A 72,089-nucleotide genomic window follows, 5' to 3' on the forward strand; every position below is an offset into this window, starting at 1 on the left:
TGAAAATCCTGAAGGGTGTGAGTTGTGCCAAAGTATAATTGTGATGCTGCTGGCACACAACTCGACAGGAAACTGTGGGTCAAATTGAACAGCGCTACAGAGTCTCCGTTTTGTGCCTGTGGAGCTCCGAAACAGACAATCAAGGACATTAGAGATGAATTCCCCTTGCGTTCCCACCAGGGGAATTGGAGCGACCTAATGAAAGCTGATGATACGGCTCTTATATGGATTAGGAACCAAGATATTGACATTCAGTTAGTTTTATAAGCAGTTTTTTACCTTCATATTTCTGTTATATATATAGTATTACTTGCGTTATACACATGTAATTTTAAACTCCACGAATAAATAAATAAAAAAAATTCTGTGTCAACTCTATAATTAGTTGTATTACAAAGTACAATGATCAACATTTACAGTACATTTCCTTTCGAGACTCGAGTAAGTGTCTCTAGTCGTATTCGATGAAGTCGACTGAGGTCACGAACTGGGCAATGCTTCCATGCGTGGCTCAACATACGAGGGTAATCCCAAAAGTAAGGGCTCCAATTTTTTTATAAGTATATAGATCTGTTTATTTTTACAATGGTTTACATCAGTTTACAGCTTGAACATTTCTTTCACCTCGTCGTCGGAGCTGAATCGCTGGGACTACAATAAACGCTTACAGGCACTGTGAGACTCTGAAAAAACTCAAACGGGCAATTCAGAACCGGAGAAGATGAATGTTGAGCAAGGGCGTACACGTTCTCCATGACAACGCTCGCCCACACATCGCTCGGCAAACCGTTGCTTTGCTGCAGCAGTTTCAGTGGAACATAACCACCCACCCACCCTACAGTCCTGACTTGGCGCCCAGTGACTATCACCTGTTCCCTAGGTTAAAAGACCGTTTGGCCGGAAAGCGATTCAGCTCCGACGACGAGGTGAAAGAAGAGGTTCATAACTTTCTGAACAGCATGGCGGCGAGCTGGTATGACATGGGCATGCAAAAACTGCCACAGTGTCTAGAAAAATGCATTGACAGAAATGGTGACTATTTCGAAAAATAGCTAAATGTTCAAGCTGTAAACCATTGTAGAAATAAACAGGACTACGTACTTGTAAAAATTAGGAGACCTTACTTTTGAGATTAACCTCGTACATTGACCTACTGATCTCTGTGTGGCGGCGCTGCTGTGTTGGGAGAGAGGGTATGTCTTCTTCTGTCTTCCCCATCCGTCGTTGCGGATTGCGGCGAAACATCGATAATGACAGTGGTATCAGTGTGCGTTGCTGACTACGGTATGGCACAGCGATTTATGGACTACACCATAGATGCCACACAGTACTATGACGATACTGGCCTAGGAGCCGACCATGACTAGTAAACAGTGGGTGATGCAAAACCAGCAGCTGTTGTCTGCTATTTGGAACCCGAGGTAGCTGGCCGAAACATGTAGGCACCTCGAATCGAACTGTGTCAATTGTTCTGAATTATATCAAGCGATGATCCCTATTGAATGGCAACTCCCCGGCAGTTCCTATTCCAAGCCTGGAACCGCCAGGGCAACCTGGCGTTTTGAGGAGCAAGTGCTTCGTATGTTTGGTGACCCTGCTGGATTGGTACCTTAGCCATATTATAATCGACTGATGACTGCCATGGAGCATGTTGCAGTCGAAAAGGCGACGCGGAGGAAAGCTGATAGCGGGTTATCTCGTTCCATTTGAAAGGTCTTTGCATGAGCCTCTTCATGATTTTGCCATGTCAACAACTTCATTTGTTTGCCTCAGGCACCTCAATTGTTGGTGCAAACAATCTATCACCATAGATGTGAAGAAGGAAAGGGAAAATACTGAGCAGTTGGAGTGTGTTTGTGGTGGCCACAGTATACTATCCATACTTCGTGCTAACATTTCATTAGGTTACCGGTACTCGTCGGAGCCCCACGCGCATGTTTGATACATTTAAGTACCATATCTCAATGTATCTGTTCTTTCCTCTTCTTATCGGCTCAGTTGAATGTATGAATGAGAATTTGCAAGGATTTCAGTGTGTATATCCGTGGGAGTGTAGTAGTCTGCCACTGTGTCAGAACAGCCAACAGTAGGAAACACGTGCTAGGTAGCAAAGAGGTTTCTAGAATGAGATTTTCACTCTGCAGCAGAGTGTGCTCTGATATGAAACTTCCTGGGGGACTAAAACTGTGTGCCGGACCGAGACTCGCTCTCGGGACCTTTACCTTTAGCGGGCAAGTGCTCTACCATACGAGCTACCCAAGCACGACTCACGCCCCGTCCTCACAGCTTTACTTCCGCCAGTACCTCGTCTCCTACTTTCCAAACTTCACAGGAGCTCTCCTGTGAACCTCGCCGAACTAGCACTCATGGAAGAAAGGATATTGCGGAGACATGGCTTAGCCACAGCCTGGGGGATGTTTCCAGAATTAGATTTTCACTCTGCAGCGGAGTGTGCGCTGATATGAAACGTCCTGGGAGATTAAAACTGTGTGCCGGACCGAGACTCGAACTCGGGACCTTTGCCTTTCGCGGGCAACTGCTGTAATATCTCAGCAGTAAGGAGGGGGCGTGAGTCGTGCTTGGACAGCTCAGATAGTAGAGCACTTGCCCGCGAAAGGCAAAAGGTTCCGAGTTCGAGTCTCGGTCCGGCACACAGTTTTAATCTCCCAGGAAGTTTCAAAGAGGTTTCTGTTTGCTTTGGACGAACCTTTTGTATAGGTTGGCACCACAGTAGGGGTTCCTGTGGCTACTTTTGCAGGTACGGCGCGAGGTTTTGATTGGAGTGCGAATGCTCGTGAAGTGTTCCGTGGAACGCGAGACGAGTGAGTCGTACTGGCGGTAAGTGTGCCTTTTCGATGGGAAGTTAATGTTGTGTTTAATGTAACTTTTTCAAAGCTAGTCAAAATAAATGATTCCTTTCATCGTTCATAGTTTATTATCGTGTGTGACAAATTTTACTTGCTAATTCGAAAATGTTAAATGCGTTAAAATCCAGGGACGGTGGTAGGCTATTATTCACTTGAATCGTTAATCAGACACATGGAACAGTGTTGAGTTTGTTGTGATTCAGTTCACTTTGTTTAGTATCCCTTTCGTGATAGCTTGTATAGTGCGTATGATTTCCGCGATTTTATGACTGAATTTAGTGCAATTCATCTTATTTGGTAACTTTCTTTGTGCACGCTTTTGTTTGTGAGGACCACGTGATCGTGATGTTATGAGAAAGTCTACAGTGCCAAGGCCACAGTGATGTTCCGCTGTAGTATGTTTGAATTGTGATACTTATTTATGCGTCATTTTATAGCAGTGGACATTAATATAAATGTTATTCTTTTATCCCGCATGTGAATATCAAGGGAATAGACCCTCTTGCTACCCACGTGTTCTGTGGTGAAGCTTTTTAGTTCTTTTCATTCCTGTTACTCTCTCAAGTGCGTGTGAGTTGAGTGTTAGTGACTAAATTATCTTTTGATAATTCCTCTTCCATAAATCATAGTCAATGAAGGGGACTCCGAAGTAAAGTTCTAGGTTTAATTAATATGCGTCGTAATAGATTGCAGGCAACAGGAACCACCATATTACTCACTATACGTATTCATGTGTGCAGTTAAATCTACCGATCTAGTAGATGTTCTTTTCAATAATTTTTGTTTACGCTCTCACTGCTAAAATTCCACTCCATGCTTCATCCAGCTCTGATGTACGGCACGTACTACTGCATTCCGTTTGCACGACAATTGTATTGAGGCCATACTTTACCCCCATATTCAGATTAATTGTAAAGGTAACCCTTAATTGTGAAGGTGCCTTTCATATTTATACCCGTTATGGCTTGATATGCTGTGACAGGTAGGCCCCATCACGTATCCTGCTGTGTTATGCCACACCATGCAGCATGCCACTGACGACAAAGCGATGTTCTGGAGGGCGCTGCACCGGTACCCAGGTGGCCTTTTATGCTTTGGCTGATTCCGAATGGCCACCTGACGGTCTGACCGCAACACAATATTACTCGAAAAACTAAAACTATCTGTAATGGTTGAATCTTTTGAAGTTCTTCCATTTAGCACACGAAAAACACTGTTTTCAAATTACGTATCTCTCTAGAATAATACTTACATGCAATTACTGGGTGACAAGCAACTTAGGCCATTTATATGCAGAACCTAACCAAATGACAAGGATGCTCTTTCTTATGCTTCTTTCCAAAATGGTTCAAATGGCTCTGAGGCCATCAGTCTCCTAGAACTTAGAACTACTTAAACCTAACTAACCTAAGGACATCTCACCCATCCATGCCCGAGGCGGGATTCGAACCTGCGACCAGAGCAGTCGCTCGGTTCCGGACTGAAGCGCCTAGAACAGCTCGGCCACGATGGCCGGCTGCTTGTTTCCACAAAGTGGAACGAGTAAGTGTGGCTCAGTGGTCGAGAAACAGTCCCTCAATTGCACACCACCTCCTTAGGTTGACTGTACTTAATCTACTCCAGCCATCCAACTGGTAAAAGAACAGCAATTTAAGAAGGAACCCAATCCACACCGTAGGCTAGGTTAATTGTTTCGCGGGCCGTGGGGGATATGCTTCCCACTAAATATATTTCTGTAAAGCGTTTAAGGGAGTAGGTGTTACCACTCCTGGCATCTAGTGGCAGCCTGCTGCACCAGCTGTAGTTGCTGCTTGTTGTGAAATGTAGCCTTCAGGACTGTTGGAAGTATGTATCTCACCAAAAAGCGGTGTTTTAATGTTTATTGGTTAAGAGTAAAGGGATTTGTTCAAAATAGTGAGAGGATAATTTATGTCAGATTGGAAACTAAACCAAGAGACACAATCATAATCCAAGTATACATTCCAACTACGAGGCACGAGGATGATGATATCGACATGATGTATGACCACCTTGAAGAAGTAATTTGCAGAATTAAAGGAGCTGAGAACCTTGTCACATGGGAGATATGACTGCCGTTGTTGGGGAAGGTAAAGAAGAGGATGTGGCAGGGAATTTTGGATTAGGATTAAGAAATGATAGAGAGGATAACCTTCTAGAATTCTGCCAAAGAAATAAACTTTGCATTACAAATATTTTCTTTAATCATCGTCCAAGAAGAAGATATACTTGGAAAATGCCTGGTGACATTAGCAGATATCAAATTGTCTTCTATTAGTGAAGCAAAGATTTATAAACCAAGTTAAGGACAGCAGATCATATCCACGCTGTGATGTGGAAAGTGACCACATACTCGTTATGATGACGACTGAACTAAAATTCAAGAACATTACAAAAAGAAGTACATGTAAATGGGATTTGACAAACCTGAAAAATGAAAATACACTGAAGCACTATCAACTAGAAACAGCGAAGAAAACAAATACAGAGGGCTGCAATGACATCCAAAGCAGCTGAGAAAAATTAAAAACTGGTATTTTAGAAGCAGCAGAAGAAGTAATAGGAAAAGAAATGACAGAGGAAAGGAAGGAATGGATCACTAATGACCTACTAAATATGATGGAAGAGAGAAGCAAATTAAAAAATTCTGTGAAGAAGGGAAACCAAGAGAAATACAAGAGTCTCAAAAACAGAATCAACAGAGAGGCAAAACAAGCAAGAGAAAAATACCTTGATGATCTCTGTATTTCAGTTGAGGACAACATGAGAAAGGGAAATATTGACAAGGCCTATAAATGTGTGAGACATTGCCTTGGAGACAGAAGAAACAAGTGTAGGGCTGTCATGGATGAAATTGGCTATATGTTGGATGACGATGATGAAGTTGGAAGAAGATGGAAACAATATATAGGAAAACTGTACAGCGGACCAGAAGTGTCTGAAAACATCATGGAAGAAGAAACAGAAGTAGATGCACACAACATAGTTGAACCTATATTAAAGGAAGAGTTTGAACTAGCTCTGAAAAAAATTGAAAAACAACTAATCGCCAGGTCTAGACAATATCCCAGCCGAACCTCTGAAATCTGGAGGAGCAAAACTGAATCAGGAGTTGTATAATCTTGTTTTCAACATGTACGAGCAGGGTAAAATTCCTACAGATTTTGAGAAAAACATTATGATCCCTATTCCAAAGAAGGCAAATGTTACAAGATGTGAAAATTATAGGACGCTCAGCCTAGTTACTCACGCCTGTAAAATAGTAACCTCAATTATCCTAAAACGCATAGAACAAAAAGTCAAAGCTACACTCTCCGAAGACCAGTTTGGATTCCGGAAAGATAGAGGAACCACAGAAGCAATATTTGCTCTAAAACTAATAATAGAGAAACGACTAGATAAGAACCTGACAACATACATAGCTTTCGTAGACGTAGAGAAAGGCTTTGATAATGTTAAATGGGATAAGATGTTTGAGGAACTCAAAAAAGTAGGAATAGACTATAAAGATAGAAAAATGATATAGGACCTGTACAAAAATGAGATAGCAGTTATCCGTGGATGGAAAAAACAAGAAGAGGTGCAGATACGGAAAGGTGTCCGACAAGGTTGCGCACTATCCCCTGTTGTCTTTAACCTATACATTGAAGAGGCGCTGAAAAAAGTAAGGGAAAATTCACAGACAGGTGTAGTAATTCATGGCCAGCGAATAGACATGATAAGATACGCCGATGATATAGCTGTCCTCGCTGAAAGTGAAGAAGATCTTGTAGTCCTACTGAATAGAATGGATAAAGTTATGGGGGAAGAATATAATAAGAGAATTAATAAAGCAAAAACAAAAGTAATGGCATGCGACAAAAGAGATCAAGTGAAAGTCCAAGCTCATGTAGGCAATAAACTGCTTGAACAAGTTGATAAATTTACTTATCTGGGCAGTAATATTACCAGGGATGGAAGGAACAAGACAGAAGTGAGAAGTAGAATTGCTCAAGCAAAGGCTGCTTTTAACAAGAAGAAAAACATATTAACGTCTAAGAGCATCAGCCTTGAAACCAGGAAAAGATTTTTGAAATCATATGTGTGGAGTGTGGCATGCTATGGGTGTGAAACATGGACTCTCGGGACAGAGGAAGACCAGGAGCTAAATTCTTTTGAAATGTGTAGCTATAGACGCATGCTAAAAATAAAATGTATCGATAATGTCACAAACGAGGTGGTTCTGGAAAGAGCAGGTGAGAAGAGAAGCGTCTGGAGTTTCATTGTTAAACGAAGAGTGCAATTTACAGGCCATCTATTAAGACATAAAGGATCCGGAATACAATCATAGATGGATATGTCGAGGGAAAAAGACCAAGAGGAACACCGCGACTGAGGTACATGTATCAAATCGTGAAAGATGTGGGATGTAACACCTATAAGGAAATGAAGAGAAAAGCTGAAAAACGCACAGAATGGCGACAAGCTGCCATTGTAGCTGTTGCAAACCAATCCTAGAATTGACCACTACAGAAGAAGGGAAGTATGGTGATAGTGTGTTGATCACAATTCTAAAAGGATAGGAAAAAATTATCTTCGCTGAGTTGCCTCAAAAAATGCACCCGCGAACGAGTCAAAATGTAGTTTTAAAAGTTAACTGATCTGACTAGAATTCGAAACCACTCAGTTTTGAGACACGCATTTTACCGCCCTCCCTTTATTTTTTTACTTTTTTTTTGTGATTGCCGTAAGCTTAGTAACAACAGTGCATCCCAATTTGTTATACAATATAGCACTGAAGATGGTCACTCAGTGACAGAAAATCGATTTTGCAATAGAAAAATATACGACCAAGTAATAGTAAATCAGTTGCTTTTCTATCCTTTGCTGGAAGTATTTCTTCTAAAATTTCTAGAATTCTCAGGAAATATGATATTAAAAGTGTTCGTTTGCCGTTGGACGACACTAGAGCCCTTTTTGGATCTGGGATGATTTGGGATTAAAAAGGCCTGGAGTTTATACAATACCCGGTCATTGTGGAAAGGCCAGTATTGGACAGACTATTCGCACTGTTCATAACCCACGTGTGGAACATAAGCGTCACATACGCTTGCTCCACCCTGAAAAATCTGCTGTCGCCGAACATTGTCCCAATGAAGGGCATAGCATACTGTTTAAAGAGACTCAAATTATTCCTCCGGATTGTCGTTACTGGGATTGCGTGCGCAAGGAATCCATCGAAATATAAGTATCTGAAGACATTGTTAATAGAGATAAAGGTTTTCCATTAAGCAAGATATGGAATCCTATTTTATCTGATATAAAACAACAACGGTCTGGTTATCGTCCCGCTACATCTTAATTTGCTATTTATCACTTTTGTCAGCTTCTACCGCCGGCGGTGCTGCAGTTCTTCACATCGAATCGGGCTGCTCTTCCGCTTCTCGCGCAGGCGCAATGTTGTGTACCCAGGGTATAAAGGGAGCTCCCATAGATCCATGCGGATTATGTCACCAACAAGGGGCAAAAGCTAACCAGGGCCCTGTACCCGCTCTTTCGCAGTAGGGAACTTAACCTGCATACCAAGCTCCGCATTCACCGAACAGTCACCAACAAGGGGCAAAAGTTAACCAGGGCTTTGTACCCGCTCTTTCGCAGTAGGGAACTTATTGCAGCGCCTACAAAACAAGGTGCTCAGGTGGAGTCTGCACGCCCCGCCACTCACGAGAATTGTCACTCTCCACGAGGAAGCTGATATCGTCCCCCTAAAGCCGACCATACGCAACAACGCGCGGCGGCTCTATGAGAAAGTGGATGCCTTGCGGGACACTGTCCATGGGTTACGCCACGTTGGGACCACACTTCCACGCATTCCGACCATGGCTAACGATAGGCCTGGCACGCCCACCACGGACGCATCATTTGGCGGGACTAGCCCCCATTCTACGTCCCACGTTAGGCTAAATTTTTCTGCCTGACTCATGTAGTACTGTCACCGTCAGAGGGTGGTACGGGACTACAAGTCCCACCGCCACACCTCCAAAGTGAATTGCAGTGACGCAGTCACTGCCCTGTGGATAATTTTACTGCCTCACCAACACAGTTAGACCGCAATAGACCGGTGATGCTGTATTGTAAAAGAAAGAAAAAAAAAGATCATAAACAGTTAATTTACTTACGTATATCCTATGTGTGGGCTGTATAGTTTTCGGTATTGTCGAATCCGAAGAAATTAAACGGTTGTAAGAGCTTACTACGTGTGGCTTACATATTAATCGGTGTTGTCGAATCTGTCTGGTAAAGCACTTATAATGTTCCTCGTCACTTATCAAACCAGATCCAAATGAAATGTTAAGATTAAATTGGAAAGAGAAACATAAAAATTATTAGAGCAATGTTTAAAAAGCATAATGTAAGGAAACCCGACAGACCTCAGTGAGCACATTTTTAAGCAGCCTTATATTCAGTAAGATTTAACACTTGTAGCTGTTTTACCCGTTCCGAAAACAATAGCAAGAAGTTTCCTTTCAGACGTCAACTCTAACACGACGTCGAGAGGCTTAAATATTGAAGACATACCACAGTTACACATGGGCGAGGTTTGATAAGTGACGAAGAACATTATAAGTGCTTTAACAAACAGCCGACAGATTCGACAACACCGATTAATATGTAAGCCACACGTAGTAAGCATCTAACAACCGTTAAATTTCTTCGGATTCGACAATCCCTATAACTATACAGCCCACACATAGGATATATGTAAGTAAATTAACTGTTTATGATCTATGGGAGCTCCCTTTATACCCTGGGTACACAACATTGCGCCTGCGCGAGAAGCGGAAGAGCACCCCGATTCGATGTTAAGAACTGCAGCACCGCCGGCGGTAGAAGCTGACAAAAGTGATAAATAGCAAATTAAGATGTAGTGGGACGATAACCAGACCGTTGTTGTTTTATATCAGATAAAATAGGATTCCATATCTTGCTTAATGGAAAACCTTTATCTCTATTAACAATGTCTTCAGATACTTATATTTCGATGGATTCCTTGCGCACGCAATCCCAGTAACGACAAACCGGAGAAATAATTTGAGTCTCTTTAAACAGTATGACATTATGTTTTTTAAACATTGCTCTAATAATTTTTATGTTTCTCTTTCCAATTTAATCTTAACATTTCATTTGGATCTGGTGCAATGATCATCCCTAGCAATCTCATTTTATTGTTTTGCGAACCACGCCATTCACAGATTTTATCGACTTATGATGTATCTAGCTTAATGCTGTTTTCAGTAGTTTTCACCATAAGGCACATATCCGCACATGCTTAACAAACACTTTTGGTGTTGAAAATTTGTAGTCCGTCTACCGAAGTGTGCGTTTTCAACAGGAGGGTTTCGACCGCAGTAGCAAACAAAGTGATCAAAAGGTACACCCTCGCCGAACGGACTGTCACATAGACGCAGGTGAAGGTAAGCTGTCCGTTAACTCTGATACGGGTGCAGGCTCCGAATGTGCAATCTGTACTATATTCGTGAACTGGTACTAAATCTCATCTTCTTCGTGGTATTAAGAACTGGTGATTCACCATATAAAGGCTTTGTCGAAATGTAAGGCCTTGCACTTGCAGACTCAGGTGAGGAATGCGATGTACTGATAATCACACGCCACGTCCATGGGAGACTGTCCCGGTACTGATACGACCCTACTGTCTCGTTCATCTTTCATCCTGTAGCTGATAATCCATCTTGGAACTTTAAAATCAGAATTCAGAAGAGTAATGGTCCTGAAATCTTTAACTACTCCATCCTAAATGTTTTATGGATCACACAATCAATCTCTTCGTGACTTGTGTAGGATATGAATTGGATGACAGCAGTTCATTATACATTTTGGTCAGTTCATTACCGGATATATCTAAAAGCCCGATAGAACTCTACGGGCAACCTGACGAGACCTGCGGATTTCTTGCACGGAGTACTGTCCTCGCGTGCTGGTGAGTAGTCTTGTATAACACTCCATGATATTTTTCTTGATGTCTCTCCGTTCACCAAAATATTCCTTCCTTCCAGTGTTGCAAATACTGATCAGGATTTTATGCCTATCTGATGTTCAGCTGACGATAATTAGACGTCTTGCTGGATAATCTCGTTATCATTCTCCGCCCTCACTCTTTTACTATTGATTGAACGACGTACGATCTATGTTATCTTCGCTTTAATGCGATGTATTCAGATACTGTTATTCCTGAGTTCTTTTAGTATTTTGCGGGGTTCACGTGGGCAGTAGAAGTAATATTTAATCATTTGCTTCTCCAATAGGATTTTTTTCTAGCACATTGCGTTACATATTTCTGTACATTGGATTTTGCTGTAGTCGTCCATCAAACCACTTATTCTTGATATGTGATTGTGAGTTATTATACGCACTTATTCCACGTACTGCCCATATTTATTTTTAAATCCTCATTTCTTATGTCATGTACGTTTAACTGTCAAACAAAATTTCAAAAAGGTATTTTAACTGCATTGGTCACTAAAATTGATAGTACATATTTCACTGTTTTTAACAGTATTCAGAAACGGTTTGCTCGTACAGTTCCTGTCTATGTGGCTTGAAAACCAGCTGTTGTTGTACGTATAGATTAAAATATTAGCCCATAGTTTAATCCACATGTCTCTTAAGTCCATGCTCTACGTAAGTATTTACAACTCCTCACATAGATTTTAATTTGGAGTTTAAAATCACCGACTGAAATGACGTCATTAACCTGAGTCAACTGTTGATGATTTCGTCGCATAAAAATGAGCAACTACCCCAATCGCCAGTAGGGAAAAATGAGCAACTACCCCAATCGCCAGTAGTTTCTCTCCGAAAATAAATTTTGTCAGAATGAGTCATAAAACCATGATGTGATGATTCTTCCCCTTTCTAAGATGCCTTGCACTTAGTACATGATGCCTGAAAGTTACCTAAAATGGTAAAACTGTTGTTGCCCAATAAAAGTTTGCTAGCTAGTAGTGAATCAGTGCAAGGTAACTGCAATAGGAATTTGTGAACTTTGAACACGAGAATTCGACTGCGAGAATGAGTTGCAAAATCTGACTGCGAGAAACTAATTTCAAAGTGCCTATCTGGTTCCCTGTATGTTTAAACATTGGTAATGGTAAGGACACAGTCTGAATTCAACACTGTGAATCATTACATCAGACAGCATGCCTACGTACGTGTCACCTGTCAGAGTCGTATCTAGACATGTCAGGAGTGCCATACCATTCCAATTTTACACGCCTCACACCATTACAGAGCCTCCGCCAGCTTGAATACCGTATCGAAGAATTATACCGCCTACCGGGAAAGCGGGAAAACGTCATCCGCTAAGTTGCAAAGTTGGCAAAAATTTGTGTTTAGTAATCGTGACGGAGGTCATTGGAGAGGATTGTGACTAAAAATAAGAGGCAGCTGTAAAATTCACCCCAGAAGTGAATGTCACACTCTTGAACCCTGCCAGCACCGAAATGACACGAATGGAACAGCATGAATAGGAACTCGCAAGGCGGGCTATAGCACCAAAACTATTGCCCCTAACAGGAATGTGTGTTGGCGAAGTCATAAAACTTGCGTTATGGTGCAATAGAAGACAGTCATCCCGTAGATTGAGTCCAACTTCTGGCCGAGTTTACGTCTCAAGAACGAAACAGGCGGGGATTCGGTGACGATTTGGCAGCAATATCATGGTTTCCAAGGGCCTCATTATTACGAAGCAAGGTCGCAATACTGCCAAGCGTTCCATGACGATATTCGCTGATCAGGTGCAAGCCATCGTAGAATGTCTCTTTTCCAGTGGTGACGCTGTGTTAAAAGACCGTAGGTCGTTTTTTCGCACAGATCACATCATCCAGAGCTGGATAATGTGCGCCCGAGGATGAATTTTTGTGTCTCCCCAGCCACCACAGTCAACAGACCTCAATATTATTGAGCCTTTACATGAACTTGCCACTATTTGTCAAGAATAATGGTATCAAGATTTCCTTCAGAAATATACACTACCTGTATTGAGCCACGCCGGGTCGACTGGAAGCTGTTTAGATTGCAAACTGGGTTGCTACAGCGTATTAGGCATGGTAATGTATTTCCATATTTTTGTTCAGTTCCTGTATTTCCATTGCGGGATCGTTGGAACAATTTTTTTCGCTGGAGTCGTCGCCTTGTCCTGGTTTTTAGGAGACACCGTTCCCTTTCCTCATCTTAATTGCCCAGTTTTTCTGTGCAACTCCTCCACTTGTGTGCAAAAGGCAATGGTTCCGATTTCGCTTCTCGGTCCGGCACACAGTTTTAATTGCCAGGAAGTGTCATATCAGCGCACATTCCACTGCATAATGAAATTTCTCCACAGTCTACTCCCGTGACACTTGCAAATTATTCGCAGCCTTAGACTGGAGCAAGAGCAGTGGCGCCATTTTGTGAGTTGTTTGTTCATCGCTAGGAAGGAGTCATAGATTTCACAGTCTGGGTTGTTCTTTTGCCTTGCGACATAGTAAGTGTCTAATAGTTGGCCTCGTACCTTTTGTCACTTTCTCGCTGATTGCAGCTGGTCGGTATCTTGGCTACCGCCTCATGTGCTTTCATACCACCGCACTTGCCGTAATTGTTAGGTTGACTTGCTCCCGGCTGTCTGTTGGCTTGTTGATATCTCGGCCGCCGAAGCCAACGCCTTTAAAGTCCGCGGGGACGGCACAGAAGTCGGACCCCGTGCGTCCGTGAATGCGCAAGTGTACTTCACGTCCATTGTTACAGTAACGTTTGTTGCTGTACGAGAGGTGGCAACACCTGTACGTGAGGACTTCACACGAGGAGATAATGACTTTAATGTTGGGATGATCCACAGATGACGCACGTCCCTTGCTGCTCATCGTATACAACGAGAGCCTGCAACCCGAAAACGTTAACCAACCCAATACGAAGTTCGGGCGGGGTGGAGTGGGGAGGGGGGGGGGCAGTGGATGTTCAAAAAAATGTTCAAATGTGTGTGAAATCTTATGGGACTTAACTGCTAAGGTCATCAATCCCTAAGCTTACACACTACTTAACCTAAATCATCGTAAGGACAAACACACACACCCATGCCCGAGGGAGGACTCGAACCTCCGCTGGGACCAGCCGCACAGGGGGGCAGTGGAGTGATACTTTGTGGCGACGTAGTGAAACTGTCGTAACTTAGTCCCGTATTTTAAAGTTTTGAAAAAAAATATTGTTTTTCAGATTCGGTAACTTTTTAAAAATTTTTCAGTAAAACTTAAGCAAAATAAAATAAAACAAGTAGCGAATGTCACTTCTCGCTACAAATGTCATATATTTTCTAGTTCAAGACCCTTCTTAGACACCGATATAATTCTAAAAAATATGTAGTGAAGAAAATCAACGAGAATTAACGAAATTTACTATTTTTAAATTTTTTATGGTGGTCATAAACTATCTCTCCAGGAAGTCAGTGTAAAGATTAGGAAAATTCGTTGGTGCTGATAAGGTTGTGCTAAAAATATTTTCAGGTTCTGTGCCTTAAATATCGGCACCTATATAAAAATTATGTTATTACCAAAAGTTCAACACAGTTAGCTAAATGGTGGTTTAGATTTTTCAAGTGGTCGGCACAAAATACCACCCCTTCGTAATACGCGTTATGGAATATGTGTTGGTAGTGCTAGCGTTAATGTCACCCGCCAGGTTAGCCGAGGGTGCTAACGCGCTGCTTGCTGGCGCGCAGGCCCTGGAATGAATTCGCCTGGCAGATTAAAGACAAGGGCCGCATAATGCAAGCGCCTGCTTGATACTTTCAGCATTTCATAGGGCAAGTTATACAGCCAGTACGGCATACAATCCCTGCTTACCTCATCATCATCATCATTGTCTTGGGGTGTTTTTCCCACTTCAACGCGAGGTGTCGGCCTTGTTACTTGGTGATGTTAGTGTCTGAGGGTGCCCGGATGCCCTTCCTGTCGCCACCACGTCCCCCTAGGACGGAGTTAGTGTACCCTAGCTGTCTACGCCTAGTGTAATCCATGAAATACGGCGAACATGTTTTTCAGATGTCTGCGAGTTGTGTAACTGAGGAGAGACGTGGGGACCAGCCCGTTGTTCACCTACTGGGAAAACCGCCTAAAAACCTCATCCAGGTTGGCCGGCACACCAGCTCTCTTCGTTAATCTGCCGGGCGGAATCGATACGGGGCCGGCGCGCCTACACGATTCCAGGAAGCAGCGCATTAGCGCTCTCGTCTAACCTGGCGGATTCATCCCTGCATACCTGATTTAAACTTCACTGATTTCGCCGTAGGAATGAACGAAATTCTCACAGCCTCCCGACCTTGACATCACATTAACAGAAACGTCGTCATCGAGCATTTTCAATCGCAAAGCATTCCCGAGAAAGTCGTTCTCAAACCTGTCAAGTTCTTTATTCCTCACTCACCTGGTGTCGAATTTCGTAAATTTAAACGCGTCTGCCATATCTGATGGCTGATTCGACTCTTGTTGATCAATTTCTGCCGCTGTTAAAAATTAATTTCCCCAATAATTCGACGTAGAGACAAAAATGCATCACTTACAGCAGAAATTAGTGTGATCGTACTAGTAGTCAGTACCCTCGCCCTTCTTTTTCTGTTTAGTTTGATGGACCTCTTAATACGGTATTGTGGGAGGTGTTCCGAGTTTCTTCTGACAGTACTTCTGGTTTCTGTAGTCTGTAATTTCCACCTGGATGGTTTTCCGTCGAGTCTCATTTGTCGAAAATGCCGTCGAGATGGTTTATTCTTTTTCACAAACAAAGGCAGTGTGGCCAGCTGCGCCCATACGATAGTTTGTAGCGAGTGTCTGTACCCAGGGATGTGGAGCAGTTTTAATACAGTATTTTGAAAGACGTATGCCAACATTTAAGTAGCCATACAAAGTTCTAGTTCCGACCCTATTAAAAACCTCCGTAATACCGACTTTTAAATCATTTTTTCCTGAGAGCTGGTGAGACATGGTGAGGAGGAGGGGGGGGGGGGGGGGGGATCGTGATCATGGCCCCACCTATCCTCCGGGTACGGGCTATGGGCGCACTTGAATGGGGCTGACGCCGCAGCATCTTTTTCGGTGCGCTCTTCTCATGCAACGCGGCGATCTGGCGTGGTCATTTGCGACAGAATGTGTTGGGTAAGGCGTCTTTCCAGACGTTACCGCTGCAGACTTAAAGCGTTGAAGCTCGGTCTTTCGTTGTTAACATGGCTTGATCGGATATTTCAAAACTCTCATAAGTGAGGGGGGACTCGAAACAACCATTTCCTCTCGTATCAGTGAGTAGCAACTAATAAGGAGCTTTGATTGGCCGATAATAGTTTAGGGTTTCGGAAACGGTAATTTCCTCTCGTCTGACAGGATAGCAATCACGGACAGTTTCAACTGGTAGATAGCAGTTCCGCTGCGTTTCCTTTTTCTGTGGGAACACTAGGACACTAGAGAAGGAATTTTCTGGAGACTAGATTCTGACCTCTTCAGGGAGACACTTTTCCCAGTTCTGCACGCGAAACCTGATTCTCGACGATTGTTGTGTAAGCGTTGCTTCACGACATTGTTGATCTGAATCAAAACTGGACGTAGGACGTAGTTCTGTGTCCGGCACTGTCTGACATTAGGCTACTCTCCCTGATATTCGACTTATTCATTGTTCTCCCCCTCTGTTTGCCATTTATCACCTGTTATCATAACATGACGAAGGCAATTATTTCTTAATATCGGTTAATATAATTGCAGGAGTGATCCCAGGAGGGAATGCTTCCCATTCCATTTCCGCAGCACCTTCCGGCCCACTGTTAGCTGTGTAAAGCTTAATGCATATCACTTAACTCGTGTCCATTTATTCTTCTGGCACTAGAACGTAAATATTCGCTATGTGCAGTTTTATATACACATGTTTGTCAGCGTCAAAAAATAAACATACGGCACAGTGGACTGTTACATTAATTCCATTGCTAGCGAATCACTGCCACATAAGTGAAGATCAAACAAAAATTTCGGTTTTATGGGCGATGCTGCAACATATATACAACATAGCGCGACTCCGTTTGGTGTGTATAAGCACCGACAGATAACTGAGGGATTAGTGTGGAATTCATGTCTTTCCGGCGTGCGTGCGGTAAATGCCGATACGTGAACTGTGGCGAAGTTATTACCAGATGTGTCCAAGCAGGACCAACGTGCTGTCATTCTTTTATAGGAAGTCGAACAACAAACACCGGTAGACATCGATCGGAGAATGAAGAATATGTGTAGGTAGAGTAGCATTGTGGATCGGTGCGCCAAGGGCTGCTGCTGTGGCTTCAACATTACACACGTCCCGCACTGCAAATGTCGTAACGCGAGAGTTAAATGCCAACAAGGAGACAATCGAGCACCTGCCCTAGGGTTCTGATCTTTCCCCTTGTGTTTATTGTGGTGTCACCGCCAGACACCACACTTGCTAGGTGGTAGCTTTAAATCGGCCGCGGTCTATTAGTACATGTCGGACCCGCGTGTTGCCACTGTCAGTAATTGCAGACCGAGCGCCACCACACGGCAGGTCTTGAGAGACTTCCTAGCACTCGGCCCCAGTTGTACGACGACTTTTCTAGCGACTACACTGCCGAAGCCTTTCTCTCATTTGCCGAGAGACAGTTAGAATAGCCTTCAGCTAAGTCCATGGCTACGACCTAGCAAGGCGCCATTAACCATATCTAGAGAGAGTCTCACTTGTATCATCAAGAATGCTGTATACAAATGATGGATTAAAGTTAAGTATTCCAGCAGCTACGTACTTTTCTTTATAGCATTCATTACGTATCCTGTTCCAGACCTCACGCCAGTCTGCGTTAGATTATAGCGTGCATTTCGGCCTCCTCTAACTACAAGGTGTTGGCACATCTGCCAACACATCATTTATCACGCCTTATTTTCCTTAAAACAGCCTTGGAGAATCGACCATAACTGTCGTACAAGGATGTGCAGGAAACAGTTACGGATTCTTCACGCTGCAGGACAAGGTGCTTTACAAAACGGGTATATTCAAACTGATATCTTGATGGGATTTTTGCGATTTCGTCTGAAGGGCATGCCGATTCCTGACTGTACGACCTTGGAAAAAATCTTTCTGATTGCCGTTTATAATTCCTTCCCATCTACACTGCATTCGTATATAAATTTTGTATACGTGCAGTTTCATACGCATGTGTCTGTTACAATCAGTATAAGAAATATGCAGCAGTAACTGGACTTTGATGTTAATTCCAGAGCTAGTGAATCCCTGCCCAGGATCCGTTCATTATTTATGAGAGCCCTCCTTTTGTTTCTCGTCAGTCCGTAGCTCTAAGTCTTCATTTCGGCATCTGAACAAATGTGGAGCAATATGATTGCCAGGAGGGCCACCCTTATTGGCAGGTACGTCGAAACTCAAGACCGGCAGCTTGAAACTTAAGGCCTCTCGTAACCAAACGGAAATCGGAAAAGAATTGTAAACAGCATTACAGGACACTCCAAGCACTGCAACTGCCGTCGAACACTGCACAACACGGGCGCTACTGCCGCTCATCCGTCTCGCTTCGCGGCTACGGCGTGTCTGCAGGTGGACAACTACGCCCAGGAAATGAGAAGTCGCCACGAACGACACGTGAATCAGCTTCCAACTCCAAACAATTGGCCACATTTCCCACGTCGGTTAAGCAGGGGGTGGGTTAGGGCCGTGCTAGTCGCTGAAGTGAACTGAAAGACATCCTTCGGTCAGCGACCCACAGGTAACGCACAGTACCATGTTAACATTGTTCCTGGTCATAAGCGATGTCCGAAATACTGGTAAGCAGAACTAGCAGCCGGCCCCCGTTGTGCGCGCAGACTGGTGCAAATGGCCTCAAAGTGGGTTGTCCGCAGCTCGTGTTCTAGCGGCTAGCGTTGCTGCCTCTGGACCACGGGGTCCCGGGTTCGATTCCCGGCCGGGTTATTTTCTCTTCCCGGGACTCGATGTTTGTGTTGTCCTCATCATTTGATCATCATCATCATGATTCATGACAGTGGCTCGATTGGACCGTGTACAATATTGGACTTAGTAACAATTGGGGCTTTGTACGGGCGTTGATGACCGCGGAGTTGAGCACCCAACAAAACAAATCAAAGTGGATTATGCCCGCATCTCGTGGTCGTGCGGTAGCGTTCTCGCTTCCCGCGCCAGGGTTCCCGGGTTCGATTCCCGGCGGGGTCAGGGATTTTCTCTGCCTCGTGATGGCTGGGTGTTGTGTGCTGTCCTTAGGTTAGTTAGGTTTAAGTAGTTCTAAGTTCTAGGGGACTTATGACCACAGCAGTTGAGTCCCATAGTGCTCAGAGCCATTTGAACCAAAGTGGATTATAAAATATTAAAGCTCACACACAAGAATTAAATGTGTCGGATTATCATGTTATAAAGTCTTATAACGTGTAAGAGCCCTTTACTGTCTTTATTGATTGTATACCCCTTTATTTTACATCGTACAGTTAATCACCGAAGAACATGTGCATGTCTACAGTAGCGAGAGTGGCTATTGTACGGAAAATTGTTTTGAACATTAGTGCTGCTGACAAGATGACTCTTGCACTGCTGTTATTTAAACACACATCAAGAAAAGTTTTGCGTCACCCTGGTTCCTAGAACTCCTGAAGATAGACGTTGACTGTGAATATTGTGTCACAGGCCCTTTGAATGGTCACCAAACCCGCCCAAAGATGTAAACAATCATTCACGAGCAGCGCCTATCAGATGGAGAGGGTTGGACAGCCAGTTATTCCACCAGGAAGGAGGTACACGGCCAGTGTTGTATGTAGTTCAACCACGCCCAGACGGTCAATACCGTGATTCGATCACGTTGGCATTGTTACATTGTGCCAGGAAGGGCTCTCAACAAGGGAAGTGTCCAGGCGTCTCGGAGTGAACCAAAGCGATGTTTTTCGGACAAGGAGACGATACAGAGAGACAGGAACTGCCGATGGCGAGCCTCCCTCAGGTCACCCAAGGGCTACTACTGCAGTGGATGGCCGATACCTACGGATTATGGCTCGGAGGAACCCTGACGGCAGCGCTATCGTGTTAAATAATGCTTTTCGTGCAGCCACAGGACGTCGTGTTACGACTCAAACTTTGCGCAATCGGCTGCGTGATGCGTAACTTCACTCCCGACGTCCTTGGTGAGGTCCATAGTTGCAACCACGACACCATGCAGCGCGGTACAGATGGGCCCAGCAACATGCCGAATGGACCGCTCAGGATTGGCATCACGTTCTCTTCACCAATGAGTGTTGCATATGCCTTCAACCAGACAATCGTCGGAGACGTGTTTAGAAGCAATCTGGTCAGGCTGAACGCCTTGGACACACTGTCTGGCGAGTGCAGCAAGGTGGACGTTCCCTTCCGTTTCGGATGTCATTATGTGGGGACGACGTACCTCACTGGTAGCCATGGAATGCGCCGTAACGGCTGTACGATACGTGCGTGAATTCCACCCTAAGACCGGTAATACAACCATAACGGCAGCATATTGATGAGGAATTGACCTTCATTGACGACAATTCGCGCCCCCATCGTGCATATCTTGTGAATGACTTCCTTCAAGATAACGACATAGCTCGACTAGAGTGGCCAGCATGTTCTACAGACATGAACCCTACCGGACATACCTGGGATAGATTGAAAAGGATATAATAGCAAGCTTAATAAAAAAATATAAAAGAATAAAAATCACCACCTAAAAAAATTAAAGCTAATAATATTCTCATAAAAACAATTCTAGTATGACGACGTGACCTACCAACCACTCTGAGAGATCTATGCCGAATCGCCGCTGAGGAGTGGGACAATCTGGACTAACAGCGCCTCGATGAACTTATAGATAGTATTCTACGTTGTATACAGGCATGCATCAACACAAGAGGACGTGATACTGGGTATTAGAGGTACTGGTGTGTACAGCAATCTGGACTCCCACGTTTGAAGGTCTCACTGTATGGTGATACAACATGCAATGTGTGGTTTTCATGAGCAATAAAAAGGGCGGAAATGATGTTTATGTTGATCTCTATTCCAATTTTCTTACAGGTTCCCGATCTCTCGGAACCGAGGTGATGGAAATCTTTTTTTTTGTGTGAGTATATATTTGACGATGCTGGCGCTGACTTTGTGTTTAACATCTGAGGATACCACTAAGGCTCCAGTATGTCAGGACATGGTTTTGTAAAACAGTTTCGCCTCTTCAAATTTAAAAAACACTAATGTACTTGTATGTCAGTAATACTTTTCATTGTAGTTTATTTTATTGTTTTAAGCTGTAAACAATCTGCTAGTGTAGTTGTGTTTCACCCATATTCTACTGCAGATCTAAAGATGGTCATTATAGACGGAAGCCGGTAGCCTGATGACAAAATATTGTTGTGAAGTAAAGGAAATTTATTCTATATTCCGATGACTGTTCAATTCGCGACCATGTCGCAGCTTGTCAGATAATGTCTATTGACAACAGCGTGCAGTGGAGTTCATGAAATGCATACTGAACTGTGTGGAACACCGCATGAAAATAAATCTCATATAATAATATGTAATACTTCAGTTGCGATCTAATAACATGGAATTCCAGAGCACTTGTTCTTCAAATGTATTCTTTTTTTGTCGGTGAACTGTCATTTTTGGTGCTTGAAAAATAATGCAAAATCACGTTCGCACAATTCTGCGTCGCGCCTGTTGCCATCTCAGTCTGCGCCAGTCCGTCTTGTCTGTCCTTCTTGCTTCGTGCGTCATATGTTATTTCCAAGACAGAACAGTTCCTTCACTTTGTTGCCCCGAATTCTGATAGTAACTTTCTCAATGATCTCTTTTCTGGTGCTTCTGATACATTCGTATTTCTCTGATCTACTTTGATTTCATATTCCGTACTTAGTACACTGTTTATTCCATTCGGCCAGTAAATCAGCGTATCTTATAGCTGATATAATTCTATTTTAATCACCTTCTTAACATATGTTTTAGTTCCATCATTGCTTACACTGATGTACAGATGCAGAACTGAATACTTCCTGGCCGGGAACGGTGGCCGAGCGGTTCTAGGCGCTTCAGTCCGGTACCGCGCGACTGCTACGGTCGCAGGTTCGAATCCTGCCTCGGGCATGGATGTATGTGATGTCCTTAGGTTAGTTAGGTTTAAGTAGTTCTAAGTTCTAGGAGACTGATGACTTCAGATGTTAAGTCCCATAGTGCTCAGAGCCATTTGAACCATTTGATTTTGAATACTTACTGTCTTACACATCTTTTAGCTCGGGCCGTACGGTCTTGGTTTACTATTCTTACTGTTCTTTCTTGTGTGGTGTCACCGCCAGACACCACACTTGCTAGGTAGTAGCCTTTAAATCGGCCGCGGTCCGTTAGTATACGTCGGACCCGCGTGTCGCCACTATCAGTGATTGCAGACCGAGCGCCGCCACACGGCAGGTCTAGTGAGACTTCCTAGCACTCGCCCCAGTTGTACAGCCGACTTTGCTAGCGATGGTTCACTGACAAAATACGCTCTCATTTGCCGAGACAATAGTTAGCATAGCCTTCAGCTACATCATTTGCTACGACCTAGCAAGGCGCCATTACCAGTTACTATTGATGCTGTAAAACATGTACCGTCAAGAGCGATGTTCACCAATTATGGTTTAAAGTTAAGTATTCCAGCAGCTACGTACTTTTTTGCTAGTCTAATTCCTTGACCTGTTCCAGACCCCACGCCAGCCCGCGTGAGCTAAAACGCGTGCCTTTCGGCTTCCTCTCATAGTGGGTTGGCTGTCTTGCCAATCCACAACATCTTGGTTGTTATACATAGTCTATACTACCCGTTCTCCCTATATCTCAACTCTAATTTTCTGAGATTTTCGATGACCATGCACAATTTTACACTGACGAAAACTTACTCTAGGCCTACAAGTGCTATGAAGATATCTTGATTTCTGTTAGGCCTAACTTCCGTTATCAAGCCCAACGTCAAAACTGCCTGTTTAGTGCCTTCAGGCTTCCTGAAGCCAAAGTGATCGTCACCTAACAGATCCTGAAGTTTCTTCTAGTTTGTTCTGTATGTAATTCCTGCCATCATCTTGGATGCGTGAGCTGTTGGCCGATTGTGCGGTAGATCTCGCTTTTGTCTACTCCTGGTATCTTCGGAATTATGTGGACAATATTTTTCGATAAGTCTGAGAGTATGTATTGACACTTGTAAGTTTGCTGTTTATGTTTTCTTATTGGCAACGTTACGTAGCGCTCTCTATATGAAAATCACTGGCTGTGCTGTGTGCAGTATGTGGCTAGTTTGAATTGTTGTCTGCCATTGTTGATGCGAACAGCGCGTAGCGCTGGGCAGTTGGAGGTGAGCCGCCAGCAGTGGTGGATGTGGGGAGAGAGATGGCGGAGTTTTGTAATACAGGATGTTAATTATGAATATTAAGGTAAATACAGTGTTTGTTCTCTATTAATATCTTTCATTTGCTAACTATCCCTATCAGTAGTTAGTACCTTCAGTAGTTTGAATCTTTTATTTAGCTGGCAGTAGTGGCACTCGCTGTATTGCAGTAGTTCGAGCAGCGAAGATTTTTGTGAGGTAAGTGATTTGTAAAAGGTATAGGTTAAAGTTAGTCAGGGCCATTGTTTTGTAGGGGTTATTGAAAGTCAGATTGCGTTGCGCTAAAAAAAAAATTATTGTGTGCCAGGTTAAGCACAGTCTTGTACAATTGTTCTAAGTGGACGTTTCATATATATATAATTGTTCTAAGGGGACGTTTCACACTCAACGATTCGGTAAACCAACTTGGATAGACAGTTGGTAACAATTTCCCACGCTGTTTTTAGAAAATTAGAAGGAGTGTTTCTGTTACTTTCGCCTTATTTGATCGCAAGTCCTCCGAATCTCTTTCTAACACTGACCGCAATATTGGATCCCATTGTCTTCCGAATCAAATTCAGTTTCTTATTATATCACGTCCGTCAACAGTTCCTTCCCCTATTGGAGGCCTTCATGGTATATCTTACCACGTATCTTCATTCAACACTGTTGTTCCTCTCATGTTCAGAAAAAGCAGAACACTATGAACGACTAGAGTTAGGGTGTTGATATACATAGTGTGGTGTCACCGCCAGACACCGCACTTGCTAGGTGGTAGCTTTAAATCGGCCGCGGTCCATTAGTACATGTCGGACCCACGTGTCGCCACTGTCAGTAATTGCAGACCGAACGCCACCACACGGCAGGTCTAGAGAGACGTACTAGGACTCGCCCCAGTTGTACGGACGACTTTGCTAGCGACTACACTGACGAAGCCTTTCTCTCATTTGCCGAGAGACAGTTAGAATAGCCTTCAGCGAAGTCCATGGCTACGACCTAGCAAGGCGCCATTAACCATTTCTAGAGAGAGTCTCACTTGTATCATCCAGAATGCTTATACAAATGATGGATTAAAGTTAAGTATTCCAGCAGCTACGTACTTTACTTTATAGCATTCATTACGTATCCTGTTTCAGACCTAACGCCAGCGGCGTGTGTAAACGCGTGCCTTTCGGTTACCCGTCACTGTGGACTGGCTGTCTTGTCAGTCCACTACACATAGGACACGTACATTAGAATGTTCTGCAGAAATGATAAGCATTTGAACCACGTCGGCCCTCGAGTTCAAGGTCAACATCGACACCGGGGCACAACACAACCTGCCGGTAATATGCGCCTGTAGCTCTCGTTGTCGCTATAATACGAAGGTAATGAGTCAGTGAAGCTTGAGCATAGGTACAGAGTGCCTCGCAGATGTATGAGCGAACCGTACCGTCCAATTAGTAAGTTTGAAAGAGGGTGCAATATTGGCTTTAGAGAAGCATCCATCCGGGAAACTGTTGCTCGTTTGGGACGAAGTCTTGCGTCAGTGCAACGGTGTGTGAAGAATAATTCACGGATGGTCGTAGAAGGCGACGAGATGGGTCAGGTATCACCATCCACACACACTCCGAGAAGATCGACACCTCATCCGAATGGCATTGCTAGACAGATGTGCGTCGTCCTCAGTGTAACACACATTACGCTATCACGAGTAACAGTCCGTCGCCGCTTATTACGGTCTGGGTTACGTGAGTCCACTTCTCCGCCTGTCTTTGGCGCATGTGCAGAACTTTGCTAGACCACAATGGTGTATGCAGCGATGTCACTGGGGACAGGAATGTCATCAGATGGTGTTTTTAGACGAATCCATGTTCTGTTTGTTTCAAAATGATGACCGCATTTTGGTTAGCTGCAGACAGGGGAGCGACTACATTCATACAAGACATACATCGCCAATTCCAGGCCTTAGGGTCTGGGGTGATTTTGGGTACGGCTACAAACCACATTTGGTGTCCAAGATAATGTTGCCAGCATGACCTATGTGAATGATATGCACAACGCTCCAGCAAGGTAATGGACGACCGCATATTGTTGGATCAAGACGTGGCTTCTTCGTGTCACTGGATGTCAGCCTTTTGCCCTGACCCGCATATCATCAGACTTGTAGCCAATCGCAGATGTGCAGGATATGGTGAAATGAAGCTGTAACCCAATACCAACCTCCAACGATGAACTTCGGAGCCAGATAAATGTAGCAAAGGTGGCAAAGCCATAGGATCCTATTCGCACCTGAAACGTGTCGTTGCCATCATGCATGGAACAAGTCACAAGATCCCATGGCGGAACCTATGCTTAGTAGGCAACAGGACACGTGCTGCACCGAGTTGACTGAAATGCTAACAGACTAATGTACACTATTGGCCATTTAAATTGCTACACCATGAAGATGACGTGCTACAGACGCGAAATTTAATCGACAGGAAGACGTTGCTGTGATATGCAACTGATTAGCTTTTCATAGCATTCACACAAGGTTGGCGCCGGTGGCGACACCTACAACGTGCTGACATGAGGAAAGTTTCCAACCGATTTCTCATACACAAACAGCAGTTGACCGGCGTTGCCTGGTGAAACGTTGTTGTGATGCCTCGTGTAACAAGACGAAATGTGTAACATCAAGTTTTCGATTTTGATAAAGGTCGGATTGTAGCCTATCGCGATTGCGGTTTATCGTATCGCGACATTGCTGCTCGCGTTGGTTGAGATCCAATGACTGTTAGCAGAATATGGAATCAGTGGGTTCAGGAGGGCAATAAGGACGACGTGCTGGATCTCAACGGCCTCGTATCGCTAGCAGTCGAGATGACAGGCATCTTATCGGCATGGCTGTAACGTATCGTGCAGTCACGTCTCCATCCCTGAGTCAACAGATGGGGACGTTTGCAAGACAACAACCATCTGCACGAACAGTTCGACGACGTGTGCAGCAGCATGGACTATCAGCTGGGAGACCATGGCTGCGGGTACCCTTGACGCTGCGTCACAGACAGGAGCGCCTGCGATGGTGTACTCAACGACGAACCTGGGTGCATGAATGGCAAAACGTCATTTTTTCGGATGAATCCAGGTTCTGTTTACAGCATCATGATGGTCGCATCCGTGTTTGGCGACATCGTGGTGAACGCACATTGGAAGCGTGTGTTCGTCATCGCCATACCGACGTATCACCCGGCTTGGTGGTATGGAGTGCCATGGGTTACACGTCTCGGTCACCTCTTGTTCGCAATGACGGCACTTTGAAAAGTGGACGTTACATTTCAGATGTGTTACGACCCGTGGCTCAACCCTTCATTGGATCCCTGTGAAACCCAACATTTCAGCAGGATAATGCACGACCGCATGTTGCAGATCCTGTACGGGCCTTTCTGGATACAGAAAACATTCGACTGCTGCCCTGGCCAACACGTTCTCGAGATCTCTCAGCAATTGAAAACGTCTGGTCAATGGTGGCCGAGCAACTGGCTCGTCACAATACGCCATACTACACTTGATACACAATACTACACATGATGAACTTTGGTATCGTATTGAAGCTGCGTGGGCAGCTGTACCTCTACAGTTCTGTTTGACTCAATGCCCAGGCGTATGAAGGCAGTTATTACGGCCAGAGGTGGTTCAAAATGGTTCAAATGGCTCTGCGCACTATGGGACTTGACTTCTAAGGTCATTACTCCCGTAGAACTACTTAAACCTAACTAACCTAAGGACGTCACACACACCCATACCCGATGCAGGATTCGAACCTGCTACCGTAGCGGTCGTGCAGTAGCGCCTAGAACTGCTCGGCCACTCCCGCTGGCCCAGAGGTGCTTGTTCTGGGTATTGATTTCTCAGGATCTATGCACCCAAATTGGGAGAAAATGTAACCACATGTCAGTTCTCGTACAATATATTTGTCCAATGAATACCCGTTTATCATCTGCATTTCTTCTTGGAGTAGCAATTTTAATGGCCAGTTGTGTATATATCTTGTGAATATGAATGTCCTACCTAGAGCCTTTTTTTTTAACATGAGAGTCTTTTTAATCCAGTACTGCTACCATTCAGTCCCCTACCACGAAAATAAAGGTGATCTGTGCGAGGCCGCTGATAGCGTGGGGCCACTGCATACCTAAAATAAAATACATGTCGTTGATAAAAGTTTTCCAAGTTCTCTGAAGCGCAAGGTACAGACAGTTCCGATAGAATGACGATGTTGACTGGTTTCTTGCGTGTGACACCATGCCGCTGATAGTGTGCATAGCCTCATCATCTGCCTTTGTACGTGCAAAACCACTGAGAGAGTTGTCAGGTTACTGCGCTTCTTCAAAGTGCCTTATTCTGTTCGAGACTCAAATCAATGTATCATTGCTGTTTTGCATGAGGCAGCAACCTACCGTAGTGCGTCCTCAAGGACGTTGGCCTACACGATCTCAAACATGGCCATTATTTGTTCGCGATTTTCAAGCTACCAGAAGTCGGTTTCTGGATCGGCGGTCTCCTTGGCAGAGACTCAAGTCTGCAGCCCCAACAGCTCTACTTTCCCCTTCGGGAAGACGGGCGCCACATTTCGCAGCATTTTCGCAGAAGCAGTGTTGCAGTGTTCTTGCGCTGGCTGGGGCGGAGATTTGTGGCGGAGGCGGCGGCGGGGGCGGCGGTCTCCGGGCTGGCAACCCGCTGCGATCACGTGAACACCAACGAGGGTCTTGACGCCTCGGCGGGCCGCCAGTTGGCACTGCGCGCCCAGAACTCGCCGACCCCAAATGCTTATTCCATAGTCGCCTACTGTTCCGCAGATTTATTTGCGGCAATCTGCCACTGCAGACGCTTTCGTGACCTGTCGGAAAAGTAACAATAGGAAACTGATGATTTCTGTCACCACATCCACAGGCTACACAATGTGACCGCACTACTTCTTTAAATTGGGGGAAACGACAGAACAAACACAGTATAGGGAAACATAAACTAACCGATCAGTGAATGTACTGTTCCAAAAGCAGTCACTCTGTGGTCCCAAGTGCTGAAAGAAACTGCTTCAACATTTAGAAGTTTCCAGTTCACTTAAGATTTATTGTAGGAACACTGCGTATAGAGTACATGAAGTCATTATGTTTAAAGATCAACAGCAAAAGCGATCTGAGCTACCAGGTATCGGCCCATGCTGAAACACCCTATTAGCAGGTGGCGTAACCTCCGTGGACGGCAATGCTGGCGCTGACTCTGGTATCCAGTCGACTGTCCTTGGATAAGTAATGCCACGCCTGATGGACCTGTTCACGTAGTTCTGTAAGATATGTTGGCTGACGACTCGCGCGACTCTCCTCTCGTCCCATCATATCCCACATGTGTCCGATTGGGGACAAGACAGGAGATCGTTCTGCCAGGGAAGTTGCAACAGTTCCTGCAGAGCACGTTTAAGTTTCACAGGCAGTTTTGGGCGAGCATTATCCTGTTGGGATTTACATCCCTACTGCAAGAACTGCAGAAGAACGGGTCCGACAACGATCTGCATGTGCAGATCGCTGGTTAGCGTCCCCTCCAGAACCACAAAAGATGAACGACAGTTGTAGCTTTTCGCCCCCCCCCCCCCCCCGACTATAAAGTCTTGGGGTGGGGCCATTGTTTCATGGACGACTGTACTCTGCGAGACAGCACTCACCAGGTCTAAGTAGTAAGCGCAAACGACCATCACTTTGTACCAGCAGACTGTACGTTCATCGCCGAAGATTACGACTTGCCATCCCAACTTCAAAGTGTTCCCCTGACGGCACCAGTCTAGCCGTCCACATCGATGCTGTTACGTGATTGGAAGACTGTATAGAGGTATGCCTGCCCTCCATCCCACTGCTGGTAAACGGTTGAGAAGTTCGTACTCACACGTCTGAACTCACAAGCCGTCTTACTGTGGTAGCTGTATGATCTTCCACTGTTGCCATTGCAATACGACGATCCTGGTGTGCGTATGAGCTGCGTGGACATCCAGAACCTTATCTACAGGTGCGAGAATGTTCTCGTGCCCACTGATACAAGCATCGTTGCTCAACCTACTCAGCACGTCCAACTTGTGTGACAATTTTCCGAAAGGACCATCCTGCCATTCGGAAGTTCACAATTTGATCCCTTTGGCTGTAGGAGGCTGGAGTGCGTCTCTGTGGCACGTTGGCCAGCTTGCTTTACACGTTTGCACCACACTGAGCCTTCTGGCTGCCAGCGTTCCCTAAACCTAACCTAACCTAACCTAAACTAACCTAAAGGGCAGACACAGATGGCGCTCTGGTAGCTACGCCGATACGCTGTCTGTTGGAGGACGACGTTGAAACCATTATCGGTACATACACTGTCACCTTGTAAGAGGTCCACGACTAAAGAATTTATTACTAGTGCACTCGAGCAGATATAACTTCGATAGACTGCTCACGCGCTGCCTGCGATATCTATGCTACAATAGAATCGCAGACCAGAGAGCAATGTCGGCAACAGTAGTAATAGTAGTAGCTCGCAGTCTGGCGGTTGGGTCAGGTCGCTCTTAGAGAGCAGTTGTCTAGTTGTATAGCTCACAGAGAGCACCTGTGTCCTGTATGGAATTACAAAGGCCGGTCGTGGAGAACGATGGCGGTGCCTCAGCGATGTAGTACGAGGTGCATTCAAGTTCTAAGGCCTCCGATTTTTTTTCTAAATAACTACTCACCCGAAATCGATGAAACTGGCGGTATTTTCCGACGTAACCGCCCTGCAGACGTGCACATTTTTCACAACGCTGACGCCATGATTCCATGGCAGCGGCGAAGGCTTCTTTAGGAGTCTGTTTTGACCACTGGAAAATCGCTGAGGCAATAGCAGCACGGCTGGTGAATGTGCGGCCACGGAGAGTGTCTTTCATTGTTGGAAAAAGCCAAAAGTCATAGGAGTCAGGTCAGGTGAGTAGGGAGCATGAGGAATCACTTCAAAGTTGTTATCACGAAGAAACTGTTGCGTAACGTTAGCTCGATGTACGGGTGCGTTGTCTTGGTGAAACAGTACACGCGCAGCCCTTCCCGGACGTTTTTGTTGCATTGCAGGAAGGAATTTGTTCTTCAAAACATTTTCGTAGGATGCACCTGTTACCGTAGTGCCCTTTGGAACGCAATGGGTAAGCATTACGCCCTCGTTGTCCCAGAACATGGACACCATCATTTTTTCAGCACTGGCGGTTACCCGAAATTTTTTGGTGCCGTGAATCTGTGGGCTTCCATTGAGCTGCCTGGCGCTTTGTTTCTGAATTGAAAAATGGCATCCACGTCTCATCCATGGTCACAACCGACGAAAAGAAAGTCCCATTCATGCTGTCGTTGCGCGTCAACATTGCTTGGCAACATGCCACACGGGCAGCCATGTGGTCGTCCGTCAGCATTCGTGGCACCCACCTGGATTACGCTTTTCGCATTTTCAGGTCGTCATGCAGGATTGTGCGCACAGAACCCACAGAAATGCCAACTCTGGAGGCGATCTGTTCAACAGTCATTCGGCGATCCCCCAAAACTATTCTCTCCACTTTCTCGATCATGTCGTCAAACAGGCTTGGGGGGGAGGAGATTAGTGTTTAACGTCCCGTCGACAACGAGGTCATGAGAGACGGAGCACAAGCTCGGGTTGGGGAAGGATGGGGAAGGAAATCGGCCGTGCCCTTTCAAAGGAACCATCCCGGCATTTGCCTCAAGCGATTTAGGGAAATCACGGAAAAACCTAAATCAGGATGGCCGGAGACGGGATTGAACCGTCGTCCTCCCGAATGCGAGTCCAGTGTGCTAACCACTGCGCCACCTCGCTCGGTAAACCGGCTTGTGCGAGCCCGAGGTTGTTTCGGTTTGTTGTCACATGATGTTCTGCCTTCATTAAACTGTCGCACCCACGAACGCACTTTCGACACTCCATCACCTCATGTCTCCTTCAACTGTCGATGAATTTCAATTGGTTTCACACCACGCAAATTCAGAAAACGAATGATTTCACGCTGTTCAAGTAAGGAAAACGTCGCCATTTTAAGTATTTAAAACAGTTCTCATTCTCGCCGCTGGCGGGAACATTCCATCTGCCATACGGTGCTGCCATCTCCGGGACGTATTGACAATGAACGCGGCCTCATTTTAAAACAATGCGCATGTTTCTATCTCTTTCCAGTCCAGAGAAAAAATATTGGAGGCCTTAGAACTTGAATGGACCTCGTATAAGGTAAAAGCAAAAATTAGATTATTATTGAAAAATTATTGACAATTATGTACATGTGACTTAGATATAACAATAGTAGAAAACGAGTTGTTGCAAAGACATATGCGCATGGCAATAAATAACAATAATTTTTGCTTTTACCTTGTACTACATCGCTCAGGCACCGTCGTCGTTCTCGACGACTGGCCTTGGTAATTCCATATAGGACATAAGTGCTCTCTGTGAGCTATACAACTAGACAACTGCTCTCTAAGAACGACCCTACCCAACCGCCCAACTGCGAGCTACTACCCCTACTGCTGCAGACACTGCTCTCTGGTCTGCGATTCTATTGTAGCATACATATCACAGGCAGCACGTGAGGAATCCATCGAAGTTACATCTGCTCGAATGCACTAGTAATAAATTCCTTAGTTCAAATGGCTCAAATGGCTCTGAGCACTATGGGACTTAACTTCTGAGGTCATCAGTCCCCTAGAACTTAGAACTACTTAAACCTAACTAACCTAAGGACATCACACACACATCCATGCCCGAGGCAAGATTCGAACCTGCGACCGTACCGGTCGCGCGCTTCCAGACTGTAGCGCCTAGAACCGCTGGGCCACTCCAACCGGCTAAATTCCTTAGTCATGGACCTCTTACAACCTGGATGGTATATGCCGTCATGGGATCAAACTCAACGTCGTCTTTATATGTGTAATATCTGTTTTTCCATCAGTGTGCGTGTAAAAGGAAGTTGTGGTTCAGAACGACGTAAGACGTGATTGTTGCCTATACCTACTTTATTGAATTGAGCAAGCAGTAAAGAAAACTAAGAATGAACTGATATTCCTGGAGGAAAAATTAGAACTTTGAGGTTTTCTGATGACACAGTAAGGACTTGAAAGACCAGCTGGACAGAATGGATGGTGTCTTGAAAAGATATTTTAAGACAAACATCGGCAAAAGTTAAACAAGTGGAACGGACTGCAGTCGAATCATATCACGTGCCTCTGAAGAACATACAATGTTGGCAAAAAACGCAACACTAAAAAATAATTGATGTAGAGTAATGTAATTTTGAAGATACATTTGTCTAGGTAACATACGTATTTCAGTGATTTACATTCCAAGATCACAGATTAATTTAAGTGCGAGATAAGCTATTGCAAATGTGAAATGCTGGTATGTTAAAAACCAGTATAACTGCCCAGATGTTGAATGCAAGGGCAGGATGTCAATCTGTGGGACGGAGTTCCATATCTGTTGCATTAGGTCGGTGATTACAGGGCCGTTTAATGTAGTTTGTGGATGACGCTGGAGTTGTCGTCCGGTGAGATTCCATATGTACTCGATTGGAGAAAGATTTGGTGATAGAGCAGGTCAAGGCTACATGTCGACACTGTGTAGAGCATGTTGGATTACAACAACTGTACGTGGGCGAGCGTTATCGTGTTAGACGACACCCCCTGAAATGCTGTTCATGGATGGCTGCACAATAGGTCAAAATCCACCAGATTATCTTACACATTTTGGAGTCAGTCTACGTGGGATAGCTACGAGAGCTCTCCTGCTGTCATACGAAATCTAAGCCTTACCATAGCTCCAGAAGTAGGTCTAGTTTGTCTAGGACGCAGACGTCCCCTTTCTAGGCAACACACGGACATCACTGGCACCGAGGCGGAACCAGCTTTCATCAGAAAAACACAGACCTTCACTTTGCCCTCCAATGAGTTGTCGCTTGACACAACCGAAGAGATCAGATGGTGGTGGTTTGTGGTCAGTGGAATGAACGCTACAGGGCGTATGGCTCGGGGTGCCAACTGCTTTTATTGCTGCAGCAGGCACAGTACGATGCGCCAGAGCAATATTCGAACACGATGAGCGTCCCTTTCGGTAGTGCCATGTGGCAGTCCGGAGCCCGGTCTTCTTAAGACCTTACTTTCTCATGACCATCGCTGCCATCAGTTATGTACAGCGGCTACATTCCCACTGAGTATTTCTGCAATATCACAGAAGGAACATCCAGCTTCTCCTAGCCTCATTCACACTCAGTGTTGTGTACATACACTCCTGCAAATGGAAAAAAGAACACATTGACACCGGTGTGTCAGACCCACCATACTTGCTCCGGACACTGCGAGAGGGCTGTACAAGCAATGATCACACGCACGGCACAGCGGACACACCAGGAACCGCGGTGTTGGCCGTCGAATGGCGCTAGCTGCGCAGCATTTGTGCACCGCCGCCATCAGTGTCAGCCAGTTTGCCGTGGCATATGTAGCTCCATCGCAGTCTTTAACACTGGTAGCATGCCGCGACAGCGTGGACGTGAACCGTATGTGCAGTTGACGGACTTTGAGCGAGGGCGTATAGTGGGCATGCGGGAGGCCGGGTGGACGTACCGCCGAATTGCTCAACACGTGGGGCGTGAGGTCTCCACAGTACATCGATGTTGTCGCCAGTGGTCGGCGGAAGGTGCACGTGCCCGTCGACCTGGGACCGGACCGCAGCGACGCACGGATGCACGCCAAGACCGTAGGATCCTACGCAGTGCCGTAGGGGACCGCACCGCCACTTCCCAGCAAATTAGGGACACTGTTGCTCCTGGGGTATCGGCGAGGACCATTCGCAACCGTCTCCATGAAGCTGGGCTACGCTCCCGCACACCGTTAGGCCGTCTTCCGCTCACGCCCCAACATCGTGCAGCCCGCCTCCAGTGGTGTCGCGACAGGCGTGAATGGAGGGACGAATGAAGACGTGTCGTCTTCAGCGATGACAGTCGCTTCTGCCTTGGTGCCAATGATGGTCGTATGCGTGTTTGGCGCCGTGCAGGTGAGCGCCACAATCAGGACTGCATACGACCGAGGCACACAGGGCCAACACCCGGCATCATGGTGTGGGGAGCGATCTCTTACTCTGGCCGTACACCACTGGTGATCGTCGAGGGGACACTGAATAGTGCACGGTACATCCAAACCGTCATCGAATCCATCGTTCTACCATTCCTAGACCGGCAAGGGAACTTGCTGTTCCAACAGGACAATGCACGTCCGCATGTATCCCGTGCCACCCAACGTGCTCTAGAAGGTGTAAGTCAACTACCCTGGCCAGCAAGATCTCCGGATCTGTCCCCCATTGAGCATGTTTGGAACTGGATGAAGCGTCGTCTCACGCGCTCTGCACGTCCAGCACGAACGCTGGTCCAACTGAGGCGCCAGGTGGAAATGGCATGGCAAGCCGTTCCACAGGACTACATCCAGCATCTCTACGATCGTCTCCATGGGAGAATAGCAGCCTGCATTGCTGCGAAAGGTGGATATACACTGTACTAGTGCCGACATTGTGCATGCTCTGTTGCCTGTGTCTATGTGCCTGTGGTTCTGTGAGTGTGATCATGTGATGTATCTGACCCCAGGAATGTGTCAATAAAGTTTCTCCTTCCTGGGACAATGAATTCACGGCGTTCTTATTTCAATTTCCAGGAGTGTATGTAGACGTGAAGAATAAACATGTACAATTATAATAGCGTTTGTTTCATTTAAGCTTTGAGAAAGTCGGTGGCATTACTTTTCAGCAAGCCTTCGCAGAAACATTTTGAGTACATCTCAGTATTCGCTGTTGGAATTTGCTTGTAGAGTAACACGTTGACGTCGCGCTACTAACATAGCAGGATGAACAAGGAGGTGTTGGTGTCGTCATGCGGTTGACGACGGGTGGTAGCAGGCTGGCTGGCCGTAAAACGCGAAGGCATAAAGGTCTGCTGACACCGCCGTAATGTAGCGAGGCACCAGGTGAGCCCCCCCCCCCTCTCGCTCCCGTGCCGTATTCGTCAGCAATTCGGCCACTGACTGGGTGGGGTTGTGGACCTGCTGGCCCTGTATAATTCACAGCGGCCGCTCTCTGTCGTAAAACAGAAGCAGTAGAAAGAAAAGGTTATCAGAAAATTTAATAGAAATGTGTTTGTTAGGAATATTTTCTCATGGTATTTGTCTGTGGTGAAGGCTTTTACAGATGGAAATCGTGGATGATATGCAGTTCACATAAGAAGTGAATAGAAATTTCAGATGTTTGGTTCCAGAAGAATGCTGAACATTAAATGTTAGACCCAATGACTAATCGGAACGTCCTGAATCAATATGGGGAAAATATGAAATTACTGCACTACTGCACCAAAAGAAGGGGACGGTTGATAGGACCCATCCTGAGGCATCTGGTAACAGTCTTTTGGCAGTGGAGGGAATTGTGCTTGGTGGAAAGGAATAGAGTAGGCACGTTCATATGAATATAAGCTGCAGTAGTTACTCAGAGGTGAAGATGCTTGCACTCGTTCGAGTGGCATGGAGAACTGCATCAGACTGGTCTTAGAGATGAAAATCTAAACAACAATATATGTTACTGCGAAAAATTAATACGGTGCAAATTTCGATATTTTTTTGTAAATGATAATATTCAGAAACTCACCTGGGAAATAAGAGGAATATCTTTGGCTGCCATCGCTGCCGATTTTTATTCAAGATTTGGCAGTGCCGGGGTTCAGGCCCAGGACCTAGAATGTTTTGATTATTAGTCAAAGACGCTATCCCTAGCCCACGGGTGCACCTTCACGTGGATTAGGATAATGAATGAAAGAAAGCAAAAACCAAGTAAACGATGCACGCTTCACAAAATGTGCATAAGACTGAGGGAGTGCAGAGATTTCGAGAGTGGAACAAGTAGACGTGACAAGTTGCGACGTGGTTGCTTTTAGGTTCACAGTTGTACCAATTGTTATTCATGTTTCTAACTACAGAATTTTAAATCAATAGTTAATTTCATCCATGATGACTATATGCAAGACCGACACAATAATGAGACAGAGGCATCTTGCTTTGCAAAGCATATCAAGTTCACAAAGAACGGCAGTCACAAACAGTTTATGCGTAAATGACTCATTTGTCTACTTTAGCAGAAACTATTTTTCAGTCACATGGAGCCAACGTGTGTAAAAACGGTACATTCAAAAAGAAACAAGTCAAAAGACTTTGTCATTCTAGGTAAAAATGTATATACCATTCACAGACTATTCTAATATGCCCATCCATCGTGACAAACGTGTAGAACACAACACAATACATATGTTATAGAATTCCCTTAAAATTTGTATATGGGCTCCCCGATTTGGTAGCTCCTATGATTATCTCATCACAAGTTAGGGCGAATTGTATGTATGTGTATGTTGACTTTATTTCAAATTATATTTCCTGTAACATTCGTAAGCGCTAATTACTGTTTCACTGTTTTTAAGAGCTCTAACTTCACAAACGATGGAATAAATTTATGCCCTGAAGTAATTATTTTGATATTTGAATATGACACTCTGAGGGAGCTGTTGACCACACTGTGTTCTGTGACGCAGTATTGGGATTAGAGAGTACGTAATTCAGGGATATAATCTGTGCCCTCTGTTTATAAAGTTTTACATTGTCCACAAAATAGAGGAACACATAAAGCGAATAGAAGGAGCACCTTAATATCATAGAATAGTTTGTAAGAGTAAACCGAAGAAAGACGGTAGTTTTGAAGCGTAATAGAAATGAAGTTAGGGGTCAGCCCAATAGCAAGCTTTGGGGCCACGAAGTCAAGGAATTATTCTAGTTTGACACACAGCACTGTTTGGAAGTGATACATGTACTGTTGTAAGAAAAACCGAACTCTTTCAGATTTGATGTTACAGGAGGCTTTTTTAAATGAAGTGCACCGCGAAAAACTTGTAGGTGCTCCGCAGAAACGGCGGGAAACGGAATGTGGGGCACACACTGACTAGAAAAAGCAACAGGATGGTTGGGTATTTAAGGCATCAGGGTATAATATCGATGTATTAGAATGAGTCAAAGAGGGATAAAGAATATTGTATGTACAAAATAAAAGAGGATGTAGGGTGTGGATGATAGTCGGGGTTGATGGTACTCTGGCATGGCAGAGGAAGTCGTGGAGGGCCACATCACCTCAGCCATAACAATGACGACCCAACCAGAGTTGTCTCTTCGATCCGTAAATAATTTAACCCAATCTATAATAATTCTCTAATGACAAATAGTCCCAATTAATATCGCCGAGTGAAGTCACAATATGTGATCAAACGATTAGGAAAGTTTTTTCGCGAATTTAGTACGATAGCGCTAAAACTGATTAATAATTCACGTAAAGGAAATCCAATGCGTTGTTGGCTGGCGGACGCAACAATTAGACTCAGGCACCTACTTAGAAAGTACTCTTTCTTAGCTGAGGTGGCCACCTTTCTTCTCAGAAATACACGTGACGTGGCCGCAGTGTACATATCCGGCGTACTTGAGTATGAAGAGAGAATGTAACGTTAAGTGCAGAGACTGAATTGCTGTACAAACAACGTGAAGATGCCAGTTGTTTCAATGGTCTTCTGAATTCAACAACCAAGCGTAGGTAATATTTCTTTCTCTAAGTCAACAGAGAAGTTACCGTTGAATATTCTGGTGGCCTCACATTTGGCGCAACCATTCCTACAGTAGATGACAGTCATTCTGTAATGAAGGTCTAAGCAATCACTGTGCCAAAATTGGAGCGGTCTTACTAAGGCCGCCGTAAAAATTGAAAAACGCCTGCTCCATAATCGTAGGTTCATCAGTACACCATCAACAAATATGACAGCGCCCCAAGAACTACATTATATAACCTCAATATGTACGCTCCCTAAAAAAAATCAAGATGTGCATCCACATGGACTCTTTGCAAAACGCACTTCAGTGCCTGGCAGAGGGCTCATCGAACCACCATCACAATAATTCTCTACTATTCCAATCCCGAACAGAGCGCGGAAGAAACGAAGACCCGTATCTTTCCGTGTGGGCTCTATTTTCCCTTATCGTATTATGATTATCGTTTCTCCCTATGTAGGCTGGCGTCAATAAAATATATTCGCTTTCGGAGAAGCAAGTTGGTGATTCAAATTTCGTGAGAAGATTTCGCTGCAACGAAAAACGCCTTTGTTTTAATAATGTGTACTCCAAATCCTTTATCACGACGGTGACACTCTCTTCCATGTTTCGCGATAATACAAAACGTGCTTATCTTCTACAAACTTACTCGATGCACTCCGTTAATCCTATATGGTAAGGATTCCAGACCGGGCCGCATTGCTCCAAAAGAGGACGGACAAGCGTAGTGTAGACTTTCTCTTTAGTAGATCTGTTTTGTCAGTAAAACGCAGTCTTTGGTTTGACTTGCCAACATTTTCGATGTGTTCTTTCAGGTTTACCTTGTTCGTAGTAGTAATTCCTATGTATTTAGTGAATTTAAGGCCTTTCGATTTGACTGACTTGCCGTGTAACCGAAGTTTAACGGTTTCCTTTTAGCACTCATGCGTATGAACTCATACTTTTCATTATTTATGGTCAATTGTCAATTTTTTATCATATCGGCATCTTTTATAAATTGTTTTGCAATTTACTAGACGATAAACGACAGCATCATCTGCAAACAATCTACGACGGCCGCTCGGATTGTCCCATAAATCGTTTTTACGGGCAAGGAACAGCAGAGAGCCTAACACTTCCGTTTTATTCAATGACCTCCCGTCGATTACTACGGAGTGTGACCTTTCAACGAGAATTTGCAAGAAAGTTCAATAGACAGCCAATGAATGAAGGAAGACACTTTAGGTCTCATCAGTCGCAGGTAAATGACATAACAAGTTAACGGCGTAAAATTCTAAAGTGGTGAAATGAACTTCGAGAACCATGAAAGAAGAGAAAGAGTGTCTTAGAATAACGACTGTTACCAGAGATAACAACTTATTCAGCGAAAAACAGATCAAAATCAGTATTTCAGAGTACTGAATATTTCTCTCAGAACAGTGATAATAATAACAATAATAATAAAGGATTCTGGAACAGTGACTTAGGGTGTTAGAATAGGACTGTCCTCATAGATTATACATAGCACATCACCAAAATTGCTAATAGGAAATCAAGTACGCCACCTGACAATAACCACACGTGAGACAATCATATCTAAGGTATTTTTATCAGGGGAGTTTGCCCTTGGTCCTATGAAGAAAAATATTCCTCCTTCCAAAAATATTTCGGGATACTGAATATTTCTTTCAGAACAGTGATAATAAAGAACAGGATTCTGGAATAGTGAATAATAGATCAGATACAATAATAAGGATATTACAATAGGACTGTCATAAATTGCACATATTGCACATCACCAAAAGTGTTAAAAGGAAATCAAGTACGGCACCTGACAACAGCCCCGAGTGAGACAATCACACCTGAGGTCCTGAGGTATTTCTATCAGAGAAGTTTTCCCTTGGTCCTATGAAGGAAAATATTCCACCTTCCCAGTAAGAAAATCAGTAAATAAAGTAATAACTAAATAAAAATTGGCACCTACTGTAATTAATAAATTTAGGAAAATAAGCGTAACAGAAAGCTGGTAGTAAGTGACTTAGCTCTACAATGTCCACCTGGCAACACAGTGGGAGGCTGGAGATGAGAAGAACAGCAATCATCAGACAATAAATATGCCCATTTTGAACGTTATGTTGTTAATTACTGACTGAGCACTGGAATGCCAACAAGTGTTTTCCAACGTTGAGAACTACGATGTTGTCGACGCAAAACGTAGTAGTCAACTCGAGTTCGATACTCAGTCGTCTCGGACGGCACGTTTCCGCCGTTGCTTTTTTCCGTCTTTTTGCAACTCCACTCATGTAGCTCACTCTCATTCCTTATTGGCGCCTTCAGCACCTGAGCTTTTAGTGTGCTGGCAGCGGCTTCTGCACAGTCCCAAGCCATTCAGCGACACGTGTATTCAACCTGGGCGCGCACGGTCCTTCTTTTTTTCTCCCTCCTCCTTTTTTTTCTGCAAAGGTACGGCACCATCCACGCGCCTCCATAATTTATTTATATATTCTCTCGCATATTCACATTCATCTCGCGAGTGCTCACATCTTTCAATTCACACCTGTTTCATGGCTGTTCTAAGGGGAATACCTCATCATTCATGCTTTATACCGGTGCGCCGCGCTTTTTCTTCCAGTTCCTACTGAAATGTGAGGGAGGACATTTCAGAGTCTTCCCTCCTTCCACGGCGGCGGCTTTCATTTCTTTGGGCGCTCACTTTCACCCTTTCTCCCTCTCTGTCCATCTCACTTACACACACACACACCTACACACACACACACACACACACACACACACGCAAGGGTACGAGTTCATTTCACGCCACGGCAGTTTCACGGCCGCAGGTGGAAATTAATTTCGCACTCAAATTGTTTCACTGAGAGACGACAGTGCAAACAAGAGAGCAATAAAACGGGAGATAGGGAATGGAAAAATTCATCAGCCGGACCGGAGATGTGCTGTCTAAATGTACGAAATGGGCAACCTGACAGAAGGCATTCGGCAAGTTCGCCGACTTCCCGGTAACCAGTGAGACTGCCATAAAACTGTTTTACTCAGTCTGATTGAAATTTGACGATATTTCCAATTTGTGTAAGCTGATTACCGATAAGTAGCGAACAAGTCGGATTATTTTTCAACTTGGGAAGATCCACTTCTGCGGACACTTTCTTATCAGCCATAATTGCCTTCGCCTACTGGTTCATCACTCCCTTCTCTCTACTATTGTGGCCGAGAGGTTCTAGGCGCTTCAACCTGGAACCGTGAGACCGCTACGGTCACAAGTTCGACTCCTGCCTCGGGCATGGATGTTTGGGATGTCCTTAGGTTAGGCAGGTTTAAGTAGTTGTAAGTCTAGGGGACTGATGACCTCAGATGTCAAGCCCCACATTCTCAGAGCCATTTGAATCTCTACTATGATCTACCGAGTGTAGTAGTGATTTCCTCCGTTACAAACTTCGTTTAGACACGTGTCCATAATTTAATACTTTCCCTTAGTCCTTGTATTCATCCTTGTGTGTGCAGAAGGTGTGAGTAAACCATGTTTACAATATTTCTTTACTACTGTACACCAATTAACGTTACGCGGTAATAAAATAACTGAGCAACAGAGCATCAGCGGAATCCGTAACAACTGATAACTACAGCTTCTGCTTTTAGAATCTAACAATTTTGGCTGCTAAAACCGAGAGCTGTCGCAAATCGATAGAGTGGCGCTGCTGTCTAGCTAGCAGAATACTGGTGCTAGGATAGCTCTCGCGTTTATGGAAGTACACTAATCTCTCACTAATCTGGCCCTCAGTAGTGCGGCCTCTCAGTAGTCCGACCTTCATTCCATGCCTCTAGTGACTCAAGCAGAATGACGCTACAAGAGTAAATTATCGCGCTCAGTACTGTTATTAGCTAACTGCAGTGCATGCATGTCCGAAGGAAATCTGCAGCGTTCTTCTTAACAATACCGGCACTGTAATTTCGCACTTGTCCGCCTATACCAGGCAACAACTTTCGATTAGAATGACCTCCCCTGTAAGGGAAATACATGCTATGTGTATGAGTGACGCAGGAACTATTACATATGGAAGTTTGCGTACGATCGCGAGTCTTGCACGGATAGCCAAAGCGGTTAAGGCGACCGCTAGCTTAAAGCGGGAGATCCGGGTTCGAGTCCCTAACCGTCATTGTCGTCATTCCCTTACACAGATGATAGTTGTTCGTGTTCGGAACTGCGAATAAATTTTGTGTATCCTTGAATTCTCTATATGTGAGTCAACTGTTCAGCGACTATTTCGTGCCAAATATCAGGTAAAATTTTCAACAGACGAAACTGTCCACGTCTGGTACAACATTTTCAGTGAGACAGACTGCTTAAAGTAATGTGAACAAAATAGGCTGCCCGAACTGTCAGTTGAGAAGGTGGCGCATATGAGGGAATCATTCGCCAGGGGCCCTAAGAAACAGACGGTGCGTACGGGCAGAGGAGCGCAAATACTGCACCTCAGTCGAGTAACTGGCGAATGCTACGCAAAGATTTGCTCGTAAAATCGTACTGGTTACAGTTGCCACAATCACTGGCTACTTGGTAGAACGAGATCCGTTCTGGCTTTTGCAATGACTTGCAACGACCACTGGTGGCAGACGGGTTTTCGGAGTCGTTTTTCAGTGAAAAAGTAACGTTTTGTGTCGCAAGTCAAGTAAATCGTCATACGAGGGTCGCCCAGAAAGTAATGCACCGCATTCTTTTTCTTCGTCAGTTCTTTATTGAACATAATGAGAATTACACCCACGAAAGAATGGTATTTTATCTACACACCCTATTTTTCCACGTAACATCCATCCACTTCTAAGGCCTTCCTCCAGCGCGAAACAAGTGCGTGTATACCCTGTCTTTACCAATCCCTGTCGTGGTGGCGAAGCCAGTGTTTCACCGTGTGAATGACCTCCTCATCATCTGTCACAATCCGGGATAAGAAGGCCTCCCCCTCAGCTTCAGAACGTTGCAGCGAATCAAGACAAATGTTTTTTCTGTGCAGTTTGTGATCCACCGTTAGACACCGCGGGACCCATCTTGCGAACACACTTTTGAATACCCAAGAGTGCGGATAATTGCGTCCACACTTCCTTTGCTGATTCACAGATGCAGCTCCAAATGCTGAGTCCTAATGCGCCTGTCTTCACGAATGACAACATCAGCTCTCTGCAATCTGTCAGGTGTGACAGCCGTGGATGGTCTCCCCGAACGCTGCAAGTCGTGGACCTCTGCCGAACCGCCTTCTGATGACATCACCCTCCGTGCTCAGCGACTAACTGTACTTCTGTTGACAGCAGATGCTACATAGACTTTGTACAAGCGTTTGTGAATATTCCACACAGTTCTTTTCTCTGTAGTGAGAAATTCAATGACGGCACGTTGCTTGTAACCTACAGACGCCATTATCAAACTGTCCTGGTGCTACGCTATCTGTCGAAAGTGACAGAAACTGGTGCGCTCACTCGGGAGACTCCTAATAATACATTCGTAACGTTTCGCATTCGTAGCATTGTTTCCGGCTGAGAAAACACATACGGTGCCTTAATTTCTGGGCAACCCTCGTAACATGCTTGTTTGGGTCACAGAACATCCATACGAAGTTCAGGAACAAATTCACGATTCAGCTATAGTTAACGTCATGTGCATCATATATTCATAAAAAGTTTATGGACGACTTTTGTTTGTAGAGGAAACTGGTTTCGAATACGTCAAGATGGTGCAGCAACAGCTTACGTAACAATTAGAAGAAGACATTGTAGTCTTCATTTTGCAACCATACGGTGCTCCATCACATTCTATTTTAGCCATTCGGGATTATCTCAAGTGGGAGTTGCTTTACCTCTCACGGTCATCTTACGTAATGTGATTTCTTCTGTAAGTAGGCTGTTTAGGTTTTCTTATTGGTAACGCCACGTAGCGCTCTGTACGAAAATCGCTGGCTGTGCTGTGTGCAGTCTGTGGCCGGTTTGCATTGTTGTCTGCCATTGTAGTGTTGGGGCAGCTGGATGTGAACAGCGCGTAGCGTTGCGCAGTTGGAGGTGAGCCGCCAGCAGTGGTGGATGTGGGGAGAGAGATGGCGGAGTTTTGAAATTTGTAAAAATGTATGTCATGAACTGCTGTACATATTATGACTTTTGATGACTATTAAGGTAAATACATTGTTTGTTCTCTATTAAAATCTTTCATTTGCTAACTATGCCTACTAGTAGTTAGTGCCTTACGTAGTTTGAATCTGTTATTTAGCTGGCAGTAGTGGCGCTTGCTGTATTGCTGTAGCTTGAGTAACGAAGATTTTTGTGAGGTAAGTGATTTGTGAAAGGTATAGGTTAATGTTAGTAAGGGCCATTCTTTTGTTGGGATTTTTGAAAGTCAGATTGCGTTGCGCTAAAAATATTGTGTGTCAGTTTAAGCACAGTCACGTATAATTTTTCAAAGGGCACGTTTCATATGTCGACCCTTAGCCGAGGATACCTCACTGGAATCTTCTGATTTTTTTCTTGTAGCTTGTGTAATTAGTGTAGCTATTGTTTATTGCTAGCGCGTAATTATAGAGAGAATTTCCTTTGTAGTTGCAGTCTTTCATTGTTGTACAGTAAAACAGTTGTGGCATGCATGTAGATTTGCACCAAATATTTCACAGCTGCCCTTGCAATTAACTAGATATTATTTTCAGTGCTATGTTAATGTGTTCTCTTATTTTTGCTCTTCAAATTGTGCTTTTCTGTGTTATCGTGTGAAATATTGTGACAATAATGGCGTGTGAAAAACGTAACACTAGGCTCCAAAGTAAACTGAAAAATAATAGTGACGACGAGCGTAGCTTATCAGCACCACTGTGTAGTGAATTAACAGACATTCCAAGTAGTAATTTGGTAATTGTGCATAGGGAAATGGAGCGGGCGCAAATAATGGTGTTGACTGTGAAACAGGTAGTGAACATGGAAGCATTATCGATCGATCGGTCGGCAACAGCTCGCCTCAGGAATCCGAAATGACAGAACACAATATTGCAAATACTGTAGACTTAGGTTTTTCAAAGGGGACGTTTCACTTCTAATGGGGCTATGTATGCTCAAATGGCCCTGAGAACTATGGGACTTAATATCGGAGGTCATCAGTCCCCTAGACCTTAGTATTATTGAAACCTAACTATCTTACGGACATCACACACATCCACGCCCGAGGCAGGATTCGCACCTGCGACCGTAGCAATCGCGCGGTTCCGGACTGAAGCCCCTAGAACGACTCGGCCACAGCGGCTGGCTCAGCTATGTACGCCTTTGCCTCATCTCTCACTTAATTTGAAATAATTGCAAGGAAGTAGAGATAATGTGGTCGCTGATATCGGTCGTGACATCATAGGATGTGTACGACAAGAGTTCGACTGGCGTACTGACCTTTGCCGCATAACGAACGGCGCACATTTTGAGCACACGTAGCTGACGTGAGCGTGAAACTTGCTGCGATGCGCTGTCCACTGATGCGCGTCTGTTTTCATATAGACATATAGAAGACAGTCTTGTAGTTTAGAAAGAGTTGTTTCCTGCAAACTCAGAGCTATGAATGAATAACATTCTGACGTGTCCACTTGCAGATGGACACATTCCATAAAATGGAGTGAATGGAAGTATTTATAGAATGAAGCAGAGGGTGCGCTCATATGAAACTCCCTGGCAGACTGAAACTGTGTACCAGGCCGAGACTCGAACTCTGGGCCTCATCCTTTCGCGGACAAGTGCTCTACCGCCTTTTTTGTTTCGTATTTTGTTCGTTGTATTTTGGTCATAGCGGACGTCACGTGACGTCCGTTGAAGTTCGTTGTTGATCCTTCCACTCAGTTCTTTTATTACAGAGACCAACAAGTTCTCTCGCCGAACACGCTGAGTTACCGTGCCGTCGCCGACTGAGCAACCCAACCACGACTCACGCCCCGTCCTCACAGCTTTACTTCCGCCGGTACCTTGTTTCCTACCTCCCAAACTTCAATTTTCGAACCACCGCACAATCCGTTGCAGAGTGCTAATTTTATTCTAGAAACTTCCCCCAGGCTGTGGCAAGCCATGTCTCTGCTATATCCTTTCTTCCAGGAGGGCTGGTTCTGCAGCATCGCAGAAGGGCTTCTGTGAAATTTGGAAGGTAGGAGACGAGGTACTGCCAGAAGTGAAGCTGTGAGGAAGGATCGTGAGTCGTGTTTGGGTAGTTCAGTTGGTATAGCATTTGCCCGCGAAAGGCAAAGGTCCCTAGTTCGAGTCTCGGCCTGGAAGATTGAACAGAAACAGTTTTAGACTTAAATTGAAAACTGACAATGTTAAATTGAAATACGAATATCCGATCTACACTGTATTATAAGCCTTATTGCTGACTTTATATTTGATTACTAGCTTTTGGCCGGCCGCGGTGGCCGAGTGGTTCTAGGCGCTTGAGTCCGGAACCGCCCTGCTGCTACGGTCGCAGGTTCGAATCCTGCATCGGGCATGGATGTGTGTGATGTCTTTAGGTTAGTTAGGTTTACGTAGTTCTAAGTCTAAGGGACTGATGAGTCGGATGTTAAGTCCCATAGTGCTTAGAGCCATTTGAACTAGCTTTTCTTATTAAAATACACTCCTGGAAATTGAAATAAGAACACCGTGAATTCATTGTCCCAGGAAGGGGAAACTTTATTGACACATTCCTGGGGTCAGATACATCACATGATCACACTGACAGAACCACAGGCACATAGACACAGGCAACACAGCATGCACAATGTCGGCACTAGTACAGTGTATATCCACCTTTCGCAGCAATGCAGGCTGCTATTCTCCCATGGAGACGATCGTAGAGATGCTGGATGTAGTCCTGTGGAACGGCTTGCCATGCCATTTCCACCTGGCGCCTCAGTTGGACCAGCGTTCGTGCTGGACGTGCAGACCGCGTGAGACGACGCTTCATCCAGTCCCAAACATGCTCAATGGGGGACAGATCCGGAGATCTTGCTGGCCAGGGTAGTTGACTTACACCTTCTAGAGCACGTTGGGTGGCACGGGATACATGCGGACGTGCATTGTCCTGTTGGAACAGCAAGTTCCCTTGCCAGTCTAGGAATGGTAGAACGATGGGTTCGATGACGGTTTCGATGTACCGTGCACTACTCAGTGTCCCCTCGACGATCACCAGTGGTGTACGGCCAGTGTAGGAGAACGCTCCCCACACCATGATGCCGGGTGTTGGCCCTGTGTGCCTCGGTCGTATGCAGTCCTGATTGTGGCGCTCACCTGCACGGCGCCAAACACGCATACGACCATCATTGGCACCAAGGCAGAAGCGACTCTCATCGCTGAAGACGACACGTCTCCATTCGTCCCTCCATTCACGCCTGTCGCGACACCACTGGAGGCGGTCTGCACGATGTTGGGGCGTGAGCGGAAGACGGCCTAACGGTGTGCGGGAGCGTAGCCCAGCTTTATGGAGGCGGTTGCGAATGGTCCTCGCCGATACCCCAGGAGCAACAGTGTCCCTAATTTGCTGGGAAGTGGCGGTGCGGTCCCCTACGGCACTGCGTAGGATCCTACGGTCTTGGCGTGCATCCGTGCGTCGCTGCGGTCCGGTCCCAGGTCGACGGGCACGTGCACCTTCCGCCAACCACTGGCGACAACATCGATGTACTGTGGAGACCTCACGCCCCACGTGTTGAGCAATTCGGCGGTACGTCCACCCGGCCTCCCGCATGCCCACTATACGCCCTCGCTCAAAGTCCGTCAACTGCACATACGGTTCACGTCCACGCTGTCGCGGCATGCTACCAGTGTTAAAGACTGCAATGGAGCTCCGTATGCCACGGCAAACTGGCTGACACTGACGGCGGCGGTGCACAAATGCTGCGCAGCTAGCGCCATTCGACGGCCAACACCGCGGTTCCTGGTGTGTCCGCTGTGCCGTGCGTGTGATTATTGCTTGTACAGCCCTCTCGCAGTGTCCGGAGCAGGTATGGTGGGGCTGACACACCGGTGTCAATGTGTTCTTTTTCCCATTTCCAGGAGTGTATAAAAGATAAATACTTGGTGTTTCAATCCATCCATAGAGAGGGGTAAGATGAAAATGAGGTGTTACTGTCATTATTATTTTTTATTTACTGGTCTTTGGCATCAATAGGGATATGTCAAAATCTGTTTTGGATATAGGAGAATAAAAAAAAACTCAGCTGGTAAAAAAAAATGTTTTGTTCAATAAAAAGGGTGAATACACTGCGTGAAACGCGTTTTTGTATTGTATTTTATAAATCAAAAGAGTTATATCTCTAACCACTTTATTATAAGACTAAATTGATGAACCTGTTTTGTTTGTTAATACATTACGTCAGTGACGGCACCATTAAAGATCTATTTGAATCTGCAAGTCGTGCCCTCAAAGTTACGAATAGCTTTCGAACCACAGCTCCTTGACTAAAATGGGTTGAAACAAATGTGCTAAATCTGCCTTATTAAAAAAATAAAAATGAAAAATACGCAACATAACCTTAGTTACCTAAATAACAATTTTCACTTGCATGCATGCTTAATTTTTCCACATACTTTAAATGACAGCACAATCATTGGATTGAGAAAATGGCCAGCCAGTTCTTCATTTCTGGCGTATTCTTAGTCTTCGTATGAAGAGACAGTGACGATTACTGTTTCTATTCACCCCAAAAAATGTGGAAACACAACTTTAGAATTTCAACTGTACTTTTCGTTATTGAAATGTAATTGCAACTTTGCTTATCTAGTACTTAAACTGCCGCACGTAAGTGTCGTTCAGGGTCTAGCGGTAGCAATCTCGCATCCTGACAAAGGGGTTCTCGGGTTTGTTTCCCGTTGGGTCAGGGATTTTTACCTGACCTGAGATGAATAGGTGTTGTTGTGTCGTCTTCATCGTCATCATTCATGCCTATTACGGTCAGAGGAAGGCAACGGCAAAACACGTCCATTAGGACCTTGCCTAGTAAGGCGGTGCGGGTCTCCCGCATCGCTTCCCTACGCTCTGTCAAGCAACATGAGATTTCATTTCGAATACTTAAAGTGAAACTAGAGACTTTGGTACTTAGAGTTCAAAGTAAACAAATTCAGCACTGCATTCGGTATCTGTCATAGAGTAAACAAAACATCAAATGACAGTGACGCCAACTTTGTGATTCACAACACATTCCTGTTAGATTGGTTCACTAACAAGTCTGGTAGCGTTGAACACTTCCATAACTGGTTACGGTGGCGAAAACTGGTGGAGTGTGACTCAGATGAACAGAGCTCCCATACAAATACACAGCCTCGGTATCGTCTTTCAAGAAATTTCAAAGGACTTTGGAATCAAAGGAAAAAATATGCGGTATTATGGGAAAACGCTGTTACAGAGTTGATATGACGAATCTCCCTTAAGAGTGAATGAATATACCAGTAAAACAAGTGTGTGTGACACATATGTGGTACCCGTCGAATACTACATCAGAAACGAGCGTATAAGGAGACACGTATTGTGGCGTAGCGAAGTGCCAGTGCAATAACGGGCAACTATGGAGCGACAAAGCTCCCTCTGCGATTACAGAACACCTGCTTTTCAGCCAAGAATAGCAATCTGTCGGGGTGATCTAATCGAAAATTAATACTGCGACAACAGGCATATAGCATGCAAAGCGGGGGTGACGTCACTCGCAGAGGATGCGGTGGACAAATGGCGCCTATGGGGACAGAGCTAGTGGGGGTTCCCGTGTAGGCGGGCTGCAACCTTTGAAAGCGGACACCCGCGCAGTGACGTGGGGCTAATAACAAGGGCGGGCGTCGCGTGCAGGGCGCAGGGTGCGGGCTTTGTCGCGGAGCGGCGTCGCGTTACCACGGCGATGGCTCCGGCGCAGCCGCTGGGTGGCGCAGGTGTTAAAAACGACCCGCGCGGCTCATCTCTCAGCCCGGCGCTGGCGATACGCGGTCCGCGCCAAAAGCGTCCGCTTTCACATGCGCGGAGGGTGCTCGGCGGGCAAAAAAAAAAAAAAAAAAAATCCGATGTAAATGGCTGTCTGGTTGGCATTATGTTAATTTCATTACCAGGCAGTGAAAACTGCTCGTTGGCTGTTATAATTCTGTTAAACTGGATTTCTGTGGTGTACCCTGGTTGTGGCACCGTTTCTCTTTCGTTTTGTTGCGTGTCAATATTATGCATCGGACCTGCGGACGTTCAGGTAAAGGCTGGTATACACGACGTAAGCATGTTCATGTCGAACATTCTGATCTTTTTTTATAACGTTGATATTTCACAGGCTTCCTGAAGGTATACGTTTTTTTCCACGTCACAATATTTATACATCCAATTTTGCGAGTGGCTCCAGAACTTCATAAGATACAATTGTGAACCACGTCAGCAGCAGTAGCAGCAGGAAAAATATTTCTTTTAACTTTGCTATTGCAATACCCTTTACAGTCAATAACATCTTCCACGTTAAACTGAATTTTTCGTCTTAGGTAACCAATATTGAATATTTCGTGATGGAAGGACAAGGCTCCTTTTTCTGGATAACGCTGTGTTTTTCGACTGTTCTTTATGAAGTTCTTCCAGACTCACAAAAGTATTAACACCGTAGTGAAGTTGTCAGGTCAGATTCGTCCATGGAACATTGGCACATGTTCTGACAGGCCGATACCGTGCACATTATAATTATATATTGGCTGTTCTTTTAAAAAAACTGCCTAGGTAGCAGAATTCCATAACTTCTTTGACTACGTGACCATCAATCCTGATGTTAAGTTTCTCGCTGTTCTCATTTCTACTACTTCTCATTACCTTCGTCTTTCTCCGATTTACTCTCAAACCATACTGTGTGCTCATTAGACTGTTCATTCCGTCGAACAGATCATTTAATTCTTATTCACTTTCACTCAGGATAGCAATGTCATCAGCGAATAGTATCATTGATATTCTTTCACTTTGTATTTTAATTCCACTCCTGAACCTTTCTTTTATTTCCATCATTGCTTCCTCGATGTACAGATTGAAGAGTAGGGGCGAAAGGCTACAGCCTTGTCTTACACCCTTCTTAATACGAGCACTTCGTTTTTGATCGTCCACTCTTATTATTCCCTCTTGGTTGTAGTACATATTGTACATGACCCGTCTCTCCCTATAGCTTACCCCTAACTTTTTCAGAATCTCGAACAGCTTGCACCATTTTATATTGTCGAACGCTTTTTGCAGGTCGACAAATTCTATGAAAGTGTCTTGATTTTTCTTTACCTTTGCTTCCATTATTAGCCGTAACGTCAGAATTGCCTCTCTCGTCCCTTTACTTTTCCTAAAGCCAAACTGATCGTCATCTAGCGCATTCTCAATTTTCTTTTCCATTCTTCTGTATATTATTCTTGTAAGCAGCTTCGAAGCATGAGCTGTTAAGATGACTGTGCGATAGTTCTCGCACTTGTCAGCTCTTGCCGTCTTCGGAATTGTGTGGATGATGCTTTTCCGAAAGTCAGATGGTATACCGCAAAACTCATATATTCTACACTCCAACGTGAATAGTCGTTTTGTTGCCACTTCCCCCAATGATTTTAGAAATTCTGATGGAATGTTATCTATACCTTCTGCCTTATTTGACCGTAAGTCCTCCAAAGCTCTTCAAAATTCCGATTCTAATACTGGATCCCGTATGTCTTCTAAATCGACTCCTGTTCCTTCTTCTATCACATCAGACAAATCTTCACCCTCATAGAGGCTTTCAATGTCTTCTTTCCACCTATCTGCTCTCTCCTCAGCATTTAACAGTGGAATTCCCGTTGCACTCTTAATGTTACCACCGTTCAAAGGTTGTTTTGACTTTCCTGTATGCTGAGTCTGTCCTTCCGAACATCATATCTTTTTCGATGTCTTCACATTTTTCCTGCAGCCATTTCGTCTTAGCTTCCCTGCACTTCCTATTTATTTCATTCCTCAGCGACTCGTATTTCTGTATTCCTGATTTTCCCGGAACGTGTTTGTAGCCGGTCTGAGTGGCCGTGCGGTTCTAGGCGCTGCCGTATGGAGCCGTGTGACCGCTACGGTCATTGGTTCGAATCCTGCCTCGGGCATGGATGTGTGTGGTGTCCTTAGGTTAGTTAGGTTTAAGTAGTTCTAAGTTCTAGGGGACTGATGACCACAGCAGTTAAGTCCCATAGTGCTCAGAGCCATTTGTGTTTGTACTTCCTCCTTTCATCAATCAACTGAAGTATTTCTTCTGTTACCCATGGTTTCTTCGCAGATACCTTCTTTGTACCTATGTTTTCCTTCCCAACTTCTGTGATGGCCCTTTTTAGAGATGTCCATTCAACTGTACTGCCTACTGCGCTATTCCTTATTGCTGTATCTATAGCGTTAGAGAACTTCAAACGTATCTCGTCATTCCTTAGTACTTCCGTATCCCACTTCTTTGCGTATTGATTCTTCCTGACTAATGTCTTGAACTTCAGCCTACTCTTCATCACTACTATATTGTGATCTGAGTCTATATCTGCTCCTGGGTGCGCCTTGAAATCCAGTATCTGATTTCGGAATCTCTGTCTGACCATGATGTAATCTAATTTAAATCTTCCAGTATCTCCCGGCCTTTTCCAAGTATACCTCCTCCTCTTGTGATTCTTGAACAGGGTATTCGCTATTACTAGCTGAAACTTGTTACAGAACTCAATTAGTCTTTCTCCTCTTTCAATCCTTGTCCCAAGCCCATATTCTCCTGTAACCTATTCTTCTACTCCTTCCCCTACATCTACATTCCAGTCGCCCATGACTATTAGATTTTCCTCCCCCTTTACATACTGCATTACCCTTTCAATATCCTCATACACTTTCTCTATCTGTTCATCTTCAGCTTGCGACGTCGGCATGTATACCTGAACTATCGTTGTCGGTGTTGGTCTGCTGTCGATTCTGATTAGAACAACCCGGTCACTGAACTGTTCACAGTAACACACCCTCTGTCCTACCTCCTACACCTGTTATACTATTTTCTGCTGCTGTTGATATTACCCGATACTCATCTGACCAGAAATCCTTGTCTTCCTTCCACTTCACTTCACTGACCCCTACTATATCTAGATTGAGCCTTTGCATTTCCCTTTTCAGATTTTCTAGTTTCCCTACCACGTTCAAGCTTCTGACATTCCACGCCCCGACTCGTAGAACGTTATCCTTTCGTTGATTATTCAATCTTTTTCTCATGGTAACCTCCCCTTTGGCAGTCCCCTCCCGGAGATCCGAATGGGGGACTACTCCGGAATCTTTTGCCAATGGAGAGATCATCATGACACTTCTTCAATTACAGGCCACATGTCCTGTGGATACACGTTACGTGTCTTTAATGCAGTGGTTTCCATTGCGTTCTGCATCCTCATGTCGTTGATCATTCCTGATTCTTCCGCCTTTTTTTTTTAGCGTCCCAATGCTTTCAGAGTTAGCTGCTACGAAATAAAAGTATGCCCCAGGTGAGGGTCGAACTCACAACCCCGGCATTGCTCACGGCTACTGCCTTAAAAGTACCGTGCGCTAACCAATTGCGCCACTTATTTTTTTTTTTTTTTTGGCGGGCAAGTGCTCTACCAACTGAGCTACCTTTTTTTTCTTTTTTTTTACAGACTATTGCCAAGACAAAATTATCTGACACTTATAAACGACGAGAACGAGAGAACAGAAACCTAAAAAAAGAAATTAAATAAATAAAAAAAAAGAACCTCAGGAGGTTTCGAACCATTCTACCACAGGAGATGTATGGTAGATCTCCCATCAGGCTACTCACTGAGCTATGTGTGATGTTTTTCTTTCTTTTCGCCTTAACCACTTTTTTTAGCGGCTAGAACCGCTTTTTTTAGTGAAAGAAGATACCCTTTTTTATTTTTTATTTTTTAGCGAGCGGGGCAGGCGGATGGCGGCAAGGAGGGCAGGGGTCAATTAGTCCGAGGCCTGGCCATTGTGCCGCCCTCATACCCGTCACCACTCACATTGATTGTAAAGGAACTTTTTTTTCCAATATTGGATTGGAGCCAGATCATTCAGTTGATACATAAACAGGTGAAGGTTTTAGAGCTCGAACAGCTATCCAATACCTGTTCTATTGAATGCAATGTGGAGCATATTACCGTACTTGCGAGGGTGATCCACGTAGTGTCTAATTTTAGTATATTCCGTTTCCATGTATAACAGAAACTCGCTGTAATCGTCGCCCGTCAGCCGATTGAAGACATTACTTGTATATTGGCCCAACAGCCACATGACGGCATTATTTTTAGTTGGCGGAAAATATTTGACGTCCGGTCTGTGCAGTAAGTTCGTGTCTATATTATTTTCAGAAGTCCTAGTTATAAGGGCGACTTTTTGACGAACCCATTGCAAATTACGCATGCGGTGACTGCAAGTACATCTGTGGGGAACAGTATCCATTTGGTGACAATCTGGACAATGGGCTATGTCGCTTAGCCCAATCGCATGCAGGCGCTCATTTGTGCTGATAATATTGTTAACCGTTTTGTACCATGTTGACCTGACCAAGGACGGAAGTGCACTGCTGCTGATATTCGCCCACAGGACATCCCAATTGACTCCAGTGTGCTTTTGGTCGATTTTGTTCTTGCCCTCATATTGTTTCCTGTGCTCCAGAATGTCCTTGGCAGTTAAGGGTCGATGTTGGAGAAGGACCTCGCTCAAGTAGCTCTTTTCCAGATAATATGTGCGGATGTGGGAGAGCTGGTAGTCGATCGTTTGCACATTTATCGGCGGTGCTACGCTTTTCGGCGCGACTGCCTCAAACAACTTTGCCGTAAGGGTGTCAGAGTAGTTTTGGATTAAGGATGTCATCCGTTTAATGTACAAAGCCATTGCTTTGGCGTTCAGATCGGTCAGACCCATACCGCCATGCGGAGGGTCGAGGGTCACAGTCTTCACGTCAACTCGAAATATTTCACCCCGCCACAGGAAATTGGTCAACTTGCTCATTATCTGTTTGGCTATGACAGTGGGGATTGGAAAGACCTGTGCCACATAATATGCTCGCGACAGGATACATGTATTTATAAATTTAACCCTCTGAATTTGGTCCATGCTGCGATAAACGTTATCTATTAAAGCACCATTGACTTTGAGCGAGACATCCCGCCAATTCGCCGTTATCATCCTTTGTGGGGGGACCGTCAGTATCGTCCCAAGAGATTTGTGTTCCGTAACATGGTTAGCCCATTCTAGGCCAACATCGTCAAGTCCCCGTATACGTAGAAATTTGCTTTTGGTTTCATTCATTTTTGCACCAGAAGCGGAACAATAGCTTCTGAGGTCTGCCTCCAGTTGAATCACATCATCCCTGTTCCTCATGACGATGCCGACATCATCAGCATATGCCCCAACTGCAGTTTTCTTCCCGGCGATCGTTATGCCCGTCATGTGCTCTTGTACTAGCCGCAGCAATGGTTCTAGTGAGATGACAAAGAGCAACAAGGAAAGGGGGCTTCCTTAGGGGACACCCCTTGCGATGGTAATGGGTCTTGTGAGCTGGCAGTTGACGGAGATCGTGGCGGCCAGACCAGTGATCATATTGCGCACGACAGCAATGGAGTCATGTCCGAAGCCCATCCTCCGCATCGTTTCGAAGAGGTATTTATGGCTGACACTATCAAATGCTTTATAAAAGTCGACAAAAAGGAGGCCGCAATTAATGGTGCTGGCAGACGACAGAGCGACGATATCTCTATATTGTGCTGTAGTCTGAAATATTGATCGCCTATAAGCACAAGTTTGCTGTTGCCCAATTGTGTTTGCGGTCAACGGCATCATTCGATTGTTTAAAGCTCTCGCAATAATCTTATAATCTGAATTAAGAAGAGAAATCGGCCGGAAGTTGTTAATCTTTTTACAGCCCTTATTTTTATGAATCAACACGATTTTACATTCTGTAAGTTCTGATGGTACAAACTTTCCCCGCAGTACGTCGTTAACGGCTTGTGTCAACTTATCACCTATGATACTCCAATATCGTTGATAGAATTCGACCGGAAGGCCATCAGGGCCCGGCGATTTACTTTTAGGGGAGCCGCGAATTATTTCAAGGACTTCATCTGGACTAAAAGCTGAAAATAAGCTGGCGTTGTCGTCGGCAGTAATTGTGGAGGTTGTAAACGCAAATAACTCATCCAAATCGTCCTCTTGCGTTGCTTCTGCCTCATACAGGGCACTGTAATACCTGTGGATTTCTCTGATTATCTCGTTTTGCACAGTGAGGACAGTACCGTTTTCTAATTTAAGTTCGTCCATGAATATCCGTCGTCGGTTCTTGCGATGTTTAATCAGATGATATAACGCTGCCGTTTCGTCCTCGCTAACAGATCTGGCTTTTGACTTAAGTTTAAGACCCTGCAGTTGTTTTCTCTTTAAGCTTAATAATGTCGCTTTAATTTTCTTGATGTCGGACAGGCGCCTGTCTGAGCCATCTGCCTGATCATACAAATCCCTTAAGACCATGTAGTAAAATTCCATTGTACGGTGAACTGCCCGAGATCTCTCTATACTATAAGATATAATTACTTTCCGTAATTTGGGCTTCTCCTTGCGGGTCCACCACTCCAAAACACTCGGAAAGTTATGTACAGAGCGCAAGCAAAATTCCCGAGCTGTCTTTAATTCGACCTCGAGCTCGTCTTCTGTTAAAAGGCCGACATTCATGCTCCACTGGTTCCTAAACCAGTGAGTTGGTTGGCGGTCTAAGTTTATGCACGCACTCACACTACAGTGATCAGAGAAGCTGACTGGAGTGATTTCCACTTGTAGCAAATTCCTCACTATGTGACTTGACATATAGATTCTATAAATCCTGCTACTGGAATTATGTGAAATGTGCGTGTATTTCACAAGCGTGGGATACTTAACTTCCCACGCGTCCCTCAGTTTCATTTGGGAGACAAGAAAGTTTAATTCAGGGGAATAATTGAAATTGGGGGATTGATCTTTATGGAGCAATACACAATTAAAATCGCCTGCAATGATCAAGTTTGGAGAGTCTCTCCGCAGTAAGTAAATGATATCCTCCTTAAAAAACTGCGATCTGTCAGCGCGCCGTGTACGTCCAGATGGTGCATACAGATTGATTACACTGACGCCCATGATATTCACGCCTATTCCCCGTCCAGAGTCTAACTTATCGACATCGGTTAGAGGTATTCCTTCCCTGACTAAAATCGCTGTGCCAGCACTGAATTCAGGAGCGAAATTGATTATTGCAACATAGCCGGGAATGTTAATTTGCAATATCTGTACCAGAGTCAAACAAAAATTGTTTTCATAAAGCAAGTTTTAACTCTGACGTAATCCTATTGATATTAAGGGAGGTGATAGTATAGGCCTGTAGCATATAGGTAAGGAGATGTAAAATTATAACAAAACGAGGGCATCGAGCTCAAGAGTGCCGGCTGCAGAATTAAAAAAGGTATAATGTGAGCAGCCATGAGAGGATTATTTGATCAAGAAGCGAAACACTACGAGTCATAGGCCGGTTGTAGAAAAAACGACACAGTGAATGCTGCGAACCATAACCGGATAAAAGGAACAGAAAAAACACGAAGAAGCTTTGCAACCATAGGCGACAGCATGGAACAAACCTTGTACCAACGGAATTACTACTGTGGAGGATGGGCTTCGCCGAGTTCTTTGCTGTTGTCATCACCGCATCGTTCCCTCACAATTTCATAACTAATATTTCGGGGTACTACATCCGCTTGCGAGGAAGTGGAATTTCCCTTGTTGCGAGGAGCGGAGAGATTTGGCTGTGGATTGAGCCTTCGTCGTGGGGCGTTTTGAGGTCCCGAAGTTTTTGTGGATTCTTTGAGACGCGGTTGTGTCGTTGTCGCAGCACTGCCGCCGGCAGCTGGCAGGTTGGTAAACACTTTCACTTGTTTACTTCCGCCCGAAACTTGTTGTCGGGCGTCAGCTGTAGCGCGTTGTTGACACAACACTTCCTCACTGTGTGCGCGTTGTAGCGGCTGTTGTCCTTCGGGCGCGGCACTCAAACTTGGAGGTTCCTGTTCATGACCAGGCGTCTCAGAATTCGGCATCCCCTCAAGTCCATCCGCACTGGCTTCAAAATCGACCCGCATAACATCATCTGGTACTAAATCCTTCGCGATTGATGGTTTTGGTTTCCGGGGTGCAGGAGTCGCGTGAGATACTTCCTCATCTGAATACTCATCACTACGTTCCAGCGGCCTTTTCTTTTGCTGAGATTCACTTTCAAGACAAACTGGCGCAGCTGTTTGCCGTCCTACGAGTGGTGGAAACGCATCAGCGGTTATGGGCGGGGTCTCGGAGGTAGGTGCCTGGGGAGCATCAACATCAGGGTGTGCGGAAGAACCAGAAGTATCTACTGCCATTACCTCGTTAAGTGTTAATCTACGCCGCGGCTGGAGATTATTTTTTAAGACAAAAACTCGGCGGGGGCAGTCCTGGCGAAGATGGCCTAGTTCATTGCAGATACGGCAGGTGGGGGCTTGACCAGAATATATAATGTGAGCCGTGATGTGAGAAGGAATGTTCATTTTTACTTCCATGTCCACAGATCTAATCCCATTGAAACATTGTAATTTGTAGCGAGACGGCCACTTTTCGTTGACAATTTCTTTAACCTCACCAAACTTAGATAGTGCATCTTTAATTTTAGCATTGTCGATCTCTATGGGCAAGTTAAGTACTCGAACTGTCTGAATCGAGGTATTGGCACGTGTTACAGTAACCATACTAGTGATGCCGTCGCGATGAACAAAAGGGACTTGTTTGCCGAATTTTTCAAGAAGTCGATCAACTGCTACTGGACTGAGAAACTTGACAAACACGCAATAACGATCAGAATCTAGCTGGGTGGTGTGCACACAATCAGAAGTGATGCCTATTACCTCGGTTAGCCAGTCATGAATCTCGAGGGCGGTTGGTTGAACTCGGCGGGTATCCTTGTCAAAGCCAAAAACCAGGGTGTTTTTCCGGATGGTGGTAGACATGGCGCTGCAGCTGTATGGAATCCGGTCAAGCCCGAATCCCGTACAAGATCGGCCAGTTACTGACGAAAAGGACGACCACAAAAAAAAGTACAATGCACGTGAATCACTCGGAACACAGAAACACACAACGGCAAACAGTAAACACTGGCAACGACACCGACAACGCGGAGCAACCAGCTAGCACGTCCGACCGCGGCGACAGCGAAAGCCGGAATGGACCACGGGTACCCACGGTACAATGTTATCAGCATTTATTCTCATTAGTTTGCGATGTCCGTCCCCGGTAGCTGAGTGTTCAGGGCGACAGAATGTCAATCCTAAGCGCCAGGGTTCGATTCCCGGCTGGGTCGGAGATTTGTCTCCGCTCAGGGACTAGATGTTGTGTTGTCCTAATCATCATCATTTCATCCCCTTCGACGTGCAAGTCGCCGAAGTGGCGTCAAACCGAAAGGCTTGCATCCGGCGAACGGTCTACCCGACGGGAGGCCCTAGTAACACGACATCGGATCAGTTTGCGATCCCGGAGAAACAATAATCACTGTCGATAGTATTAGTTTCAGTAATAATGGCTACAGTCTGAATTTAAAGTACAGGTAACAAGCTACAGTATAAGTGAATATAAATAAATAAATCATTCTTTTGCACCTGAAAGGAGGGAGGAAACATAAGTTAAACAAATAATAAGTTAATATAATCTGTGTCGCACCACGGCTTCACCAGGGGCGATTAACTTCGGTGTCAATCAACAGAGCTACTTTATAGGAAGAGAAGTGCCCATCAGCCCAACAGACAGATGATATGTAACGAGAGCACTTATTTAGTATGCAAGAGCTCAGTACACTGACTATGCAGAAAACATCAACCAGCAGCTCTGAAAGCCAAAGTTGTCAGCAATCATATATATATACCACTCAAATGATATCCTCAGTCTCAGATTGTGCTCAGTAGTACCCTAGTGTGAATGGTATGCCAAACTACGCATTCAATGCTTCCGATAACTACGGGAAGACCAGTTTCAGTTCAGTATGAAGCCATGAGCTGCCACAGACAGGCTTCACTTTCAATAGCTGCACGCTTCCACCTGAGCTAAAAGCTGTGTGCGGTCAAGTTGGCACCATTTCACTGCCGCCTCAACAGCTGGGTGACTGCCTTTGACCTATGTTCCAGAAACGTCGAAGCAGCCAGGGGTGCACTCTGTCAACAATCGTCGACAAATCGCCATCTGCAGTGCCACTAACGGGCACTGCCGCCGGTATGTGATGGATGACCGCTGGATGGTGGATTACCACTGACGCTGCGACGCTCCAGCGACCATAAGTGATTAGGTCACGGAGGGTACTGACTTTCTCTCCAGCTACAATTCTGCCGCTGTTACTGTCATGAATAAAAGGCTTTTTTAACCAGCGACGTTTCATGATAGCCTGCTGAACGACTTGTTATCACTATGACTGCAGCCCGTGTCCTAGCTCGGGAACTGTACACCATCCTGACTTATCAGCATTACAATTCACCTGCCACTATAGAGGTCACATACTGACCACTATAATTGGTGCCAGAAAATTTTGATGGCAGCAGTGGTCACTACTGGGTCAGCTAGTATCATTCCTGGAGAGACACTCGAAAAGCGACGTCATTAACATGCGGTGTTTGCAGTTTCTATACCACAATGTCGTGTGTGGACTTCCTTCGTTGTTGTTCACTGACGTGGTGGCGACAATACATTCTCATTCGAATTTAAAGGGACGGTTTGTGAAGACTGAGGGGCATTCCGATCTTTCTCAGTTCAAGGATAATTCCATAGAAGACTGAACTAGCATTTCACTAGTGACACATACAGTGCAGTTTGTCAGGGGTGAGTTACCTTGTACACAAAAAATTGTTCAAATGGCTCTGAGAACTATGGGACTTAACATCTGAGGTCATCAGTCCCCTAGAACTTACAACTACTTAAACCAAACTAACCTAAGGACGACACACACATCCATGCCCAATGCAGGATTCGAACCTGCGACCGTAGCGGTAGCGTGGTTCCAGACTGAAGCGCCTAGAACCGCTTGGTCACACCGGCCGGCCCTTGTACACAGTCAGAGCCTGTTACATGTACTATGTGCCGATGCTACGGGCATGACAGACACTAGTGTTCAGAGTCGAGATGGTTAATGATTCGACGCAAAGAGTGAAAGCATTTTTTGTTGAAAGCCTCTAGTGCTTTCCTTGTGTCTTATTGCGTGTAATTTATTTGTGATTTTGTTATGGATATGGTTTTCGCAATGCATAAGTCACAGACACAGTGTGTTTCCACTCAGGAGTCGGTACATATTTTAACACAGGAGACAAAGAAGTTCGCAGTATAAAAAGGACATGTGCTGTATGAACTAGCGGAGGCAAACGAAAGCTTTATCCAGTATACTCCCTTTTCGGGTGAGGCAACTGAGGATGTCTCATTATCATAGACGTCTGGACAGATGGAGTACTGCCGCAGATGGTGAGACCGCCGGCCGAAGTGGCCGTGCGGTTAAAGGCGCTGCAGTCTGGAACCGCAAGACCGCTACGGTCGCAGGTTCGAATCCTGCCTCGGGCATGGATGTTTGTGATGTCCTTAGGTTAGTTAGGTTTAACTAGTTCTAAGTTCTAGGGGACTAATGACCTCAGCAGTTGAGTCCCATAGTGCTCAGAGCCATTAGATGGTGAGACTAAGTTAGTGTGTGAGGCGGAACCGTATGTAATGTACCACGAGGAATTAAATAAAATGTGTACCTTACAGCAGCCTTTACAGCGCTATTAGAAACACGAAAATTACCAGTTCCTGTCGTGTACAGCTCCTGGAATGTCCCAAGAGAGAAATCAGTCGGTAGAGTGTTTTCTAGAGAATATCATCATTTTCTTTGGACCTTAGTCCCATTTCAACGCGGGGTCGGCCTTGTTACTATGGATTTGGCGATGTTAGTATCAGAGCGTGGTCGGATACTCTTCCTGTCGCCCTCCGGGACGGAATTAGTGTACCCTAGATGTATGCGTCCAGTGTAAACCGTGAGATAGTGCGAACGTTTTAAAATGTCTGCGAGTCGTGTAACTGAGGCGGGACGTGAAGACCAGCCCGGTATTCACCTAGTGAGATGTGGAAAACCGCTGAAAAACCGCATCCAGGCTGGCTGGCATACCAGCCGCCATCGTTAATCCGCGGGGATGATTCGATCTGGGGCCGGCGCGCCTACCCGATTCCTGGAAACACCGCATTAGCGTTCTCATCTAACCTGGCGGGTTAGTTCTCTAGAGAAGATAAGAAGGGAAAAAAGCGGTAGTTAGAAAGCAGACAGAGTTATTCTGCAATGGGTTATGCAGTTTTCAAGGGGCCTCCATCCTACATGTTTGGGAGGATACGAACTGAGAACTGAAGGCTTTAGCCACCACCGTCAGGTTAGCTACGCACCTACACTAGGTAGATGTAGCGACGAAAACACAGGAAAAACGTGGTGTTTTCTCTATAGGTGTGAAGCGGTATATACTTGGCTCATGAGCCACGTTCAGAAGCAGTGCAGTGTCACCAGTCACACTGTCATGAGTTTGGGGAGGTGGGACATTGCAGTCAGGACCGAAAGGATTTGAATGGATGAGAACGTCGTGAATGGTCGTTAAACACCAAAGGCAACTGGAAAAACACTAGTCGGAGTTAGCACTAAAATTCAGTGTTACAAAGACGTACGATGAAGCGTAGTATTTCTTACTTAGCGTGATAAAGATTACGGAGCATAAGCATAAGGTGTTATGTGTGTTTGGTGGGTCTGTGCCTCTTGGGTAGGATGAGACTGAGCTCTCCAAGTTATGGGTTACTTGTAGTGGGGAACAATAATGTAGCAGCTCTGGGTTTTACTGTGCTCAGTTTTCGTACGGTAGCAAAGTATTTTCGAGAAAATATGGACGTAGGTGTGAGATGCTGCGCAATCTCGGGGTTAGATTTCTTAAGTAAACATCACGCAAGAATTTATCTTTAGCAGTGCACTGTTGAATTTCGTTCACAATTTGTCGACTGGGAGAGACTTCAGCAAATAACAGACTGTCACAACGTCCTCGTGTCATGAGGGTAGAACCAAGTGAAGTGCATATACAGTCACGAAGATTCGGCATGATAGACTTCATGCGGCCAAAGGGCACAGGGAAAGCATCCTGATTAAACGTAAGTGTCGACCTGTCAAATAATTTCTTTTTTGTTGTAGAGTAATTGAGGAACAAAAACGAATTGGATACATCCATCACATTTATTTGTGCATAGAAGCGTATTACGCATGAAAATGAATCGAGAATACATGGCTCCTGTTAATGTGGATAATTTCGGTACTGATGAAGTGTCTACATGAATGCTGTTCATTCGGACGTGTCCTTAAGAGCAAGCATAACGCGGAAACCGCAGCTGTGATCCACATTATGTAAACTGAAGGGGGACGGGGAGAAAGGAAAGAAAAGGGGAGGAACTGTTAATGACAGCTCAGTCGGGACATTTATGCGGAATCTCAGAGACAACGAGTGTAAATGTCTGGCGGGCTTTGATCTCTTGCTAAACAAGGCGTTCTACTTTTTCAAATCCCCGAAATACGATTTAAAAAAATAAGGTTCAAATGGTTCAAATGGCTCTGAGCACTATGGGACTCAACTTCTGAGGTCATTAGTCCCCTAGAACATAGATCTAGTTAAACCTAACTAACCTAAGGACATCACACACATCCATGCCCGAGGCAGGATTCGAACCTGCGACCGTAGCGGTCTCGCGGTTCCAAACTGCAGCGCCTAGAACCGCACGGCCACTTCAGCCGGCCAAAAAAAATAAGGTATCGAAGGATCTAGAACTCGCGACTTCATATCCACAATGCACGAAGTTTATCACTTTCTTTTTTTCAAAGGAAACTTCCAAAGTAGGGAGGAGTCGCAACTCATGGCTAAAGATCATAGCAGGTCGCCACACTCGCTTGGACTATCGATGCATAGGGAAACGCGTGGAGCAACTTCTCATTGCAGTAACACGCCAACTCTGGGGGGGGGGGGGGGGGGGGGGTTGAGAAAGACATTACAAAGAAAATAGGAGAAAAAGTATCTGTATTTGGGATTGTGGTCAACTGCATAATGTCATTCATTAAGGAAGTGCCAAAAATCAAGAACAATTTCCTTACCATCAGAAAACAAGTAGTGAACTGCGCATCCTCAAATCAGCTTCATGGAATTCTTCTTCATTTGTGGGAGACATCCCGAGTCCGGAAACAGGAGCAGGTGAAGAGGCATGACATGAGTCGTACGGGCAGTTGAGGCCAGCATCTGTCGGACCAACGATCAGATACCTATGTCCGATCGGCACACCAGGTGATGCACGTACGTGAGAAGAACATCATAGGCGACAAACAACAGGGTGTTTGTAAGATGTATTTCGTGGAGGCGTGACCTACTTCCCATTGACTCTAAGGTACTATACAGACTGGACGTTGCTGGCAAGATAAGGAGAGCACACACATCGCCAGACAGTACGCTACTTGACGTGGGAATGCTTCCCGTCAGTCACATTGGAAGACCTGTTCTTTGTGGACGCCAAGCGTGTTGGCAGTATCGCAGTACAGACATTGCTCAGTTCGAGGGAAAAAGTGGAAACTAAGGATAGCGAACGTCCAAAGCTAGATGTGGGTTGATAACAAGATGAAAGAGCCTTCAGCAACCGGTTGGGGTTGTACAGTCGTGCTCGAAAGTATCCGAACGACCTGAATTGCATTTCACCTGATTCGCATGCAACCCACATAACGCAGCTGTCTAGCAGGTCCTCTAATCGCTCCCCGGTACAGTCGTTTGGCTATTGAAAATGGTTCCAAGAAGTCACCACTAGAAAACACTGCTCTGTATCGCAATAACTCAAGATGTAACGTTATACCACGATACTACAAATATCGGGGAACACCTTATTACACATACGACGGTCCTTAAGGCTTGTAAGCTCACATTTATTACAATAAATGACATACCTCAAATGTTTCCACTCTCATTATTACGTCAGATATGAATAATGCACGTAGTAAGTTCGTCGTATTCACAATTTTCTCTTCAAAGTAACATACCGTACTAATTATTTAACACAAAATGACATTAAAAATTTAAGTTATTCACGAGCAGCTAGTTCAGAATATGTATGAACTCTCTGTATACAGAGAGTGATATACCTCGATTTTAGACTGTTTCGGTTGACAAATATCAACTTTAAATTACATAACGTAAACATTTTTAACGGACGGGAATTCCTACCCAGCATCTATTGTCCCTGTTAACGAACTACTAGAGATGTTAAATATTGCTTCTTCACAAGTAACTTACTTGAAATACCGTGAGGTAAAGCTTTGTGTTGGACAGGGATTCGAACCCAGAACCTAATCAGATTGTTATCGAAGCACAAACAACTGTGCATATCGGATTTTCTCGGCAGTAGCTAGATGTTTTAACTGAAATGACGAGACGAAACATTAATTTTTTCCTTCCCAGGACTCCAACCCGACACCCATCGCTGCTATGTTCTAGAGAAAACGAACGTTAAATATGGGCTTGTTACACCAGCAGCGACATGTGAGCATGTTTGAACTAGAAATAATATGACTGCTGACTGGGAATCGAAACCCACACATATCGTTGTTGACTACACACAAAGAGACGTCAGCTACCGAATTTTTCTCCACCAGCAACCGTGAACTTACAGTGATCTCGCAAATATTTCTGTGTCTCACTGGGAGTCAAAACCGTCAGACATCGTTAGTGTTGACAACGAATGAAAATACATTAAAATCAAAATTATTATCCACCAGCACATAGGTGTCCTCATGCTAGACCTTGATAATACATAATGAAACCTTTAGTGCGGGCCAGGATTCGAACCCATTCACGCGCAATATGTGGAGATGTTGGGGAATCAGCAGTTTTGAACAAAGAACAAATTGTAGTCGAGCTGTATTGTCACGAAGGGATCAAATTCCGCGTTAAAGGCGGTCTGAGTTTCATTCCAAGTTCAGAACCAATTTTATCGACATACAGAAGCTCAAATAGAAAATGGAATAAGCGCCCTGTGACCCTACATAGCGTTTGTTTCGTCACTAGAAATAAATAACTAGTGTAATAAAGGTTACTGGTGATAGAGCTTCTACTTGTCGCCACTCCTGACTTTATTGTGGTTCAACCTAACGTCTACTTGGTAAAGAAGGAATATTGATTAATGTGAATTTCAGACCACAATGCCAGTATACCTTCTTCACTTGGCGTAGCCAGAAGAGAATAGAATCTGTGTTTCCCTATCAACAATCATCGGCAGAAGTTGGAATCGAACGCAGACCATAAGTATATGAACCTATTATGAATCCAAGAGACCACTTTTTTTCGTTTTTTCCTTTTTTTTAAGACAGCAGAATTGCGTTTTAAGAAAATGTAGCAGTGAATATACACGAACTCACGACATCTCATCTACAGTGCGCAACGCTTCCCTTCACGCTACCAGCTAAGACATATTTTTTTTTTCCCTAGACCTCTTCCACTTCAGGCGTTAGCCCCTATCACCCATTTCACCCCCAAAATCCTATCGAACATAAAAAAACACAATCTGTTGCCACCGCCACTTTCACCCTAACTTAACCTACTCCTTTTTTATTTTATTTTTTTAAAAACAATATAGAAAGAAACAGAATAAATCTTCTTTCCGTGACAAACTGTCCAATACCCGTAAAACAGAAGAACACGAAATCAAGCAAGCACTTCTGAGTTGTTTTATGTTACAGCTTCTGGCAACATTTGTTGTCCTGAGACACTTTGATTGCCGTACTACAAAAATAAATAAATAAATAAATAAATGTCAACTTAATTATAATGAAACAAAATTATTATCGACTCGCTGTAGTGTTGTGCATCAACCAAAATTTCCGCTTCATTATGGCAAAGTGTGAAGTAAGAAATTTTGAAACAAAACCTTGTATTTTCGACTCGTTTTAAGGTTGTGGTGCTCTTCCATTATATACTGTATGTACTCGTCTATACTAGCATGCGTATTCGTAACTGCAAAATATGTAAACCGGCCGATAATGCAAGTGTAGCTATTGTGCTTTGTTGCAGGTGCATCTGAAGTACATCTTTAAGTGTTATAGCAGAGTCTGCAGTTCTAGTAATTGTTGCGAGTTTTGGTTCTAGTCCAGTTCCATATGTGGTATTGGTCTCGGCAAATGAGAATGTGTGCCAAGGTATCTACAGTATGGCAATGATCGCAGTATGGACCCTGCTTCATTTTGATATTGTGCAGCTTTTCACTTGTGGGAACCTTCTCGTTTACAATGTCATACCATGTGGACACTACTTTGGAGTGGAGGATGGGATTGTTAATGTTTTTCCAGACCTTACTTCCGTTGACCGCTGGATATTTCGCTTCCATTGGGCTTTGCCTATGGTGTCTCGTGAGATGGTAATATGTCCTTCTGGTGTTAAGCAGCTGTGAAGTATCTTGAATATAGCTCATTTCCAAGTAGTAAGTCCGGACGTGATCGAGTTGAGCGCTGATGCGTCCAACATCGACTGGGGCCTTTTTGCTCGTTGGGGCTAACCTGTTGAATAACGTTTTCGTAATTGTCGGATGGGGTGTCTGCAGTATTTTGCGGATTCGGTCCATATATATGGCAGTGCATTGGTTCTTAATGTCTTTGACACCCAAACCACCAGCGGCGCGGGTTAACACTATCGTTGACATGGCGACTTTAAAGATGTTTCCGCTCCATATGAACCAATACGCTGCAGCTAAAAGCTTTTGCGCTGTATCCTGGGGTACTGATAACACTGCTGCGATGTGATATATTTTGCTTAGCGCATAGCTGTTAATCAAGAGAGCTCTCTGTATTCGATTGAGCATTCTGATTTTGTGTTCACGGGGAACCCTGAATATATTTAGTTTATGGTCCCAGTTGGCTACTGTCACCTCGCTTGGGTTGGCCATTAGAATCATACCTAAGTGGTTCGTCTTCTCTGTTGCCATGTTCTTTGAATTGTCTCCATATGGGGCCCGACAGGTAAAATTTTCGATTTGTGTTCATTGAGTTTGGCTGCGGAAGAAGTGGCGTAAGCTTGGATTATTTGTTGAACGACTCCCATTTCTGAGTGCGTGTTAACTACTACACTGATGTCGTCAGCATAAGCGTGACACAAGGTTTTTGTACCCAACACCTGTAGACCTTGTAACCTGTGATGCAGGGTTAACAGTGACGGTTCTACGGCGATTGCGTATAGTGCCATAGAAATGGGGCAGCCTTGTCTCACTGATTGCTTGATCGGGACTGGTAAACTTAGCTGACCATTAATTTTGATTCGAGAGTAAGTTCCGACTATACATTTGCGTATTATCTGAATAAAATGAGCACTGAATCCCATCCGTTGCATTACAATTAGTAGGGGTGGCTGATGCGGTCAAAAGCCTTATCGAAGTCTAAAAACATGAGACCAACATTGCATTTACATAGCCACGACAAATATATTATGACCCTATACTCACATAATGCATTAGACATTGATCTCCCTGTGACAGCACTCATTTGATAAGGGCCAGGTACTTTCGGCAGTACCGTCTTCAGTCTACAGTTGATGAGGACGGTGAAGATTTTATAGTCAGAATTGAGCAGTGTTAGTGGTCGAAAATCCTTCAGCGTAGTGCTACGTGGTTTTTTGGGAATCAGGACAATCAGTCCTTGGATAAACTGAGATGGCATCTGCACGTCTCCCAATAATTCATTGCAGATTTTGGTGAATTCTGGTCCTATGATGAGCCAAAAACAAGCATAAAATTCTATGGGTAGGCCATCTAAACCAGCAGATTTATTTGTAGGCGAATCTTTGATTATGGCACATACTTCTTCCTCAGTTATGTGGGCTACAAGGTTGGCGTTGTCAGTCGGATGGACCGTGGATTGAATGTCGGATAAAAGCGGCTAACTTGCAGTCGCATCAGTCGCCGACGCGGCGTAAAAATCTGTATAATGTTGCCCCACGTAGTTTTTTACTGTGACTTGTTGACCGTATTTGTTCCCCTGTTCATCACTGAGAGTGCGGATTAACTTTTGTTTACCTCTCTTGGCTTCCCGTATCACGTGATATACGGACGTATTCTCCTGCGTCAGTTCAATCGGAGGACGTGATCGAACTTTTTTCCTCTCTAGTGAGTGTCGTACCAACGCCGTTATTCTTGCTTTAGTGCGTTTTATTCTAGAGCTGTTCGCTACTAATCCCATGGGGTCATCATATAGTTCGCGGAGGCAAAGAAAGTGATACTCCAAGGTGCGTGTTCGCCAGTACGCTTTCATGCGACCATATCGTGCGATGCATTTTGTTATCTGTGGTTTCGCAGACTGTAGCCACCACATGATGCGTGTTGGATATCTGGATTGCGTCCGAAGACAACGCTGCCATGTATCATGGATCTCCTGTTTCAGTACTGCGTCCTCCAAAAGTGACACGTTTAGCTGCCATACGCCTCTTCCCAGGATTGTTTTTTGTCTAGTGTGCTGCGCGGTTATATGAAATGCGCGGTGATCCGAGAAGTTAAGAAGCCAAATTTCGCAGTCAGTTACATTATGAATAAACCCTTTCGTTACATACAGCCTGTCTAGTCTGCTTGCTGAAGTGCTGGATACTTACGTGTATCCTCGGGTGTGCGGGCGAAGATGGCACCAAGTATCTATCATATTTAGTCCGTTAATTAACATCAACAGCTCCTCACAAAAGTTGAAGTTCGGGACTTGATCTTCTGGACGCAATACGCAGTTAAAATCTCCACCCAAAATTATGTACAGTCGATGATCCGCTATTAATGGGACAATTTCGTCCCGGAACAGGTTGCCCCTTGCTTGTTTTCCGCTGGATCCAGAGGGAGCATATATATTAACAAGAAGCAGATCATATATTTGTGCAGTGATGCATCGTCCAGATTCAAGTATTGCTTTTGCTGTACATGGTATGCCGTGTGTGAACAATATTCCCGTTCGACATTCATTGCCTATGTTTAAGATCGCCTCATATCCGTACACATCCGCTATTTTGGTCGTAACTACCTCTTGTAACATCGCTATGTCAATTTCAGCGGCATATAAGTAGTCCTTCACCGATTGTAACTTTACTTCCGAAACTATTCTGTTTACATGGAGCGTGGCGATTTTATACGCCAGCGTCATTTGGTAGTCCAACTAAGCGCATTCAGTGTCGTCAGACCATGCTGTCCCCGTATCAGGTCCACAGCGGTCAACAGTGTCCACTGGTTCTTCAAATGGAGGGGCGAGGTTCATCTGTACGTCCTCATTCGGGTTGGGGATGTCTGGTTTTCCGATGTCTGCCACGCTTTGCTTTCCGCTTCGATCTGTGTTAAGAATTTTTTTGGTACGGGAGAATTTTTTCTCCAGTTCTTGAATCTCTTCAGGGCTCTGTTTTCGTGTTTTCCGTTTAGGTTTCACCGGCTGCTGTCTGATGTTGTCTTCCTCAGCATTCTTCAAATCTTCTAAGCGGGTGGTGTTTCGAGCCAAATTGTCGACCGTGCTCTTGGTGGATGATGGTGTCAATAGGGAAATCGTTTCACTATGAGGTTGCTCATTCCGGGATGGTTCTTGCATGTCGTTCTCAACGGCGGAGGATTCGGAGAATTTTCTGTGGCTCCCAATATCTTTCGGTGTCTGTTGTGTTGAAACCGTTACAGCTGTCACGATTTCCTTAGGTTCGGGTGGTCTAGCTTCTGTTGTGTCAGTAGTGGCAATCTGGGCTTCTTCTCGGGGTGGATGGTTCTCCGTGTTCACATCATGGCTTGGGGCCAGGACTTGGCCGCGGGCAGCCGTAGCGTAACTCGGTGGCAGCGCAGTCATAGCCGGCGGTCGCGGCGCCTCGCCAGCCGGCAGCTGCGCCACTCGCCGCTGTAAACACTCTGCGCGGACGTGGCCGGGAGAGTTGCACGCAGCGCACGTCCTTGGCTGGCCGTCGTATACGACGATACCTTGGTATCCACAGACGCTGATGTATGACGGTACATGCTTGTGCAAATCGACCTTTAATTGTCTCACACCGTTCGGCAACATTGCTGAGAACTTTACCGTACAGCGCTATCACTGCGTTTATTTGTACCGCCGGTACTTCGAATGATAGTTGGAATATCCTGATCGTTCGTATTCTAAACCCTGAATGTGTTACGGTGACTTCGCCTACGTTTCCAGCACAATGTTTAAACTTCATAGCCGGCCGCGGTGGTCTAGCGGTTCTGGCGCTGCAGTCCGGAACCGCGGGACTGCTACGGTCGCAGGTTCGAATCCTGCCTCGAGCATGGGTGTGTGTGATGTCCTTAGCTTAGTTAGGTTTAAGTAGTTCTAAGTTCTAGGGGACTTATGACATAAGATGTTGAGTTCCATAGTACTCAGAGCCATTTAAACGAAGCTTCATAATTCCTCCGCAAGACTCAACTATTTTGTCACATAAGTTAGCATTCGTCAATTTCACAAATACAACGCTGCTCAGTATTGAAAGATGCATTCCAGTGACATCTTCTGAATCAACTTTCACTTCGTATTCCAACCAATCTTCGATTTCGTGTAGTTTAGGTCGGGCGTAATTACGATCAAACGAGAATTTCAAAGTACACTCCTGGAAATTGAAATAAGAACACCGTGAATTCATTGTCCCAGGAAGGGGAAACTTTATTGACACATTCCTGGGGTCAGATACATCACATGATCACACTGACAGAACCACAGGCACATAGACACAGGCAACAGAGCATGCACAATGTCGGCACTAGTACAGTGTATATCCAACTTTCGCAGCAATGCAGGCTGCTATTCTCCCATGGAGACGATCGTAGAGATGCTGGATGTAGTCCTGTGGAACGGCTTGCCATGCCATTTCCACCTGGCGCCTCAGTTGGACCAGCGTTCGTGCTGGACGTGCAGACCGCGTGAGACGACGCTTCATCCAGTCCCAAACATGCTCAATGGGGGACAGATCCGGAGATCTTGCTGGCCAGGGTAGTTGACTTACACCTTCTAGAGCACGTTGGGTGGCACGGGATACATGCAGACGTGCATTGTCGTGTTGGAACAGCAAGTTCCCTTGCCGGTCTAGGAATGG

The sequence above is a fragment of the Schistocerca cancellata genome, chromosome 2, assembly GCF_023864275.1.
Source record: "Schistocerca cancellata isolate TAMUIC-IGC-003103 chromosome 2, iqSchCanc2.1, whole genome shotgun sequence".
Classification (NCBI taxonomy): Eukaryota; Metazoa; Arthropoda; class Insecta; order Orthoptera; family Acrididae; genus Schistocerca; species Schistocerca cancellata.